A 72,089-nucleotide genomic window follows, 5' to 3' on the forward strand; every position below is an offset into this window, starting at 1 on the left:
TTTCCCTTCACTGACTGGCTTGGCCAATGCAAGGAGCCAACGGGGTGAAAAAACGCTGAACAAAATATTATTCGAAGCAGATATGCACGCAAATCAATACCATCAATAAAAAAGAGAAATTGATACCGATGAAGCTACACACAAGTAGCATAGCTCACAGCCTAAAAGTGCATGGGCGAACCGCGCACATCACAAATACCGCTCCCTCGCTTCGAGACCGCTAGTCCTTGGAAAGAGATTCATTGCGAGAATTTAGTCAAGAAGGAAGGTAAGAATGGGGATGAATAGGATTGGCGGCATGACGTCGAGCGCGGCATTCTATATATTTTCGTCAGACTCTAAACGACGAGTGTACAATGAGACCTGTGAATCCGTCGTAATGCTAGCACTCTCGCATTTTTTCTTGCCCCCAAGTCGCCTTCAACTGTCGTGTGCGAGAACTGCAGTGGGTGGTATAGGGTTCACTAAGGCTCTGACGCGGGAATGCTTTCTGAAAAAAAGTGTGTGCGTGCGTTCTACAACACTCGAGATGCAATTCTGTTAAGATTGTTGCAGAGGACAGGTTTATTAGCACTGTTCCCTAGAGTGTCTCGTGCTGATGGACTCCATGCCTCCCTAGACTTAAATATAGCTTCCTTACTTGCACAAGACGTGAAGCTGTCAACGTAGTAGTTCTTTTATTACTGCAATTCTTGCAGAACATCGCATGCCGGCTGTACTGTTTACAAATGATTTCTTCAAATAGTTTTCTAGTCTTGATGAGCTTGACAATATTTATGACGTTGCTGTTGTTTAATAGTTATCTCTTTTTGTGTATCAAAGAAATATAAATTGCTTCTAGCACACACTTTCCTGTGTGGCAAGTGCCATCTGCAGATATCTTGACGTCGCAATGGTCGCAATATTTTCGAAGAAGACCATCGAGTAAAGCAAAACAAACCTATTTTCGATTGGCAACAGTAAGGAACTGAAAAAATTGCAAGGAAACACACATCGTAGCCTACACTAAGACAAGAAAGCAGCGTATGATGCGGAATATTATTTTCAAAGACATATTGTCGAGGAACATTGAAACAAATTTCAAAACATTGTAAGTCCACACGAAACAAATTTAGGGCCATTTATATTCCCAAAACAAAAAAACCAAAATATTTGTGTTAACAGCTGCATTTCATCCTTAAGTGTACGTACGTAACTATCGCCGCTGAAGTTTTCAGAACACCAGTTGATGGGTTTTCAGCACACCAGCACACGGGCGTGTCACTGAGTTATCTTCAAATATTTCCGTAAATGGTGTTGAGTGATTCGTCCCTGGTGATCCCATAACCATACGTCAGCACTGTTTTTACGGACAATAAAATTTTGCTTCTGACCAAGGCGGTGTTGTGTTAGAAGAAAACTATAATTTTTCACAATAAAACACAAGATTTATCTTCAGGATGAGCCTAGTGAACCCACCAAAATAAAGCGCAAATACTTCACAGTGGACAAGAACGTATTTTTTTTAGCTCCGTTATTCTTTGACAGGATGGAATATAACAAGCTGTGTACACAGCAATAAAATGTTAGCCGTGTTTTCAATTTTGCTTGCGTCTGCTTTTCAGTCACGAAAACAATGTTTTTTTCTTGTGTCTAATTTCTTGCCTTTCAGCACGTGCCTTCAGATCGCTAGCCTTTCAGCTAGCAGACTCTTTTTCATGAAATAACGTGACCTGGTTACCTCGGCTGACAGCGATGACCATCAATCGTACTCCCGGCTCTAAACCTGCTCGTATGAAAGGCGGCTGCCGTTTTCCGGTGGTCTTTACGACCTCATCAAGGCATAAGCAACTTCCGGCAGGCTATTCAGAGCTGAGGGCGGATGGCGTCTCTGTGCACACAAAGTATCACCCAGCAACAACGTTTCTTCGTGAAAACATTTCAAATGAAATTTAACATCCGACTTATTTCAGTCCTATTCCCTTTCGCAGTTCTTCGTTGTTATCGAGGAATATATTGTGCAGTTTCGCAAAGGCTACTAGCATCCCAATGCAGTAGCTAGTACTGCAAAATACAGCAAGGACAAGAAAGCTGAACTTAATGTCCCGAATTCAGGGGTAGCTTTTGCAATTAAAAAGGAGGGATCCAAGCTATGCTTTATTTACTTTAGATATATTAAAATGCACTTAATTAACACGCAAACGTGCATCCTGTGATCTGTTTGGTCATAATTTAGATTGACAAGCTGGTGCTCACGATATTAGTGCCACTGCTCAAATAAACGCTAAAATTACGTTAAAATTCAATTGGAAATCAAATCTCAGTAAGTCTTCTTTAAACCTCAGGGGTTATTGCCTAAGTGCGGTTGATTTATTTCTTTTGAATTACCTTTAACTAGCAGTCCACATATATCTAATTCAACCATTCGGCCGTACATCCGCTGTCTTTTATTCTGTCCCTGTTCTCTGCCAGTCTCACCGTTTTGAAGGAGTTTGCAGTTTTCAAAAAGCACCTGATTTATGCCGTTCCTCCACATGACACAGCTGCTTTTCATAGTAAAGTTCTTTTGGAGTTTTCGCCTTTTTGTTTTTGAAATGTAGCTCACCCACCATCAAATAACCGGTGCTAGGGACACCCTTTCGTGATGTCTGGTCTCCCAAATTTATTGACTCTCGAATGCTTCCCTTCACATCTCCTTAGCGAAAGCCATTACCGTCCGTAACCAGTGAGGTCAGTTACCTCCCGACCCCTTAGACTGGATCTGCGCCTTGTTCGAAACGCACCTGCACTCCGTGTCCTTTCGGAATAACACGGTTGGACACAATCTGTCTCGCCGCGCTTTGCCAATTAGCTTCGACGGGCGGACGTGGTTCAGACAGCCTCTGACTGGGCTGTCAGTGCAATTATGCGTTCCGCTGCAGCTCTTGTCATTTGCAGACAACGAACGAGAGCAATGCAGGCCATAAATTACATTATAAATTACATTATGATTTAAATTACAAATGCTATCTTACAACCTGCCCCATGTTTTAAACACTTATCAAAATACAATAGAATACACAAAAGTCGAGCTGCGCAAATATTTTGTTGAAATGTGATTTTATTCTTCTGTTTGTAGACTGCTGAATGTTTGCCAGTTGACATTTTTCCCTTAAAAACTGCGCATTTCAACTGCTTTTATCTTTGTGCCATTTACTTGAAACTTACTGTGAATTTCCATGTGTATTTATTGTTCTGTTATTGAATGTGACTGTATATATGACAGATTTGGAGATTTCCTTCACCACTCGTCTGCTGCTGCTTGTAAGGGTTTCCTGGCACCGTCAAGCTGCGAAGGCAGCTTTTATCCGGGAAACCCTCCAGTTGAACCTGGGAATAAACTTATTATATTATTATTATTATATATGGTAAAGTCCACGAAGGTTCAGAGCCATTGCTCACTTATTTGATGCTGTGCGTGTCTCATTTCCACGAGATCATCAGACGTGACTTCTTGTCGGTCTTTGATGCGCTTGCGACAATCTACATCAACAAAGAGCAAGTGAAATGAAGCTTCCAATGGCCCAAACGTAATTATTTGACATTGACATTATAGCTGCTAGCATATTCTTTTTTAAATGAAATGTCGAAACAGGCACACAGATATGGAGAATGTTGGCTGCTATAAATTGAGTACGGTTTCTTGTTCAAGGCAGCAAGCCTTACCTACCGCGTTTCAAAGACAAAAATAGCCCTCGATGATCCTTGTCTCGGATTTCTTACAAAATAAAAACAAAGTGAGAACAATATTGCCCGTTTTCCAGGATGGCAGCGAACTCAGACGACCTTCACTGTGTTTTCACGGAAAGAGCATTTGGGAAAAGTTTGTTCTTGTTGATCTGTTTCCGCGTAGCTGGGTCAGCGCCAGATTGAGTACGAAGCGAAAAATAATGCATTTGCTGTGCCGTGAAGCGAAGAGCTGATGCGTGCGAACAAAGTAACTCTCGATTGAACAAGCAAGCAGTTGAATGAACAAATTAACGAGAAAAACATCGAATGAATGATTTCGAGAGAAAAGGAAATGACGAAGGAGCGGATAATCAGATTAGTCGGCGCACTATTTTTATTTCCAAATATTCAATCGAATATTCCGGAAGCAGAAAGAAAAAGGCAGTTCCCTGAGCCGCACATTTATAGGAACATTATTGGCTGTTAAGGTTTTAACTTTAAAGGCAAACGATCACGTCAGCCATTTTTAATGAGCGGATTAATTCTCATTGCGCCTTTCTTGGCAAATCACTATGATAAAATCAGTTCACATTGGCTAGGTGTAAAGATGAAAACATATATTCAAAGACCCAATAGCATAAATAAATTGATACCAAGCAAGCGAGAGACAGGAAAATGTTTCCACGAATGCGGCAATCACCAAAATTACAATTTAAATCAATACAATGCATATTGCTATTGACACTAGACAAGCTCCAACATAACGTCTAAGATTACCCAGAGAAATGGTAACGCAATAGCGTGAACAACTCGTTAGACCGGAAATTTGGCGTAATCGATGGTGGCGTCTGTACAATATTAATCTCGTTCCACATACGCGTTAAATAAGTTTATTATAAGTGGAAGTTCGACTTATAACTGGAATGTGTTTTACTTATACTTGGAACATTAACAGTGTAGGAAATCATATTTCAAGATTTTACAAGGAGCACGGTCTAAATGAAGTTAAAGTTCCTAATGAGGCTTCTCCTATCTGCGTAGTTCCAAAATTAGCGATAATTGACAAAAGCGAAGTGATACAGTTTTTAGGGTCTCGGAGCAAGTCTTAGTCCTTGACGCAATGCGCCACTACAGGGCCCTCTAGCGCGTTAGAGGGTCGTGGAGGACTAGAGAATGAGTTCCGGTGTGTGCAGTGTAGTAGCGTGGGTCTCAGTACTATAGTGCGGTAGTATCTCGTATAGTGTGAGTACTGTATTGCCGTCATATATTGTGTAGTATAATTCGTGCATAAACAATGTAGGGGCCCAGCATCTAGTGTAGTATAATTTTGTATATGTACTAAACTGGCGTAATACTTCCTCCTGTGTAATTTGTTATAAATATTATAAAGTGGTGCAGTATGTGCTTTAGTGTAATTCATGTGTGAGTGCTGCAGTCGCGTAGTATCCAGTGTAGTGTAATTCGTGCTTTAATACGGCCCTTCTGCACCATGTCACACCGTATAACTCAGTAACTCTCAGTCCGTGATTTTAAATGGTAATCGATCAATGTTTAAAAAAAATGAGAAAAGCGAAAAATAATAAAGCGCTATCGCGTTACACTCATGAGGCAAAGCTTAAGCAAACTCCAGGCTGTGTTTTTTTTTTTGCTCTCGACGCAACACAAACTACTTCATTGTCGACTTGATTACTTCGTCACAGCTTGTCGGCCAGTGGTTATAAAAGTCGCAAACTCCACGACAAAGGAATATTATTCCCTCCACAGCAACCCATATGCCGGCGCAGAATAATGTTTGGAGGTCCTGAGTTCTGACCCCGTCCCCACTACCAAATTTTAGCTCTTAGTTTTTAATAAAATATTTGCAAACTGATAAATCATTGCCCTTGTATGTTTCCATGTCCTCAAGATCCCAATTAGAATAAAAAGCATTATCTATTCTTTCGTCTCTATCAGAAGAGAAGGCTTTTTTTCAGGCGCATATTCAAACGAGCCTCTCTTTTTTTGCCGTTCATATCTTCGAAAGCAATTCCCAAAGCATATGTGAAATGGAGACGTCATTGCGTGCAAATATATTTTTTGCCCTGATTCCTACAGGCTCGTATTATCGATCGAAATGGCTCTACCGCGCATGCCTATGCAATCAGTTAGGTTGCAGGGGGTGGTAAATCAGATTTGTTGTTTTTTCATGGAATGCATGTTTAGTGTTTTGAAAATTTATTTCTGCGTTAAAAAGCTTTCCTATATACTCCTGCGCTAATAATAAGTTCAATTAACTGATGTCGAGCTCTAAATCCTATTTACAAGCTAACTTTAAGGCACCTCATTTAGCCCGCCAGTTCGGTTAACAACGCAATTTTGCATGAAAAAAAAAAAATACTAGAGCGAAAATCGAGTGCATTTTTAAGGACATCACTATACCGGCCTGGGTTACAAAACATCTTGAAACATCTTATTTACTATGATTGCCACCGTATATATACCTGTTGATACATGTCCCATGAGCGTACCAACTAACTTTTTGTTAAATTATTATCAAACTAAAAATGAAATCACAAGGCGAGGCACGGTGCAGGCTGCACAAAGCTGCATCACATCTGTAATTTTCAGTAAGCAGATCACTTTATTAGTTCGCTGGTAGAAGATAGACACCAGATCGTCAACAGCCGAGCATTCTTCTTTGCTTCATCCAAAAAGATACCATGACTAAGTATACTATGGCTGTAGTTTAAAACTAGGGTGATGAAAAAGATATGACTGCCGATATAGAGTGGCTATGCCAAATGAAAATTAGTGGCGATCGTACATGTTTTTTTTTTTTAATTTTGCGCGGCACACACTAATTATCTTACATTCTTTTTAACTCATAAGGTGATATACCCTCTGACATAGTTATAAAACCTGCCTGGCCAAGCTGTACAAACCTCCCTGTGTGGCTTAGGGGTGGAGTATCTATCTTAATACGAGGAATACGTGTAGTTTTATTCGTACCTGAAAATTGTTGCTGACATTAGCATCTCCTGCCACATGAGCTATGACATGTCATTTCGTTACGTCACACAGAACGGCCGTCAATCAGCGCCCATCTAGGTCTCGGGCCAAAATTAAAGAGCACTGAAAAATCAGCATTGGAGTAGTACGAAAGCACGGGTATAGCTGTTGGTTGCTTCTGGTTGCTTCGAGTTGCTTAATCCACTTCTTGTTTGCCCATTTTTTAGTCTTTTGTATTTTTGAATTGCGCGCCAATCCCTTCCATGCCATTTTTTGGCTCTACTTCTGGTTGCGTGACGTCACATTCTTGACGTGATATCCACTACGGCACCCCTTTCTCTCTTTCCGCTTTCACTCCCACCTTCTTGCCTTCCCTTACACGCGGTTCAGGTTCCCCAAAACGTGTGTGGCAGATACTGCGTCTTTCCTTTCCAGCGACCCAGTTATTCTAATTATTTACGTAATTAACCTACTGGCCTAATTATTTTTCTGGCAACAACATTACGTGACCCTATATCGATTGATACCCCTCATTTACACCTACCTCTTCTCAATTACTCACAACTGCTGCGGCGCAGGCCACTGGGCTGGCGGATTAGGCGGACCACCCACAACTCCGAGACCTCCCATGCACTCAATAAAGTTTTTAATCAATCAATCAATCAATTGCGCACACGATTTTGCGGACACGGCCTGCGGACACTGTCTGCGGACAGAAATCTGTGAACATAGCGAAGTAATGCTTTCGCATTAATAAACATCTGCTACACTCCCACGGTCTGAAACAGGGCCAGACAGCCAAGCATTGGCGACAGGCGGCAGCTGGGGATGTTGGTGGTGAACACTTTTATTGCGCCCAAAAATAGCGGACCAGTGAAAGGACCGGTAGCGCTGGCTTAGAGGAGGTCGGCGGGTATCCCTTGGGATGCCGCGGCCTACACCACGTGCTGGATAAGCCAGCGTTGGTCTGCTGGCTCGCAAGCACGCAGGAGAGACTCCCACGTATCTGGGGTGTTTGAGGTGTCTGTGTTGTAGTGTGTACAAGTCCACGCCATGTGTATGCTAACATATTAATGTGCCGCATGAGTATGTATGATGATTTTTGTTTTAGGAGAATTTTATTTTCTATAACAATCTACAAAATTCAAGAACTTCTCTGGGACACTTATTGGCCTGTCAAGACCATTTCTCTGGGACACGTATTGGTCTGACAAGTATTGGTCGTGCACATACATATAATATACACTTCACACAGGTTTTTTGCAGTAACATCACTTGTGAAGCATTAGTGTCTGGATTCGGGCACCATACTATTTAAAAATACTTGCTTACCTTTCTAGTACCGGAGGATGGGTGCGGTCACTCTGCTGTTCTGAAGAATAAACCTTGTAGAAATTCGTCGGAGGAATTCTTACTCTCCGAATGTTATCAAATCATCGTTTAAATGTGTGTACTATAGCATGAAGTATTGGAAACATGGCTTTTTGCGGGCGTCCCCGCAAAACAGCCAGGCCCCTTCGCTTCCAAAGCGCATATATGCCCTGCACATGACAAGTTCTATGAAACCCTCTCGGTGGCGACCCAGCCACTGCATTATTGCTTGAAACATGTGTGCCTCTAGGCACCAGAACATGCGCGCCACACAGCAGTCATGCAAGACATGATTCAGAGTTTCTGTTTCACCACAGTGCGGGCATGAGGCAGAGGGCGCTACTCCCCACAATTCAAGGCGGTCGGATGTTTGCAGTGCCTGCCATTCTTTTAACCAGATGAAATCGCGGACATCAGCGGGGAGGAAGGCAGTAATCATCGGCCTCCGCTTTCTTCTATAAGCCTTCGTGCGCTGGTCATTGTGCAGACTTTCAATTGTCATGCATTCGAATATGTCTGTGAGGGTCATTTCTTTAAGCTGGCAGAGTGGTAATGTGTTTTCCAGTAGGTTTAGCGATTTCACACACTCACCGGGCCCACATGCCGCCATTCCAAGTCGACGGCGAGAGGTACCCATAAATAAGTTCTCTGCCATGGCATGCTACATCCGCGATAATGTCCCAAGTGGTTCTTAGGGCCAACACGCGGCACATTATTTCAGTTTATAGTGAAACCACCCATTTTTGTTGGCAAGCTGACAAGAGCGCTCGAAACACTCTCAGTCTTCTCGTTCATAAGGAACGACTCACGTACAGTAGCTAACCTCTGTAGAACTCTGCGAGGAGGACGAGCCAGATTGGCTACGTAAAAAGGGGCGCAACAATATTGGTCTTGATTAGGTATGCCCTCTCAAAAAAAGGTAGGTGGAACGGCTTAGCTACCTTGATACGTTTTTCTGATTTGTGTTCTATTTGTTTTCAGGTGGCGCGAGCTGCTTTTTCAGACGGCACGAATGTAATACCCAGTACTTTCACACCATCTAACCAGACGACACCGTGTGGTAAGTCTTCGTTAAAAGATTCGAAATCCAGTGCTTGGCTTTTTGCTGGATTGAGCGTGCGCCTGACAAGTAGCTATATGAGTGAAAAAGATGCGAAATTGCCGTATAACTGTCTAAGTTTCTTATAAGGAGAGAAATATTATCGGCATATGCTGAGACTCTCACCTCACTCTCACCTGGGAAAGGGAAACCCATGTGTTTAAAGAAAGAGATGCATAAATGTAAACCGTATTACAACAGTCTTAATTCACACACAAATACAAGATTCCAACCATGAATCATTTAGACATTCAGTTAGCACTGCAGAAGATAAAAATTATTTTTAAAGGAAGGAGTGAGGTCATATGAGCTCTAGAGAAACGGACAAGTAGACACACTGTGTGAGAGATATTGCAGGCGATTATTTATACACGGTATTTTTCTACGAAAAAGAACTAAGCTAAAAAATAATAATAATAACGCACTTCCGTGGGTTATCGCGTGTCTTATAGGAGGACAGGGATAGTTATTTATAAGTAGGTATTTATTACTGGTGAAGGCGGACTTTACGTTGGGGCACGAGATATGCGATGAATATATATTCGTTCCTGGTATATAATTACATTATAAAGAAAAAAAATTACGAAACGCCAAAAGCAGTCTAGGAGGCTTTCTTTCGTTTTTGTCGCGGTTAGATGTTTTCATTTTTGTCAACAAAGTAATATCTAGAACAACAGTGTTCGACGATCCGGAGGCCAGCTTCAATTTTCCTCGCCTTTCTTCTCAGGATACTTGTTGCTATTGTTGTGGCTGTAGTATAGTGCACTAGAATTCTAGTACACTGTAGCTGTAGGCACAAGGAAAAGAAAATACATGGGCCTGCTACTGGCTCTGTAGCTGAGCCACCTCCGCTGCCTCGTGCACACAGAAGAGAGTGATTGTTATAGGAAGGGAAAGGCGCGGTAACTCTCTCACTTGTTTCTATGGAAACCTGAACCGCGCCGTAAGAAAGGGAGGAAATTGGAAGTGAAAGTGGATAGAGAGAAAGAGGAGCCGCAGTGTGAAAAAAGACGCAGAAATGCCCTATACCTGTCAATGTTCCTTATGAAGAGACTAATATCATCAGTATATGCTGAAATTCTCACCTCACCCTCAGCTGGGAGAGGAAAACAGTACCTAGTACTTTCACACAATCTGCCCAGACGAGACCATTAGGTAAGTCTTCGTGTAAAGCTCCGAAACGTAATGTTTTGCTTCAAGCTGGATCGAGGCATACAACTGCAAAGCAGCTATGTGTGTGAAAAAGACGCAGAAATGCCCTATACCTGTCAAAGTTCCTTATGAAGAGACTAATGTCATCAGCATATGCTGAAATTCTCACCTCAACCTGACCTGGGAGAGGAAAACAACACCTAGTACTTTAACACAATCTACCCAGACGACACCATTAGGTAAGTCTGCGTGTAAAGCTCCGAAAATTAATACTTTCCTTCAAGCTGGATCGAGGCGTACACCTGCAAAGCAGCTATGTGTGTGAAAAAGACACAGAAATGCCCTATACCTGTCAATGTTCCTTATGGAGAGACTAATGTCATCAGCATATGCTGAAATTCTCACCTCACCCTGACCTGGGAGAAGAAAACACCTAGTACTTTCACACAATCTACCCAGACGACACCATTAGGTAAGTCTGCGTGTAAAGCTCCGAAAATTAATACTTTCCTTCAAGCTGGATCGAGGCGTACACCTGCAAAGCAGCTATGTGTGTGAAAAAGACACAGAAATGCCCTATACCTGTCAATGTTCCTTATGGAGAGACTAATGTCATCAGCATATGCTGAAATTCTCACCTCACCCTGACCTGGGAGAAGAAAACACCTAGTACTTTCACACAATCTACCCAGACGACACCATTAGGTAAGTCTGCGTGTAAAGCTCCGAAAATTAATACTTTCCTTCAAGCTGGATCGAGGCGTACACCTGCAAAGCAGCTATGTGTGTGAAAAAGACACAGAAATGCCCTATACCTGTCAATGTTCCTTATGGAGAGACTAATGTCATCAGCATATGCTGAAATTCTCACCTCACCCTGACCTGGGAGAAGAAAACACCTAGTACTTTCACACAATCTACCCAGACGACACCATTAGGTAAGTCTGCGTGTAAAGCTCCGAAAATTAATACTTTCCTTCAAGCTGGATCGAGGCGTACACCTGCAAAGTAGCTATGTGTGTGAAAAAGACACAGAAATGCCCTATACCTGTCAATGTTCCTTATGGAGAGACTAATGTCATCAGCATATGCTGAAATTCTCACCTCACCCTGACCTGGGAGAAGAAAACACCTAGTACTTTCACACAATCTACCCAGACGACACCATTAGGTAAGTCTCCGTGTAAAGCTCCGAAAATTAATACTTTCCTTCAAGCTGGATCGAGGCGTACACCTGCAAAGCAGCTATGTGTGTGAAAAAGACACAGAAATGCCCTATACCTGTCAATGTTCCTTATGGAGAGACTAATGTCATCAGCATATGCTGAAATTCTCACCTCACCCTGACCTGGGAGAAGAAAACACCTAGTACTTTCACACAATCTACCCAGACGACACCATTAGGTAAGTCTGCGTGTAAAGCTCCGAAAATTAATACTTTCCTTCAAGCTGGATCGAGGCGTACACCTGCAAAGCAGCTATGTGTGTGAAAAAGACACAGAAATGCCCTATACCTGTCACTGTTCCTTATGGAGAGACTAATGTCATCAGCATATGCTGAAATTCTCACCTCACCCTGACCTGGGAGAAGAAAACACCTAGTACTTTCACACAATCTACCCAGACGACACCATTAGGTAAGTCTGCGTGTAAAGCTCCGAAAATTAATACTTTCCTTCAAGCTGGATCGAGGCGTACACCTGCAAAGCAGCTATGTGTGTGAAAAAGACACAGAAATGCCCTATACCTGTCAATGTTCCTTATGGAGAGACTAATGTCATCAGCATATGCTGAAATTCTCACCTCACCCTGACCTGGGAGAAGAAAACACCTAGTACTTTCACACAATCTACCCAGACGACACCATTAGGTAAGTCTGCGTGTAAAGCTCCGAAAATTAATACTTTCCTTCAAGCTGGATCGAGGCGTACACCTGCAAAGCAGCTATGTGTGTGAAAAAGACACAGAAATGCCCTATACCTGTCAATGTTCCTTATGGAGAGACTAATGTCATCAGCATATGCTGAAATTCTCACCTCACCCTGACCTGGGAGAAGAAAACACCTAGTACTTTCACACAATCTACCCAGACGACACCATTAGGTAAGTCTGCGTGTAAAGCTCCGAAAATTAATACTTTCCTTCAAGCTGGATCGAGGCGTACACCTGCAAAGCAGCTATGTGTGTGAAAAAGACACAGAAATGCCCTATACCTGTCAAAGTTCCTTATGGAGAGACTAATGTCATCAGCATATGCTGAAATTCTCACCTCACCCTGACCTGGGAGAAGAAAACACCTAGTACTTTCACACAATCTACCCAGACGACACCATTAGGTAAGTCTGCGTGTAAAGCTCCGAAAATTAATACTTTCCTTCAAGCTGGATCGAGGCGTACACCTGCAAAGCAGCTATGTGTGTGAAAAAGACACAGAAATGCCCTATACCTGTCAATGTTCCTTATGGAGAGACTAATGTCATCAGCATATGCTGAAATTCTCACCTCACCCTGACCTGGGAGAAGAAAACACCTAGTACTTTCACACAATCTACCCAGACGACACCATTAGGTAAGTCTGCGTGTAAAGCTCCGAAAATTAATACTTTCCTTCAAGCTGGATCGAGGCGTACACCTGCAAAGCAGCTATGTGTGTGAAAAAGACACAGAAATGCCCTATACCTGTCAATGTTCCTTATGGAGAGACTAATGTCATCAGCATATGCTGAAATTCTCACCTCACCCTGACCTGGGAGAAGAAAACACCTAGTACTTTCACACAATCTACCCAGACGACACCATTAGGTAAGTCTTCGTGTAAAGCTCCGAAACGTAATGCTTTGCTTCGTGCTGGATCGAGGCATACACCTGCAAAGAAGCTGTGTGTGAAAAAGAGAGAAATGCCCTATACCTGTCAATGTTCCTTATGGAGAGACTAATGTCATCAGCATATGCTGAAATTCTCACCTCACCCTGACGTGGGAGAGGAAAACAACACCTAGTACTTTCACACAATCTACCCAGACGACACCATCAGGTAAGTCTTCGTGTAAAGCTCCGAAACGTAATGATTTTCTTCCAGATGGATCGAGGTATACACCTGCAAAGCAGCTATGTGTGTGAAAAAGCCGCAGAAATGCCCTATACCTGTCAATGTTCCTTATGGAGAGACTAATGTCATCAACATATGCTGAAATTTTCAACTCACTCTGACCTGGGAGAGGAAAACAACACCTAGTACTTTCACACAATCTACCCAGACGACACCATTAGGTAAGTCTTCGTGTAAAGCTCCGAAACATAATGATTTGCTTCAAGCTGGATCGAGGCATACACCTGCAAAGCAGCTATGTGTGTGAAAAAGACACAGAAATGTCCTATACCTGTCAATGTGCCTTATGAAGAGACTAATGTCCTCAGCATATACTGAAATTCTCACCTCACCCTGACCTGGGAGAGGAAAACGACACCTAGTACTTTCACACTATCTACCCAGTCGACACCATTAGGTAAGTCTTCGTGTAAAGCTCCGAAACGTAATGATTTGCTTAAAGCTGGATCGAGGCATACCCCTGCAAAGCAGCTATGTGTGTGAAAAAGACACAGAAATGCCCTATACCTGTCAATGTTCCTTATGAAGAGACTAATGTCATCAGCATATGCTGAAATTCTCAACTCACCCTGACCTGGGAGAGGAAAACAACACCTAGTACTTTCACACTATCTACCCAGACGACACCAATAGGTAAGTCTTCGTGTAAAGCTCCGAAACGTAATGATTTGCTTCAAGCTGGATCGAGGCATACACCTGCAAAGCAGCTATGTGTGTGAAAAAGACACAGAAATGGCATATACCTGTCAATGTTCCTTATGGAGAGACTAATGTCATCAGCATATGCTGAAATTCTCACCTTACTCTGACCTGGGAGAGGAAAACAACACCTAATGCTTTCACACAATCTACCCAGACGACACCATTAGGTAAGTCTTCGTGTAAAGCTCCGAAACGTAATGCCTTGCTTCAACCTGGATCGAGGCATTCACCTGCAAAGCAGCTATGTGTGTGAAAAAGACACAGAAATGCCCTATATCTGTCAATGTTCCTTATGGAGAGACTAATGTCATCAGCATATGCTGAAGTTCTCACCTTACTCTGACCTGGGAGAGGAAAACAACACCTAGTGCTTTCACACAATCTACATAGACGACACCATTAGGTAAGTCTTCGTGTAAAGCTCCGAAACGTAAAGCTTTGCTTCAAGCTAGATCGAGGCATTCTTTATTCAATGATTACCCCGCTTAGCCCGAGGGCGCTACAGCAAGGAGGTTACAGAGTGGAAAAAAAACCATCTTTATTTATGGAGCACACTTCATGACTTGAAAGCCGATTCCATTCACTGATGGATCGAACAAAAAAGGAACTGGCATACATGTTAGTTCTGGCACTGTATTCCAAAATTTTAAAACAATGATCTGTGCGAGCAGAAACATAACGTGGCCTATGTGTGTATATTTCCTTTCGAAATATACTGTAAATGCACACCTGCAAAGCAGCTATGTGTGTGAAAAAGACACAGAAATGGCATATACCTGTCAATGTTCCTTATGGAGAGACTAATGTCATCAGCATATGCTGAAATTCTCACCTTACTCTGACTTGGGAGAGGAAAACAACACCTAGTGCTTTCACACAATCTACCCAGACGACACCATTAGGTAAGTCTTCGTGTAAAGCGCCGAAACATAATGCTTTGCTTCAACTTGGATCGAGGCATACACCTGCAAAGCAGCTATGTGTGTGAAAAAGACACAGAAATGGCATATACCTGTCAATGTTCCTTATGGAGAGACTAATGTCATAAGCATATGCTGAAATTCTCACCTTACTCTGACCTGGGAGAGGAAAACAACACCTAGTGCTTTCACACAATCTACCCAGACGACACCATTAGGTAAGTCTTCGTGTAAAGCTCCGAAACGTAATGCTTTGCTTCAAGCTGGATCGAGGCATTCACCTGCAAAGCAGCTATGTGTGTGAAAAAGACACAGAAATGGCATATACCTGTCAATGTTCCTTATGGAGAGACTAATGTCATCAGCATATGCTGAAATTCTCACCTTACTCTGACCTGGGAGAGGAAAACAACACCTAGTGCTTTCACACAATCTACCCAGACGACACCATTAGGTAAGTCTTCGTGTAAAGCTCCGAAACGTTAAGCTTTGCTTCAAGCTGGATCGAGGCATTCACCTGCAAAGCAGCTATGTGTGTGAAAAAGACACAGAAATGCCCTATACCTGTCAATGTTCCTTACGGAGAGACTAATGTCATCAGCATATGCTGAAATTCTCACCGTACTCTGACTTGGGAGAGGAAAACAACACCTAGTGCTTTCACACAATCTACCTAGACGACACCATTTGGTAAGTCTTCGTGTAAAGCTCCGAAACGTAATGCTTTGCTTCAAGCTGGATCGAGGCATACACCTGAGAAGCAGCTATGTGTGTGAAAAAGACACAGAAATGCCCTATACCTGTCAATGTTCCTTATGCAGAGACTAATGTCATCAGCTTATGCTTAAATTCTCACTTCACCCTGACCTGGGAGAGGAAAACCATCTATAGATCTAGAGTTTTGGATCTGCTGCAATATAATGCTTATCAGATTGCAATAGTCTTAATTCACACGCAACAACACGATTCGAAAGCTGAATCATTTAGTCGTGCTATTAGCACTGCAAAACATAACAACTATTCTTAACGGAAGAAGCGAGATTATATCAACGCTCAATAAACGGACGGGTAGACACATTTTGGGGGATATAATGCAGATGGATGTTTTTACAGGACATTCTTTTACGTAAATGAGCGCATCCCACAAAAGGAAATGTACTTCTATGGGTTATGGCGTGTCTTATAAAAAGGAAAGGTATATTTATGTACTAGAAGATATGTCTTACTGGTGAAGGCGGACTGTGTATTTGTGGTGGTTGTAAAAAACCTTTTATTAAAAATAGTTACATGGAGGTTGCTCGGGAGGGCTTAGTTTTCCTTCCCCTCACAAAACTAGATGGAGTCCCTTGTACGGGACTCCAGTGGCTTCCGCTGCCGCCATTCCTCGTTTGACCATCGCCTTCTGGACTTTCAGGTCGGAGCAGGCAAGTAAGGTCCCCCCACCCCCCACTCAAACCCAAACCCCACCCGTCCTCCCGGGTGGGGTTTGGGTTAGGTGCAAAGGCAGGGTTGGAGGGGCGCGCCCACACCATGTGGAACAGGCTCGAAGGCATTTCGCCACAGTGCGGGCATTCCCCGGCGAAGGCACTGTCAGAGTGTTAAGTGACGCCCGGCACATCATGGTGTTCGTAAGGAGGCGAAGAAATATGCGTTCCTCCGCTCTTCTTAACCCTTTACACGAGGAGGGGAGGGGGGGGGGGGGGTAAAGATTGTGTTTGTTTTGCTACAGCTGCGTAATTTGTCAGAATGTGTAGGCTGGTGTGAATTCTTCTGAGGAGGAGGGGGATGAGGTAGCCTGGTTAGAAAGTGCGCGGGCGGCGGCATCTGCTGCCTCGTTTCTTCCTAGCCCCGTGTAGGCCGGAGTCCAGACTATGAAGCGGCAGGATAGACTTCCTACGTACGCGCTGTTTTGCAGTAGTCGGTTGGGGCGCGAAATAAGCGATGTCTAAACTTTTGTGTCTGGTATATAATTACATTATTAAGAATAGAAATTACAAAACAGCAAAACCAGTCCAGGAAGCTTTCTTTCGTTTATGTACGGTTAGATGTTTTCATTTTTGTCAACAATGTAATATTTAAAATAACAGGAGTCTTGCTAAGATCCGGAGACCACCTTGATTCTCCCTCGCCTTCCTCCTCAGAATACCTGGCCAGTCCTTCTTCTTATTGTTAGCAAATTACTCCACTTTTTATCGTAATATCACGCGGTTCTGGCTTCTAGCTAAAAATATACAGCTCTTTCGTAAACAAAAATTGTCGTAATTGATCTGCTTTAAGTCCATTTCTTGCCAATTTGACATTCTCTGTTGCTAGGTAGCCCATGCGCCCTTTACAGGCTTATCCATACCACTTATTGAAGTTCCTTTGTGATTAGGCCATGCAAAATGCATGCATGAATACTGTTAAGCATGTGTATGAGCGTAAGTGACTGCAACATATCACGCCTGCTCTAACTGCATTTCTAGTTTTGCGAATGTAAATGCATTTTCAAAGTGAAGTTTTCTCGTGCCATTTTCTTTCTACTCTCGCACCGGGGCGCGGCCGTTCCCTTGGAGACTTCGCGGCTGCGTTACCTCCGCGGCCGCTTCTGCATGGTAGCCACGATTAGCTAGATTCGGGCGCTAGAGAATGTCACCAAGTGTATTTCCACTCCTGGATAATATTAGATCAGGTTAATTTGCGTTTCGCATAACTATAATTGACACGTTATTCTCAAGATTTAGTTTGACATTCACAATAATTGTTCTTGTTCTGAGCAGGCCACCACCCTGATGCTGCCACATCGGTGCTGTACTACGAGGAACTCGTTTTTGAACAATTGCAAGCATTGATCTTGCGTACAGCTCACAAATAATTGCGCTTCCAATGCGTTCTTCATCCTTCCCTTGTCAGATGGAAGGAAGGATGCACTAGGTGTGATCCTCCTGTGAGGGTACGGACCTCAACCTGCGGCCATCATCATCCTACGGCTACCCCAGGCAAGGCCTCCCGCACCATAAGGTTTGGGGGGTTTTTGTTTCGGGGAGCGGGCTTTTCTCAGCCAAGGGGCTCATGCAATCCGGCTTCTCCCACCGGGGCGGGGTCGCAGTGCATATGCGCCACGTCCGCACCACCCCTGTGGGTCGAAGCCTGACACGAGCAAGTCTTCTAATATATCACTTCGAGATTTCTTTCGTGCCAGCCATTGCGAACCTAACCGTACAGGCTGTGTGGTCGCTTGCGTGTTGGTCCTTAGTCGTATATGAACAACTCACTGCGAGTTCATTCCAGTTGCCTACCTAACAGCACGCAAGTTTTCTTGTGCCTTAATAATAAACACCGCCACCTTAGTAGTGCTTCTTTTTATGCCTGGAAATTATATAGCGCCTATCATATGGTTGCATCTTTATGCCACGTATGATACACCTATTTAAACTCTCTCATAAGTATCTTAAAGTGGCATCGTCGTGACGTATGCCGTAATGCAGTGCTCCGCAAATTTCGACCAGCTGAGACCATGCGCTGACTTCGCACACTACACGAGCGCCTTCCATTTGGTCATTATCGAAGCTTCGCATCGCTGTCATGATTCGAATCATTTATTTGGGCTCAGCACTCAAGCCCTGGTGACTGAGCTGCCGCTGTGGGGCATAACACCATTTCACTATTTCTGTTACGTCTTGAGTAAACGTTAACATCCTAATATAACCTGCTCTCGCGGCGTCTGCAGCCATAACACGAGTATGCTTTATTATGAAGTGCGTGTAAAGGCGCTACGTAGCAGTTATATATAATTGGTTCACAAGAAAGGAAAGGCGCAGTATCTGTCACACTTGTTATATGGACACCTGAACCGTGCCTTAAGGAAAGGGAGGAAGGTGGGAGTGAAAGTGGAAAGAGAGAAAGAGGAGTCGTAGTGGAGGTCTTGGAAGTAAATTCGACCACCTGGGGATTTTGTAGCGTAAAGCTAGACTGCTCGGGTCAGCACCCACTTTTGCCTGAGTGTGCGCCGAACGTTATGCGCATGCGCGAGAGCCACCGAATTCGAAGCGACCAACCAGAAGTCTAATGCCCCATCACCATTGAATCGATACTTAAAAAAGAGATTATACACCTTGTCTTTCACCGGGGAATCGAACCATATCCATCCTTGGATCCCTTGGTTTGGTAACGTGCTCTGCATTAGGTTACGCAATTTCAGAATGTATATGTAAAACAGTGGTGTCTTACTCACCGGATCAGTACACGCCGCCAGTCCAAACAAACGGTGAGAGGTTTTCATCAGATACTCAATAATTTCTTTGCCACGGTATACTACATCCACGATGATGTCCCAAGTGGCTCTTAGCACCAACATGCAGCACATTATTTCAGTGTCTGGGATACTGAAACTGCTTTTTTTTGTGTTGGCAAGCGGACAAGAGCCCTCGAAACAATCTCAGTCTTCTCATTCCAAAGGAATGACGCTCAAGCAGTACCTAACCTCTGTATTACTCAGCTAGGAGGACGGGCCACTTTGGCTACTTAAAAAAGGGACTCAACAATACTGCTCTTGATTAGGTAGGCCCTCTCAGAAAGAGGTAGGTCTTGGCTACCTCGATACATTTCTCAGCTTTTTGTTTTACTTCTTTCCAGTTGATGTGAGCTGCTTCACCAGTTGGCAGAAATATAACACCCAGTACTTTCACAAAATCTACCCAGACGGCACCATCAGGTAAGTCTTCGTTGAAAGATCCGAAGCGCGATGCTTTTCTTTAAGCTGCATCGAGGTGCTCACCTGACAAGCAGCTGTATGTGCGAAAAAGACGCAAAAATGCCCTATAACTGTCAGTGTTGCTAATTAAGAAAGAAATGTCATCCGCATATGCTGAAACTTTCATCTCACCCTGACCTGGGAGAGGGAAACCATGTATAGATCTGTAGTACATTAAATTGCAATAGTTTTAATTCACACGCAACAACACGATTCGAAACCGAAATCTTTTATAGATTCAATTAAAACTGCAGAAGATAACAATTATTCTTAAAAGAAGGAGTAAGATCGAGTACACATTGTGTGAGAGATATTGCAGGTGGGTATTTATACAGGACATTTTCATGTAAATGAACTCACCCAACAAACCGAAATGTACTTCTGTGGGTTATAGCGTGTCTCATAATAAGAAAAGGCTAGTTATTTACAAGTATGAAGGTATGTCTTACTGGACAGTTAGAAATTGACGGTGAGGCGCGCGGTTTCTGCGGCGCGGGCACACGCGCTTCTATGTCGTACGAGGCAGCAGACTTGAGATGCCTGTCGTCCTTTATTAGAAGCCTCCTCGTTTATACTGTTTTCCCCTCTCACGGGAATCATGTCATATTTAGTTTATCATGCATATGTAACCTATAGTGTTTTGTAGAGTGCTTTCATTTGTGAGTAATGTGTGTTTTTGTATGTATGTATGTATGTATGTATGTATATATGTATGTATGTATGTATGTATGTATGTATGTATGTATGTATGTATGTATGTATGTATGTATGTATGTATGTATGTATGTATGTATGTATGTATGTATGTATGTATGTATGTATGTATGTATGTATGTATGTATGTATGTATGTATGTATGTATGTATGTATGTATGTATGTATGCATCTATGTATGTATGCATCTATGTATGTATGTATGTATGTATGTATGTATGTATGTATGTATGTATGTATGTATGTATGTATGTATGTATGTATGTATGTATGTATGTATGTATGTATGTATGTATGTATGTATGTATGTATGTATGTATGTATGTATGTATGTATGTATGTATGTATGTATGTATGTATGTATGTATGTATGTATGTATGCATTCAATAAATTCTCTTTTGTGGTAAATGCGGACTATATGTTCGGGCACGAAATAAGCGATGTCTAAATTTTTTTGTGGTATATATTTACATTATATCGAAGTAAAATTTACGATACAGCGTAAGCAGTTTAGAAGGCTTTCTTTCGTTTATGTCACAGTTAGATGTTTTCATTTTTGTCAACAAAGTAATATTTAGAATCTCGGGACTATTCGTACGATCCCTGGACCACCCTGAATCTCCGTGGCCTTCCTCCTTAGGATACCCGCCGGGGTGGCGCAGTGGTAAGGGCGCTCGACTATACTGTGCCCAAGGACGCGGGATCAAATCCCGGCCTCGGCGGCCGCTTTTCGATGGAGGCGAAAAGCTAGTCGCCCGTGTGCTGTGCGATGTCAGTGCACGTTAAAGAACCCCAGGTGGTCGAAATTTCTGGAGTCCTCCACTACGGCGTCTCTCATAGCCTGAGTCGCTTTGGGACGTTAAACCCCAAACAACCAACCAAACCAAACTAACCTTAGGATACATGGGCTGTCTTTCTCCTTATTGTTATCAAATGACTCCACTTTCTAAGGTAACGTCGCGCGGTTCTAGTTTCTAGCTAAATATATACAGCTCTTGTGTAAGTAAAAATCGTCGTTATTGTTCTGCTTTCAATCTTATTCTTGTCAACTTGACATTCTCTTTGGCTAGGCAGCCTACGTACCCTTTACAGGCTTATCATTACCACTGATTTGAGTGCTCCTGTGATTAGGCCACGGAGAGCACATGTATAAATATTGTTAAACGTGTTTAGGGGCGTAAGGTGATCGCCGCTTCTCAAGTCTGCTCTAATAGCATTTGCACCTTCCATTTTCGGCTGACTGTCGCATCGGTGCGCGGCCGGTTCTTTGAATATATGAATATTACATATCCACGCACCAAAACTCTTCCCTACCCGTGCAAAGGGCTGGGGAAGGCTAACGAGCGGGTGCTCCTGCGCCTGCTCACCAATACAATATTGTGCTCGGCTACTCAAACATTTTGATCTTGAATTTGACGAGCTGGGTTCGAACTGTGGGGAGGTGTCGGACACCTACCACAAGGTGTGGGCCTGCCAGAAAAAAATCCTTGTCCCCTATCCCCAACCCCACCCGGGAGAACTGGGAGGCGACCCTGTCCGGCTGCTGCACCCTAGAGGCCCAAAAGGCCTTTGCGCAGCGCGCCCGGGCTGCGGGAAATGCCAATGGAGTGCCGGTCTAGGCATTCCATCTAAGGACTATACCTCTCTGTAAATATAACAATAAATATTTTCACCACCACATCCTTTCCTTTGATACTGCAGGGCTGCGTTACCTCCGCGGCCGGTTCTGCATTGTAGCCACGATTACCTAGCATTCGGGCCCTAGAGAATATTATGCGGCCGCGGCATGGCACGGGCTGAGGTGGTAGCTAAATAGTAGTATTGCTTCGCAATAATAACACGATTCCCCAGAGAGGGGAAAACAGCATAAACGAGGACGGTACTAATGAACGACGACAGGCATCTCAAGTATCCTCCCTCGTATAAAACTAGACACTTACGTTTTTCATTCTAATAAAGGACGACAGGCATCTCAAGTCTGCTTCCCCGTACATAAAGAGAATTTTATTGCGAAAGCAATACTGCTAGCACTTTTCTGCCGTCGGTGGAGGTCGTTCCTTCGCTTCGTGACGTCACGCTGTCACGTGGCGCTCGACCGCGTGACAGTGGGACATCACGACCACCGGAGAGAAAAAAGAGAGGCGCGGGAAAAGAGCCAGAGCCTACGAGAAAAGAATGGGAAAACAACCAGCAGAACAAGTGGCCTACGTAGATGCTGCATGTGGACGGCAAGGAGCACCCGTATCCGCAGTAGTCGACAAAACAGGAGCACCTGTAGTACCGGCTTGAAACCGCACGAGAGACGCCAACGCGGCGGAGGAATTGGCAGTAGCGCTCGCTTGTGTCGGTACCAAGGCTAAATTCATACTATGCGATAGCAAAAATACGGTCAGAAATTTTGGGAAGGGAAGAATATCAGAAGAAGCTAAACGAGTCCTCGAATCGAGGCCGCTTGAGCGCAACGTGGAAATTATATGGATACCAGCACATGAATCCATCGCAAGGAATGAGGCTGCTCCCGAGTTTGCCCGAGCTCTCTATCACCGGGCGGCTGCCGAGCAGCCTTCTTGCATGCATACAAAAGATAGCCTAATCTCGTATAAAGAGGTTACAGAGCACTATAAACTAAGCAGAAGGGTCTATCCGCCGCCAGACCGTTCCCTCGGAAACGGGGAGGCAATTGCATGGAGGAGACTACAAGGGGGCAATCATATTAGTCCCTTTTGGGTATATGCAACAATTTCAAAAGATGAAAGGGATCTACATTGCATAACATGTGGGAGATGGGGCACTCTAGACCATATTATTTGGGAATGTAACAACAGCCCAGGTGCTAAAGAAAAGATAGATAGAGACGCCTGGGAGGCCCTGCTGCGAAGCGAGGACCCCGCTCAGCAGCAGCAATCCATCCGCCTGGCGGCTGAGGCAGTGAAGCAACAATGCATATTCACCAGACCTTAGTTCGCGAGGCTCCTGAGCAAGGCTCCATCAGGCCTGCGTGCCGGGGAGTCCGAAACGGAGCTTCTTCTAGGTGGAAATAAAGGTCTTCAACAACAACAGGGGCCCCAACTCGATCGTCTCTTCAGCCGTAGTCGTTCCTTCGCTCGGCGCGGCGGCTACCACGTGACGGCCCCCTCGGCCCGCCACGTGAGGGCGCTCGCTAGGATAGGATAAACGAGGCGCTGCAGGAGCGCTCCGCTTAGTCATGTCTGAGGTTGGTTGGTTGGTTCACAGGAAGGGAAAGGCGCAGTATCTGTCACACTTTTTTCTGTGGACACCTGAACCGCGCTGTTGGGAAAGGAAGGAAGGTGGGAGTGAAAGTTGAAAGAGAGAAAGGGGAGCCGTAGTGGAGGGCTACAGAGTAATTTCGACCACATGGGGATCTGTAAGGTGCGCTGACATCGCACGTTAAAGATCCCCAGGTGGAGTTGTACAAAACGGCGCTGGAGCGACGGGCTGCGCGCAAACGCCGGCGCCGGGCTGAGGAGACAGATGAAGAAAGGTAAGAGCGATTGGCTAAGCAACGCGCCTATCCCCAGGTGGTCGAAATTACTCCGTAGCCCTCCACTACGGCTCCTCTTTCCCTCTTTCCACTTTCACTCCCACCTACCTCCCTTCCCTTACGGTGCGGTTGAGGTAGGTGGTGTTGGTTGAGGTGTCCACAGAAAACAAGTGAGAAAGTCACCGCGCCTTTCCCTTTCTATAAATAAATCAGTTATGCCGCAGAATGGCGAGTTTGGCGGCGTTCTACAAGTTCAGTGAGCGAGAGTAGTTTCATTGGGGTGGTGCAGTGGTAAGACGCCCGACTACTGTGCCGGAGTTCCCGGGTTCGAACCCGACCGCGGCGGCTGCGTTTCGATGGAGGCGAAACGAAGTGGCGTCGTGTGCTGTGCGATGTCAGCGCACGTTAAAGATCCCCAGGTGGTCGAAATTGCTCCGTAGCCCTCCACTACGGCTCCTCTTTCTCTCTTTACACTTTCATTCCCACCTTCCTCCCTTCCCTTACGGCGCGGTTCGGGTGTCCACAGAGCAAGTGTGACAGTTACTGCGCCTTTCCCTTCCTGTGAACCAATTTAACTCTCTGAGGAGGAGGAGGAGGAAAAAAACTTTATTTCACGAGCGAGTTCGGACCCTTCAAGGGCCCAGGGCCACCGCACGACCCTCACATTACGCGCATGTGTCCAGGTAACGTAGGGCCATGGCACTGGCACCCCGGTCCACACAGCGATGTTGGATGTGCAGGTCTTGCGACGTAAGGAGGGCCTCCCATTCCTCCCATGATCCGATGGCGGGGGAGGATCGGCAGGACAGCCGAAAAGAATGTGGTCCAAGGTGGCGTGCAACTCTCCACAGAGAGTGCGCTCAGGGGAATCTGGTCGGTAGTAGGATAGGCGTTGAGGGGTGAGAATTCTCTGAATGCCGAAGAATCGTCTATGAGTAGTGCAGAGCGATATAATTACCACAGAAGAAAGCGCCCTGTAGAAGAGCGTGTTCATTGGAATAAACAAACAGTAGAAGCTATGTTGTGTCCAGAGTAAATCCTTTATTTGCACAAAAGGCGAAGCCATGCCAAACCACCAGCAGAGCCAAGCGCAGCCAGGGAGGTATTGCTTTCGCAATCACTCAGGCTTAACCAGAGCTAATTTTTTATTGGGCCCCATCAAAAGTCAAACACAACATCTACTGGGTGCCAGGACACACCGACATAGCGGGGAACGAACGCGCCATGAGGTAGCTCCAGGGTACACGAGCCGAGCTTCCTCCCAATCGGACGATCTACTCGAGCGAGTCGGACCTACGTACTCAGACATTCTGAACTACTATAAGGGGGTGCGGATCCGCTATCCGCCGCCTCATCGGGATCTAAAACAACAAGAGGCAGTGTACTGGCGAAGACTGCAGACAGGAACATTCCCTAACCTGCATATCCCAAGCACAATTTACCCGTCACAATATCGGGACTCATCCCATGGTGTGGTAGCAAACCTTTGTTATACCACATCACGTGGCAATGTAGAAATAACGATAGCTTTCGTAAAGACCCGAGTGCGGAACAGTGGGAGAGCCGGCTCTCGAGCGGCGATTTGGATTGCCAACTAGGTCTGATCCAGCACGCCCAGCGAGCATCGAAGCTCAGCGGAGCACTGGAATAGGGTCACCGACCCTGTGAGAAGACGGAAGATGGACCTTTTCTGCTAGTAGCACAAGACCTTCCTAAAGAAACTAACGTATTTACTATCCTATCCTATCCCAGAGAGGGGAAAACAGCATAAACGAGGAGGGTTCTAATGAAGGACGACAAGCATCTCAAGTATCCTGCCTCGTATAACACTGGACACAAAGGTTCATCACTCCCAATGGATCTCTTCACGCAGGATAAAAGGTCGCACAAATAGACAGCAGACTCACTAATCTGAAAAGGCACATCACTATTGAAAGGGAAATATTTCCGCAATTACAAAAAAATGAAGCACTTCTTTTATTTAGTTTTATGTTACTGGAAGAGTTGCATATATTTATTAACAGAAGGCATCGTGGTGATGCTCTGGTTATGTTTATGCTAGTATGGCTAAGGTGATACTCTCGGCTGTGCTATGTTTCTGTTATGTTTGGCATGGATAAACACGCACAGACAAGAATAACGACACACATGTTACTCGTTTTCATCTTTTATTCAAACCTATAAATACGCTTCGGTGATCTGTGAAGAAATGAGTCTTGGTCTGCACATAACTTACCACATACTCGTCAGAAGGTCGGTACATGATGTCTAAACTGCTTCCCCACTGTGTTGTTGACACTGTTCCCGAGTTTCTTGGGCACGTCGCTCCCGTTTGGCTGCGTTCCGGCGTCCCGAACTAGTAGTGCTGGAACAAGATGCACATTCCACCACTGTCGGCCAAACTTACTTTCTCACTTGCTTCTGCCGTTGATTCCGCTGCCGAAGACGCTGAGCGTTTTTTTCGCCTGGCTGCATCTTGAGCTCGTCGCTTGGAAAACCGTTCTTCTCGTTCTTCTTCTGTCTCCGTAGCTCCCTGATGCTTTCTCTTTGCAACCTTCCGAAGCGTATAGGCTGGAGGCGGCATCTCATAGGCTTGACGTGAAGAGCGGGAATCATGCCGCGGCCGTGGCTATGTGCCGCGCAAGAGGACGGCGTGTTGTTGTTGTTGTTCTGACTATAGGAAGAAGGAAAACAAAATGCACACTGGTAGTGGTGGTGGTGAAAACGTGTATTGCATATTGGGAGGTTTGACGCGGAGCCTTAAAGTCTTCGGCCTTACAATACTGGGTGGAGAGCCTAGTCAGGGACCACATTGGCGGTTCCCGCCGTCCGCTAACGCCGCGTTAAGACCCTTTGCACGGGCCTCCTACTGGTTCTGTAGCTGAGCCACCTCCGCAGCCTCGTGCGGACAGAAGAGAAAATAGTGGCCCCGTTTTTATGCAGATGGTATGACGTCACATAACGCGCAGCGCCCCTGGTGAGAGGAGCGGGAGTCAGGCCGCGGCCGCGGCCATGGCTATGTGCCGCTCAAGGGGACGGCGCATGGAGGAAGGAAACAACTTAGGAGAGGCTCTTGCCATTCCCAATGCATTGGAGAAAGTGTGGCGGAAGTGACGTCAAAATTTAGGGTTAGCCAAGTCGGGCCATTAGCAACGGCGACGCGTTGCTATGAAAACTCGGGCCACTAGCAACAGCGTTGCTAAGGGCCCTAGGTACGTGAGCATCGCGAAGAAAGGGTAAAGGAGGAGGAGAGACGTTGCAGCGTCCGGTCGCGGCGCGGCCGCGCCGGCTTCCAAAAAAAGACGTCAGGGCCTCTCCTAAGCTTTCCTTCCTCCATGGGACGGCGTGTGATGGGGCCTCGTTTTTACACAGATGGTATGACGTCACATAGCGCGCAGCGCCCCTGGTGAGAGGAGCGGGATTCAGGCCGCGGCCGTGGCCGCGACGGCGTGAGATGGGGCCCCGTTTTTACACAGATGGTATGACTCACGCAGCGAGGTCACGCGAAAGGTCAAGCGTGGTTATGCGGCTGCGGCATGGCATGGGCTGAGGTGGTAGCTAAAGTAGTATTGCTTCCCAATAAAAATTACTTATTGCGCTTTAGAATATATGAGGTGGTCAGTGGTGTTGACCACCATGCTAAGAAAGGTCTCTTTATGGCACGCCTTCATCACTCTATTTCTGAATATCCTACGGAATATCCTGGAAATTGCACATCCTCATATTCAACATCTTAAAGGCTGGTTTGAACACGAAATTTACATTTATGTTGAATTTAGATGATAAAATATAGAACCCTACCTATATAACATCATTCATACATGGTGGTCAGCTACACTGACTACCATGCGGGAGTTGATATGGCGGGTACAAAGGCGCGTTTTGCACAACACTACCACTACCATCCTTACTAGGGTGCCTTGATGCTCTCTCTCGCCCCCGCTCCGTTCAGGGTGAGGACAACCGCGTCGTCTGCTACGGCGTCCGCCATTGCGTAGCCCGTCACTCGGGTAGCGCGCTCCAAGCACACGAATGTACCACTAAATTTTCATCCGCACGCGCGTTTCGCGCTGACAAAGACCCTTGAAGAGGTGGCAGGCCATAATAATAGATCAGGGAGGCTCATTTTTTGATGGTATAGTTTTGCTCAACCTATGTTGCAAAGCGTTGTCCTATAAACGAGGCGTGTTTTTTTTTTTTTTGCTTCCATGTAGGAAATGCTCGCGTAGAAAGTACGAGACGTGAATCGCTGTGTTCTCGCGCCGCGCATGGCAGATGATCCTTATTGACATGGTGTGGACTTGTTCCCTTTAGCATAGGCGAACTCTAGATGTTACACGTTCCCAAAGCAATCTGGCTGAATTCTTTAAATTTTTACTGAAGTGCCATTACGAAGCATCAAAATGCTAATTTAAATTGTATGAATAAAAAAAAAATCCTAATAGATGTAAATACTGGTATTGACATCAGTGTTGGGGAATATACTTCAGCAGCTATTATCATGCTAGTTCCGGATACACCCGTAGTTTAAAAGAACAGGCGTACAGAGCAATGTTTTGAAAGCTTTTATTCGTTTAACAGATAGCCAGAAGGGGAAATGAGCTGAGTACAAAATGCAAATAATTACAGAAAACAATAGAAAATGTGTAGCATGACGAGAATCCCAAATTGACAAAAGCAGACAACATTGAAACACTATTCCTAAACCAAAATGGAGGAACATATAATGTGGCTATGTACAGAGAAAAACATGACACTTTCTGAGCTTATGGCAGGTTGACTCCTGCACATGTCTTACTTGCATTTCCATTAATTGTTCTTGCCCCAATTTGACGAAGGTGTATGCGTAACCGCAGTCTCGCGTAGCTTGAAACGAGCATCTTCTGAACTGCTTCCTTGTGCTGTTCGCATGTTTCCAGATTGAATCGCAACATCTTGCTCAGATATGCTGTTATTGCCTGCACTGGCGATTTAATGGTGAGTGCGCTATCAGTCCAAGTGGTGATGCCGCGGAAATGCTCTTCGCAAGACTTTAGGGTGCTCATGACTGGACCGCTTGGATAGTGAAGGTTGTTCCCATCGCTAACATATTCTTTCAGCGCTGTTAAATATGCATGCTCACTGCTGTTGGATCCCAAGACTGCAGTCTTGCACTGTTCGCAGGAGTCAAACGCTTTGACAATGCTTTTGACAAGAAACCCACCAATGTGGAAAAGAATAGCGCAATCAGCTGATTGTAACTCCTCAATGAAAAATATCTCCGCGTCGTCAATGCCTTCTACTTCTGCTTCAGCCTGCTCTTTCAGGCCTTTCGACAGCATGTCAACAAGGTATTGGCCATCGTCGATTTCATAGTTTGTTGTCGTTGGTGTGTGCAAAAACTGGCTCACGCAAACAAGCTTCAATGCACACTTCATGTCGTAGGCATTCGGAACCGGTTTCCTGAGACGTACGACGGAAAATAGGTTTTCCAGGCAGTCCTGGAGTATTCTACTAGTCAAAAAAAACTTGTAGCCTTCTCCCTTCAAGAGCGTGTCCTGGAGTCGAAGAACGACGGTTGTAGAAATCATAAGACCTGCTTGAGATGGCTTCCACTGAGGCGTGTTGCCTGATTTCATACCTTGAATGGTATCAAGTGCCAGCATAAGTGTGCTGATAGCTGAATGGTATTTCTCCATGTTTTGAAGGCTTAGGGCCGTTGATGGGTGTCGTGAAGACATAATCGTGTACCATTTAGAAATGAGTTCCAGAAACCACGCGGTTGTCTCAGCTTCCGGGCCCAGAATTTGATGCCTCACCAGATACCGGATTGCGGATGGAGCCTCTCTGAAAAACTGTACAGCTACTCCTACTTTCATTTTAGTGAAGTGGCCGGCAGTAACATGCGCCTCTGAGAGCTTTGGAGCTACTTTAAGTTCTTTGTCACTGTCATACTGTACTACAGCGCGTACATGATCTATTCTTACTTCGTTAGATAGCAAGCCATGTTCACATACAGTTGCATCACTTAAAGTAAACACAGATGAATTCAGAAGTTGTCCCCTGATATTTTTTAGAACATGTGCTGCATCTGCAGTAAAAAAAAGCTCCTTACCTTCCAGGCAAGGATGTGATATTGTGCAAACAGTATGAGAATTTCTGTGACTCGCAAATCCAAGCTCCCGCCACATCGCCCGGTTTGAAGCTCCCATGTCCGAAGTCACGACGCGGATTCTCAGCGAAATGTCGGCACAAAGTTCAACAATCTGCAGAACGCACTCCTTGAGGGTCAAGCCATCGACGTGGCTTCCAGTGAAATGATATGCAATTACTTGCTTCCATCTCTGAGTGAGGCCACCCACCATGAATACGAGGGCATGGTGTACAGGCTCATCTGGCTTCAGTGGCAAAGTTTTTCCCCCATACACAACATCTCCAGCACGATCAAGTTCGTATCCCTCGGCGATCTCCATTTCATCAAGAAAAAGGGCACAGTCTTTCTCAACGTCTTCCATGCCTTCATCTTTAGCAAGTCGACCACCTCAGCTAGGATCCCCGGCGTAAACTTCAGACCCTGTAGGCGACGCGCAAGAGTTCTACTGGACGGAAGTGGGTACCCAAGTCTCCTGTTTCATAACCCGAGGCTCCACATGCAAATTTAATCTGAAGTGCTTGCCGGATTGTTTGTGGTGACCATGTGCTCCCCTGGTTACTGTTTCGTGAAAGTGCTTCCACTTGATCTTTGTTCAAGAACTTCATGCGCTTTCCAACATTTTCTAAGTTATTTTCCAGCTTATTCACTTTTTTTTAAGGCCTTGAATGGTTGTATTTGCCTTGCTGTGCGCTTCATGGAGCTGGTTATATTTTCTCGTCATATCTGCCAGTTGCTTATTTAACTCTGCGCAGGAGCTATTAGCAGATTGTTGGTCATGAACTCCAGTAGACAGCGCAGCAGAAGCCGAGCTTTGAGCGTTGTTTCTGTCACTTGGCGAAAGGCTCAGGCTGGCTGCTTTTGGGTTGCAGTCATGTCCTGGAGGTAGTTCATTGCTGCTTTTGAGGGACGCTGAAGCTGTTTCCTTGCTTTCAGGTGATGAGGCGGCAGCTGTTAGTGAAGATTCATCTTCACATGCCACGGATGACACAGGAGGTCGCATCCTTTCTTTCGGTGGCTTCCACTGCCGCGGCAAGGCTACAACAGCAAAAAAAAAAAAAAAAAAGTAATAATAATAATATTAGTAAAGTAAAAATAAATAAATAATAATAATAATGAACAAGTTGAAGGTGCAAATAAGAATGCCCGTTGCCGGAATTAGATTTACGCCTGCAATTGCAAGCGCTAGCACATTAGTGCCGTTGACATTCGTCAAAATACGACAACGGCAAGCGGCCTTATGAATGCAACGCTGATGTCAAAGTATTGTATGTACTTACCGTTAAAGGGAAATACGGTTGGCACAGCATTTGGTTTCAACTTCTTCCAGCCATCGGCCCGATTTTGTTCGAAGTTGTTCTCTTCAAAGTGGGCCTGCAGGCGATGTCAGAACCGGGACATAATGAGGGAAGCTTTTAATATAATATCGATATGGATCATCAACGCTTATTTCTTTCAGTACTTGGTTCGCATGCAACATATTTAGCACCCTCGGAAGATTCTGGCGTTGTACAGTTTCATGATGCAGGCATAGAAAACTCATTCGTTACATGACAGCCTTTTTATTGCGTTTTAGTGCACAGGCTGCCAGGTGTCACACATTGCACAGCACAAACGGACAGACTCCAATAGCGGTTACTACACGTGCACGGCAATAAGTTGTAGACACGAAAAACGAAGGCACAATACTCACTTGGCATACGCACGATCCCTTTGTCGGCTGCCACTTGTCGCACTTGACTTTCACAATCCACAGGAGCCTTCTTTTCGGTTCTGTTGGAAAATGAAACATTCTCCAACCATTTCTGGAGTGGTTCGTGCACAACGGCACGCAGCAACCAGGCATTCTGCGCCGAAAACCACAGCCAGGCGGCCGCGCAAAGTTCACACGTGCTGCTTCCGTGGGGACTGGGCTATGCAATGGCGGACAGCGGCTACGAAAACCGGTCGAGGCGGCGACAGCTCCTTCTAAGAATGTCCCCACCCTGAACGGAGCGGGGGCGAGAGAGAGCATCCAGGCACCCTAATCCTTACAGACACCTCTCGCCATCTGGTGGGCGCTCAGAGAACGCTAAAGAAAAAACGTCAGGATTTAATTTCTCCTTTAACACGAGTTGACTGTGCAAAAAAAAAAAAAAAAAAATAAATTGTGGTAACAACCCACGAAGACTACATGCAATAGATCCAGAGTCATTGACTCACAATGCAAATGCAAATTCTGCGGGAAGAAGGCAGACCTGTACCATATGGTGTAGCACGCCAGCGAAATCAAACTGTCACTATAAATAACCAGCCAACGCAAGAGGGATGGGAGGCAGCTCTGATCAGCTCGGACGCAAGGGGTCAGCAGTGCTGACCACCATGCCTAAAAGAGGAGAACGGCGAAAGCCTACCCTTCCTATCTTATGACTTGCTTCTCATCGTTTGCCAGTTATTGGTATTCGCTGTAGTGCTACATATATTTCTAATTGGTTTACAGAACGTGAAAGCCCAGTATCGGCCACGCTTTCTACGGCAAATGTGTTTGAACGGTAAACTATCTCGCCTGTTGCGTGGCGTTCCTTGGTGCGCGTTAAGTGTGGGATTGCAAATGACAGGAATTCTAGACAAGAACATGTCTTGCAGAATCTCACGGAATATGACATATCTCGCGCACTGATCTTTCCACTTTCATTGCCACTTTCCTCTCTCCCTCAGCGACATGATTCAGGTGTCCACCGATCAAGATGCTGCGTCTTTCCTTTTCTGTGAACCAATTATTTTGTACCGAGAGCTAGATTGGCCGAAAATCGTCTTTTCGTTGTGGCAGTGGCCGCGCCGTGGTCGCACCACTCATTGCGCCATTCCTTAGTAACGACTGTTTTCTGTGAACACCGTAACCGCATAGCAACAGTCTCACGCTGACATCGTTGTTGGTTTATAGGAAAGGAAAGGCACAGTATCTGTCAAATTTGTTCATATGGCTCTTCTTTTTCGCTAAGTCTGGGCACGAATCGCGGTTGATGCGTTGGTTGGGTGTGATCTGTGATTAGGCTGAGGCTTCTGCGATCAGCTTCTCTGGCTAGATCCTTGCCTTTCGGAGTTTCTCTGACATAGCCCCAGCTTTTATGCCAGGCATTAAAGTCCCCAAGGATGAGAAGGCCCCTCTTGCTTGCTGCTTGTTCTGCCTTGCCCAGCAGGTAGCTGAAGCTAGCGTTCTTTTGGCTGGGCGGGGTGTATACGTTAAGCAGGAAGATGCTTTCTTGGCTTCTCTTTTGGGTAATGACTTCGATAAGAACGTGGTCAATGTCCGTTCCGTCGATGTCGTATCTGATTGCGGTGATAGTTTTGGCAACCAGCGTGGCGACCTTGCTTTCCCCCTGCCCCTCATATGCTAAGTAACCCGGGAGAGTAGGTGAGCAGCCGGGTTCCTGTAGGGCGATTATGTCTGGCGGTACTGTACAATTTGTGATATGTTGTTTAAGAAGACCACGCTTTTTGCTGATCCCGCGGCAGTTCCATTGCCATATTTCAAGGGTTTCCAACTTGACCGAGTCTTACGGTGCCTCGCCATGCTCGGTCAATGGCCTATCATAGGGTTTGCCTCTGGATTTCATGCTCGTGAATTGTACTAGGCATTCTCTATCTCTTTGCGCCTCTGCCTGGATGTTAGAAATGAGATTACTAAGATTAGCTAGTGAGTTGTTCATGGCTGCCATGGCAGTTGCGAATTCTTGCCGCCCTATGGTGGCTGGCTGAGTTTCATCTGTTCGCGCGCTCGTGTCAGTCTGCCCTGTTCTCTGGGCTTTGAGCTCTTCTATAAGGTCGTTAAGTTTCTGTCTCAGTTCAGCATTTTCCGACCTGAGTGTCTGAATGGTTTGTTTTAGTTCTTGCACTTCGATAAGTTGTCCACTAGTGTTTTTACTGAATTGTGCCTGCGCGTTCGTGTTCTTAACAGTGGGAGAAGTAGAGAAAAGCTGCGCTGCCCAGCTCAACTTACTCTCTTCCTCCTTTTTTATCTTCTTCTGCTGCTGCCCCTTTTTTGTTTGTGGTGGCTCCCTGGTCCTTGATCTCGAGCGCGACGCCGACCTGGACCTGGAGCGCGACGCCGACCTGGACCTGGATGGCGAAGTAGCATCTGAGCTGAACCAGCGTTTCCGAGCCCGGCCGCGTCCGCCCTTGCCGCCATCGCCCTTTGCTGCGCTGTCGGTTTTCTCTCTCGTTCTGGTCCGTGGACTCCTCGGTTTTCTTAGGCGTTGCTTGCACTCCTTTGCCCCTGTGGGATGCGCTTCCTTGCACAGCGCACACCTGGGCTCACACGAATGACCGTCCTCGATGACTGGTTCACCGCAGTTCGAGCACACAACGGCGTCAGGTGTCGGGCATACGTCCGCCCTATGCCCACGCTTGAAGCATATATAGCAAACTTGGCGCGATGAACGGTAGAGGTAGCAACGCGTCTCACCGCCGTAGTAATAAACGTAGCGGGGAACGATCTTGCCTTCGAATATTAGGACGGCGCTTTGAGATTTTCCAAGCATTCGTGCATAAAGGATTTTCACTCCTTGGGTGCGTACCCTAAGATGGGACAGCCATTCGGTAGGTGTTGTACCGACATCAAGTCCGTGGATCACTCCTTTGCATGAATTGTCCGGCGCATCCAGATAGAAACTCTTCCGATCAGGAAAAATTATGGCCAAGCTAGACTCACACAGTGGGAAGCCTATAGAAAGACCAGGGCGGAGTCCGAGGATACAGAGATCAAGGACATTAAGGATTGGGTAGAGGGTATCAAATCCGACTGGGAAAAAGTCACTAAGAAGGTCACTCTCACCAACAAAACGCCCAACGTCGATAAACATCTCTTACACCTCTGGGATGCTAGACGGGGGTTGCGAAAGAGATGGAAAAGGCAGAGGCACAACAGAAAGCTCAAGCTAAATATCGCCGAGGTCACAAAACAAGCCGAAGAATATGCGATGGAGCTCTCGAAACGCGACTGGGACCAGAAATGCAACGATCTACAGGGGACCCTAGGTTTGGCCAAGACTTGGGCATTGCTAAGGGCTCTCATAGACCCAACTAAGACCAAATGTGAAAACCATAAGACAATCCAAAGGATCGCGCACCAGTTCCAAGGTACAGACCGGGAACTGCTAGAGAACATCAAGCAGCGATACATCGGTGACGAAACGGGCGCCGACTACAGCTCGCCATACACGGGAGAAGCAAATCCCACTCTTGACGAAGCCATTACTATAGAAGAAGTCAGACACGCAGTTATGTCTGCCACAAAAAACACCACCCCAGGCAAGGATGGCATTACCAACGCCATGATTAGGAACTTGGACGAGAATTCAATCCACAGATTTACTGAATTCATCAACACACACTGGGAGCAGGGGACCATCCCGAAAGACTGGTCTCATGCGGAAATAGTAATGATTCCTAAATCCGGAAAAACTCCCAGCCTGGAAAATCTACGACCTATTTCATTGACGTCATGTTTGGGAAAGGTATAGGAAAGAATTGTGCTTCAGAGGTTGCAGACCCACCTGGAGGACAATGACCTCATGCCCCACACTATGTTCGGATTCCGAAAACATCTATCAACACAGGACATCCTCCTGCAGATCAAGGAGGAGGTGTTTAACACGGTCCCGAAATAAGGAGAAAACATCTTGCTCGCGCTCGACCTCAAAACAGCATTCGACAATGTCAGTCACAGGGCAATGCTAAACGGGCTCTGCAACTTAGATTGCGGGCAGAGAAAACACAGCTACGTGAAAGCCTTCTTGAGTGACAGAACCGCCACCATTGGAATAGGCGGCATCAGGACAGACACCTTCCCGACCCCCAAAAAGGGAACACCGCAAGGCTCAGTGATATCCCCTATGCTCTTTAACATTGTTATGATCGGCTTAGCAAAAAAACTCGAGGAAATTGAAGGAGCCAGACATGCTATCTATGCTGATGACATCACGATCTGGGTGACCAGGGGATCCTTAGGAGAAAAGCAAGACTGTCTGCAGAGAGCAGCAGACGCTGTCAACGCATACGCTCGACATTGCGGCCTTGAATGTTCTCCGGAGAAGTCTGAGGTGCTCAGAGTCCACAGAAGAGGGTACGATCTGCACAACTCCATCGACATCTACATAGGGGAAAAAAAGATCCCGGAAGTATCGCAAATAAAAATCCTAGGCATGCGGATAAAAAGCAATTGCCGTTTAGATCAAACAATCAGGCAGCTAGCAAGTACCACCGCGCAGATCACGCGAATGATAGCAAGAATCTCCAACAGAAGACGAGGCATGTCCGAGGAGGACACATGTAGGCTAGTACAGGCCCTCGTTGTAAGCCGAATTATATATGGCGTCCCCTACCAAATTCCGCTCGAACAGGAAAAAGAACAACTGGAGGCAATCCTGAGGAAAGCCTACAAATGCGCTCTTGGACTACCGGTCAACACCTCGACCGAAAAATTCAATAAACTGGGCATAAACAACACAGTGCAAGAGCACATCGAGGCCCACCTTCTCGCGCAGAAAATAAGACTCATGCAGACGCAAACGGGAAGGAACACGCTAAATATACTGGGCATGAGAGATGCTTGCAGAGAAATAAACAGCACAGGGAGCATACCGAAAGAAATAAGAGAGATCATTAAGGTCAACCCGATTCCGAAAAACATGCATCCGAAAATACACAAGGCCAGAAGAGAGGCAAGATCCGAGGCACACGAAAGAAGCCTCGCAGGAAAAAAAAACATATTGTACGTCGACGCGACCACATACAAAGAACAACGCGGAGCGGTAGCCAGTGTGGTTGATCACCAGCTTAAAGAAGTCAACTGCGCCTCGATCAAGAGCAACAACATTCTCGAGGCTGAGGAAGCGGCAATCGCTCTCGCTATCACCCACCAGGGTGAGGAGGCTACCACAAAAATAATTACGGACTCGCAAGAAGCATGCAGAAGGTATAGCAGCGGACGCATATCTACTGTGGCCATCCGCATACTCAAGGCAAGAAAAATAACCTTTTCGAGATGCTTCATAACGTGGACACCAGGCCATGAGACTGTCAAAGGTAACCAACGTGCCGACGCCAATGCCCGAGCATACGCCAACCGGGGGGCGCACAACGACGGGGAACCGGACGCAGTCACTAGACGCTATGGAGCCATCCTTGAACATCAAAGAGCCTTAAGGAGGATCTATCCACCTCCACACGAAGACCTCAATAGAGAGCAGTCGGTTGCCTGGAGACAGCTACAGACTAACACATACCCCAATCTGAGTCTACTCAGTAAAATCCACCCCACTACTTATGAAAATAAATGCCCACTATGCGGAGAACCCCCTACACTCTACCATGTTACATGGGCCTGTCAAAAAACACAGGTAGCACCAATAAACACCACACCAACACCGGAGCAGTGGGAGGCTGCGCTGTCCTGCTCGACGCCTGACGACCAGCTCAAGCTGATTGACAGAGCGCGCAAGACGGCAAAGGCCACTGGGGCCCTGGACTGAGGGCCCCACCAACGCCGGGAGAATTCCCTTTGTGTAAATAAAGATTTTCATTCATTCATTCTCTTTCCCCTTTCACTCGCGCCTTCCTCCTCCCTCTACAACGCGGTCAAGTGTCCATGAAAGAACTGTGCAAGATACTACCTCTTTCATTTCCTGTTAGGTACTATTAAGGCTACGTATTGGGGGGGGGGGGGGGGCATATTTCAAATGCATGCGAAATTGTGACGCCTTCTGCGAATCGACGACAGTACGAGCCATAAAGGCTTTCGCCTTATTAGGCATTTTTGTCTAAGCTTCCTGAAGCGCGAAGCTCGTCGATCCGGTTAAGGTAGATTCACACAACGGGCCACGTCTCGAAGTGCTCTCACGATTCGGTGTGACATGACCCTACGGCAGTGATTACCGCTGCTCTGCTTCAGTCCGCGAGCATCAATTAGCGATATGGTCACGAGTCGTTTTCATAGTTCCGATCCTTCACGAACGAGATCTGTTTTTGGCTTCTCTCACGGAACGCTTTCCAGCTATTTTCCCGTTCCCCAAGCACGTGTAACGTACAATATATTGCACTAAAATTCTGCGGAAACCGAAAAACGGCTTCAAACGACTGACTTGTGCAGCCGCGAAGCAAGCATGAGCGGGCATCATACTGTTCTGTATCTAGATCATCTTAACCCGATGCTTGTATTGCGCGCAGCGATTTCTGTTACCCACAATCACGTGAGAAGATAGCAGGAGCTTGTAGGGAATTTACGGGGTCTCAGCGGAGCACCAGAACAAAAGAACCAGTTGGGCAGGCGTCTTGAACCGAATAGCCCATGCCGTGCAAGCGCACGGTTCAAATTTATTTTCTTCTTTCGCCGGTTGGTAACGCCGATATTAGCGCATTCGCTTTACAGCGTCGCTGTGCACTACAGGGACCCCGGTGCAGGGATGGGAGTGCCTTAGCGCAGAGGTCGGCAGATAAGCCAGCAACATCAGAGGGGACGTCATGAAGAGGTGTCTCCATGTATGCGTGTTTTTGACGATCTAACTAGACACACTCTTCCGGATGAAATAGCGTGATAGTCGCCGACATTGTCGTTTTGTTGAAGACGCGATACGGGTGATCGTATGGTGGGCAAGATGCGCTTTTACTGTCTCCCCTTGAAAATATGCATCGAGGACGCAAGGTCGGGGTGCATGAAGACCTGACAGTCAGATGGAGTAATGTTAAGTTAGTGTTCGGCAGGTAGAGAAGCAGACGACGATGATCTGATGATGGTCAGGAGGAGATATATATTTACAGAAGCAAAATAGTATACATTGGCAAACTTTAAGTTACAGTAACAAGAGTCACACAGACAACTGCAATTTAAAACAAAATAGACTCTCAAACAGAGAAGTCACTCTACAAGCCCTTACTTTTCTACCGAGCATTTCGGTTAAAGCCTAGGGACTGTAAATACGTGCTAAGCACGGAGCCTCAATCTTGACTGACGAACCTGGTCCGAGGACCGCTTTTTGATACCAGACATCAACAAAGCCCCAAGGGCGGTCACCTTAGGTGATCCGCCCCGAAAATGAAGCAGCAGAAAAACATGCCACAACCCCCGTGGGTTGAGAATAATCTCGGACCCAGGTCCTTAATTACGTCAAATAAAAATACAACATTCAAAGCAAACACTCTCTCCACTCGCTGGTCCCCAAACCCTCTCACACGGTGCCTGTCTTTGCCTCCCCTCCTCAGCGTGTTTGCGACGCGACCTTGCAGCTGCCGCCTTTGTGAAAGAAACGCCGCGGGGGATTCTGGAGACTAGGCCACACCGCCGTCCCGTTCGAGGAAGAAAGGGGGGGGGGCACTGTCTCAGAGCAGTGTACAGTCACCTTCTACAGGGCGTTTAGCGAGCGCTTGGGGCAGGGCAAAGCGGCTTCATTATCGGGGTCTCTCTGCCCCGATGTTTCGCGACACAGCGGGAGATTGCTGGGCTGATTGCCTACTTTGGAGGGCTGAGGGTCGTGCCTATTGTCGCCTTCTGCAGGACATTTAGCGAGCGCTTGTGGCAGTGCAAAAAGCTTCATTAACGGCGTCTCCCTGTGCCCATGCTTGGCGCCACGGCGGGAGATCGCTGAGATTGCTGGACGAGCTGGCCGTAAAGTGGTTCGCAGAAGCGTGCCACTGTTGTTCCCGGCTGAATATTGCATGAGTCTGTCGTTCGCTTCTTGGCGACGCCTCGGGGCGAAGGGAACGAAACAAACCAAGCCTCCCGCGCGCCCCGCGAGGCGCATTCAGCATCCAAGAAGGGCATCCAAGAAGAGGAGAGAAAAGGAGAACAAAAAAAAAAAAAAAACAACAGCGCTCGCTCCTTGGCCTCGGCGCGTGGGGGGTTCGACCGCCAGCTCGACTCCACGTGCGAGTCGCTTTTCACTGCGGCCTTACAGATGGTGTTGAATGCAGTCCTGAAGATGTTGAAGACACTGAAAGAGCTGTAGGGTGAGGGAGCCGAAGGAACAAACAAGTCTCCAATAAGCCGGAGGGGGGCAGCGAAGACGAGTTAGGCGAAGACGAGTTCGGTGGCTGAGATACGCTTTTATAGCGTCTCCCCTTAAAAAACTGCATCGGGGACGCAAGGTGTAGGTACATGAAGACATGACGGTCAGATGGTGTTGAATGCAGTCCTGAAGGCGCTGAAGATACTGCAAGGACTGGGGATGAAGGAGCCGAAGGAACGAACAAGTCTCCAATATGCCGCAGGGGTGCAGCGAAGACGAGGTCGGCTGCCGAAAAGCCAAGGTCACGACGAAGAAAAGCGCGTAAGCCAAGAAGCACCATAGGAAGGTTGTCACCACAATATTCACGATTAAGGAGAGCAGTGGGGGCAGTCTTGAGCTGAGGATGGAGCCGCTGGACCGTGTCATTGGCACAGGAACAGTATGCTGGGGTTCAGCAGCATTTGGTTCCTAGCAGACGGGTGAGGGAAGTGAATTGGGTGCATTCAAATGGGCGGCAACCATCAGTGGTAAAAATACCGGGGCCACTGATGCGGGAAACAAGCTGAAACTAAGGCTTTGGGAACTCTTTCCGTAGTAATGTCCGGAATGGGAACTGCTTCGGGCCAACGAGTGAACCGACCAATCATTAGCGGAATGTACAGGCAGTCATTAAAGGGAAGTAGTGGCCTAACCAAGTCAATGGGGGTGTGATCAAAGCGACAACCAGGTGGAAAGACTGGGATGGAGTCTGTACGGCGGATCAGTTTGGCGGACTGGCAAGCAAGGCACGAGCGGACCCACTGGCGAACATCGGTGTTAATGTTCGGCCAGGCGTACCGCTGTGCAACGATGCGGTGAATCGTTGTTATGCTGGGATCGCAGATGTGAAGTGAAGGGAGAATCTCACAATGAAAAGCCTCCAGGATGAATGGATGCAGTAGAGCCGATGACGTCACACCAGAGCAATCTGGTCACAAGCGAATGAGGGACGAGCTGCAGATCGAGGGCACGTTATTGCTCACGCACGGCTTGAAGCTTAGGGTCGTCTCGCTCCGGCCTAGCCACACATTCCCAGTCCACAGGTGTAGACACAACGATGGAGATAATGCGTGAAAGTGCAGTAGTTGCCTAATTTTTTATGCTTTTATGTGCCGAATATCTATTGTGAATTTCGACATGAAGGCCAGCTACGACTTTCGCTAACGACGTACTTGAAAGAGCTCGTACGGAAGACATGCACCAGAGGCTTATTATCCGAAAGAAAGTAAAATGGCTGGCCCTTCTAGAAGTGGCGGTAATGCTGTATAGAGTAGATGGCGAGCAGCCCATAGCCAAATATGGTGTAGCGAGTCTCTGCAAGTTGAAGCTTCCGAAGAGAGGAAACCCAGTTGGTGCCACTCGGAGTCGATCTTCTCCACCAATGGCCACGCTGGAAGCATCCACCACGATACGAGTGGGCGCGGATGTTTTAGAGTGGATGAGAAGGATCGAATAGTAGAGGGCTCATTTTGCAGCCTTGAAAGCTGCCTAAGCTTCGGGAGACCAATAAATCAAGAAATATAATACCACACGCGCGCACGGGCTCTGTTCACATGCTGACGATGTGCATACATTAATGAGCGTGCACGTAGGAATACGCAGGTGCTCTCGAAGAGGTCCTCGAACAGCATCGTAAAATATGCACATACTATATATAGACTTGATGTATGAAAACGTTTTCAAATTCGAAATAAATGAGCGTAGTATGAAGCATACTGTTGCGCTTTTAAATTGCGAAAAAACATACGTTTCCACCTGCAAAAAACATAAGTAAACTGCGGCAATCGAAAAATACATTACAGATTGTGTGCACTGTGATCCAGCCAAAATTAGCATTCGCGCTTCTCTTGAGATCGAACAAAACGTAGTATAATGCACTGCGATTTTTCTACCCATGGAAAATTGGCGGCGCACGCTCTCCACTTTCATATCACTTCTCCATCGGCTGCTGGGTGCTCGAGCGCAGCTCAGCAGCAACATGAAGTCACCTTGTTAGCAACCGGAAGTCGCTGAAGCGACGCGAGAAAAAGTAAATGGCTGGCTCCGCTCTCGAATGACCCGCGGGCTGCTAGACGGGGTAAATCCAGAAGCCCAGTGCTATCCAAATTCGCTGCTTTCTGGAATAAGGAAAAATGTGATTAGCGATGCGCATCTCACACCTACATGCATATGTGGTAGAGCGCGTTGATTACAAGAGCGAATAATACTTGTATACAGACACACATCAGCAGCCTACGATACGAGGATAAAAAAATCTGGTCTAAACACCTATTTAAAGCGTTCTGCAAGAGCTGAATTAAACTGCGACGAGCAACGAATATATATTAGCCTCTTGGCTTAAAAAGCATCCTCCTTAGAGTTAAGCTCAAATTTGAACTAAGGTGTTTGAAGTCCGTTTTGAAGCCCCAGAAGCTCGGAAACCATTCATCAAATTAAGCAGAGCGGCTTCCTCTTCGAAGAGAACAATCACAAATAAATTAAGCCAACGTTGTTGCGGAAAGAAGGGAAAAGCGAAACAAGAAAAAGCTTGACCAATATTCGTCGTTTATTAGGCGGATGAAGCCGAAGCCAAAGCATTTCTGCACTCCGTCCTCGCCCGTGCATTTTAAGCGCCTCTTTTCCGACCGTAAAAAGTATGACTAGGCATTTTGTGGTAACAATGTTCTGCACTGCACAGCATTGCATTTTTTTGTTCCTTCTATGCACTCGCAAACATACACAATAGAAATTTGTTGGTTATATTGAACGTTTAAAACTAAACGAGAGTACAAAACAGGGCAAGTTGGTAAGTATTCATCTTGTGGCACCACAGGGACGATGACAGATACGGAGAAAGACAGACCAAGGGCTCACTATCATCTGTCAAAATTTATTAGAACATGTAATATATATGAAAAAACCAAAAGAATACACAAAGAAACAAAAGGCAACGCGGGTGAAGGTGAATGGGTGTGGTGTTAAGCACTCTGATCCTTGGGTGGAGTGTGCCTGCGGTGTGGTTTACACCATTCCATTTTCCTGCGGCCTGCACTATACGGGTCAGACGGGGCGATGTAATAATGTGCGCCTACGTGAGCATGCCAGGTCACTCGAAGATGGGTCGGGGACACACTTCTCCAAGCATGTCAAGGGTCACGATTGCACACCGCTGTTCCATAAATCACGCGTCATCTGGAAACATCAAGACAAGACAATCCGAGAAGTTGTGGAGGCATTTAAAATAAAAAAAGTTATCCGACAAACGCGTAAGCGCGCCGTCGTTATTGCTGCTTGACGCTGAATTTCACTACCTCAAACATTTGATACGGGGATACGGTTTGACACTAGGTAGGTTTTGATATGAGCCTTGTAAACATGGACCGGAGTGCGGATGTGTTGCCTTCTGTTTCTTTGTGTATTTTTTTGTTTTTTTTTATATATTACATGTCCCAATAAATTTTGACAGTTGATAAGAGCACTTGGTCTGTCTTTCTCCGTATCTGTCCTCGTCCCTGTGGTGCCACAACAAGATGTTTATAACTAAACCTCGAGTGATTCATTATTTATTGTATATAATTATACTGCAAGCATGCGCCTGCTCTTACAGCAATAGATCAATAGCACTATTAATTGTTGCTCGAAGACATTTAAAAATGCTTACATGTTAAAAATGACGTAATATTAATACTGTTTACCGCAATTCGGTCTCCAATCTTTCAGCACTCATTAACGGTGAACATTTGCGTCTGCATTTATATTCCGCACCAGGCCGATGATTTTCAGGCCTTCTCGCTGCAAAGCGATAGTGTTTGATTTGATGCGTTTGCGAACCTACCCATGTGGGATTTTTGCTATGTGACGTAGATTGTTCAGTGTCCATCGCACAGATGTTGGCAGTGAACGTCTTACGGCTCGAACGTGCTCAAACATGGCGCTCATACGCGGTGTCGTGACGTCATGCAACTCGTTGTCAACCAGTGTCTGGCATGTTACCTGCCATTTACCACTTTCTAGAGGCATCCTTATGAAGAAGACAGTGATACACGCTGCCCACGTTAACCACGCCGTACCAACTTGCATGACGTAGGAGACCGTGTCTTGAAACGTTCTCGATAAAATTGGTTCCTATCTGAAATTTGGTGACCATATGTGCCGCTCCTGAGAAATTGGCTATATGTGGTTTCGTTATACATCACACAAATTCCAACCAATCATCGCCAAGCCATTTCACCTGTCAGTTTTCACCTTCCTGGCCCATGGTGTATTTAGTGGCAGGAAGGCACGCACGTGGGCAGATAAGCTGGCAGGAGCAGGCAGACAGGCAGTGAAGAGTGCGCACTGTGGTACGGACCGACGGACCGACGGAACACGACCACATGAGATGAACAAACGCATTTAAGAAGCGGGTTTTTCTTATTGCCCTTTTGAAACTTATCGCTCCCCACCGTTCTGGAGCAGGATCCAGATCGTGCATCTTACAAATATGCACCAAATAAGATTTTAGGGGAGGCTGGGCCAAAAGGGACATCAGGGGAACATGAAGAAAGGCAGGTTATTTCTTCCTTGGAAGCACAACCAATTGTTCTGTCTGTCCCGCGCTGAAACATCGCTGTGGTAGTACGAAAACCACAAGTGGAGGAAATTAAAGCTTTCGCTTCCAACATCGAGAAAGCAGTGACCCAGTGTTCACATTTCTATAACTATTTGCCACCACGCTGTGCGACCAATGGCAGGCGCCGCGCTCAAAATGCCTCCGCATACCTCACTCCGAACTCCAAAGTAGATGGTGTCCGCTGCATTACGCACGTCAGATTGCCAAGATAACTGCAATAATCAGGCTCCCGGTGCGTGTGTATTTCACATAGACTGTCATACTGCCTGTGGCAGTTGGCATCCATATTCACCAAAACCTTATTTCAAGGTAAAAGCCTTACTTCGCTGTTTGCGAAAGCATGTCCGCAAAAATTCCTAGAGCACTATGGAATCTAGACCGCAGAAATTCGAAAGCCTAAGCGTTGCTGGTGCACACGATGCACGACGTTTGCGCTCAATATAATTATCAACTAAATGCACCATCGTTATCATTTCTAATGTTATTATTGTAATTATCACTAATTGCAGCATTTTTGTCATCGCTACTATCTTCTCACGGTAGACAAGGAGAATTATGATGGGCATTTCACGATCGCGAGTGTGGGGCAGTTGGTTAGAGTGCTGTGCTGGGGATATGAGGGATGGATGTTCGATTTCCGCTGCAGATGGGATGTTTAATTAAATATATTATTTTAATACTAATTAATGAAAAATGTATGTTACGATATAATAATTACGAAATTACTGAGTTACGTCGATGATGTTTTCATTATTAAATTAGTTAAGGTAAGGCCTAACAGGATGTGACGTCACATTAGGCTATAATGCAACGGAAGTGTGTGACAGGTGTTTTTGTTGAGGCTTTTTTTGTAGGTATATTGAAATTTTTCCTGAGTTGAATATTCTCGAAGCTTTATTGTGAAAGCAGTGCTGTATTGTAAAATGTCATTATTCTGTGCGTGTGTGTTGTGCTAGCCGAGTTGCAGGATAGCTCAAAACAGGCATTTGGACCAAATCAACGAAGCATATAACTCTTTCGATTGCATTACTCACGCCACTCAGAATGCTGCACAGCAAGCAATTGCGTTACAGTTATGCTACGAAGTCATGAAAATTGGCTCCCCTCTGCTGCGCTTAGGGTCACATACTTCGCTGACAGGCATGCTATAGCTTGTTGGGCCTACTTTAGTCTTACGCCTGCGTGTTATACTTAGTTTCATAGTTTTCCATTGGAAATTATGATTGTGAAGAATTTTAACATATTTACGATGGGCGCTTAAGACAAAGTATAAATATAGTTAATGGCAAAAGTTTTTTATTACAGCTAGTGGCCGTAGTAGCGTTTTAGTTTTGCTTCCTTAAAAGCACTTGCAGTGAGGCCATAGAGAACGACGCTACATCCATTATTGAAGAGTATTCCCGGGACAAACAGCATATTTTGGAAGACTTCAAGAACTGCTCGTGTAACTCACTTTGCTGAATACATTTGTAGAAAGAAGATTTCCGGTATAAAATTACTTATTCATGAATTCCCTTAGTATGTGCGAGCCAATCTAATTACTTTGCCTCCAAAAATGTCACGTTCGTTTTGTTTATTTTCGCTCTTTATTGTTAAGCAGCTGATTCTTCGTCGGCACTGAGTGATAAAAGGTTGGCATGGACCACCTAACTTCCACATTATTTTACATGTATCATCTCCCGCCGAAAGTTTCTCGGGCCCTGCAGCTCGGAAGCGATCGTGTAGTAACTTTGTTGTCTAAAATCTAATATTATTTCTATTATCATATTGCGGCTCTGTCCGCCGATAGTTCAGAAAAAGAATAATTTAGGAGGGCTTGGAAGCAAATGCGCACTACCACGCTTTTATTCTTTTTGTCCTCTCTTTACGAAATCAACTTTTTTTTTTCTGCACAAAACACATGCAAAGGGCTGGAGACACTTGAAGAGCTGGCACAATTTATTCTCCTTAGGATATAACCCATTCGGCTGCAGCGAGTTAAGTAAATTTATTCTCCGAATTCCAAGTTTTCCAAACCGCTGCAAAGTTTCAACATTTTTTTCAGCTTAGTCTATTTCAGAAAGCAAATACTACCTCAATATTGCACTATAAAGGCAATCACAACTATCTGTAGCTAGGCATACTGTACTATTTCCAGAAACAAAATGAACTTTGGGCATAAGAAAAGAAAAACGAATTTTTTGAAGAAACAATTTAGTTTCTTGACATAATAGGACTGCAGGCATCAAGGGGATGGCATGCGGGAATTTTGCTTCAAACTTTGAGGACATTGTGTTGCTGTCTGAGTACTTGTCCTGTGCCAGACTACGTAAGTGCTCATTAAACTTCTAGCTGGAAGAGATGTGGCCAGCGAAAAGTTCAAAATACATACTGGGGACCTTTGGACTTATTAAGTTCGTATTGAACGCCTGGACGAACTGGTATATGGCGATGATACAGTCTTTCGTTTATCGCATATATTCAAACTAAATATGGGAAACTTACTGCTGTCTCAAGCACCCAAATACTGCGCCAACACTGGGTTACAATTCAGGGAGGGTGTTACTGAAAGAGACGAGTCATGATCGCAGCCGGTCAAGTAATAACACTGTTTCAAGAGAAATATTATTGTGCTTAAATCGAGCCTGGAACACTGGCTTCCTTGTTTGGGACGCCTTAACATTGCGCTGTTTATCTTCGGCAGCGCGATGCCCTTGAAGAGCCATTAGCGCCTTATGGGGGCCATTTAGTTGAGTGCTGGGCGACACACGTTTTTGGGCAGCAGTTACTAACTACCGAAGAGGGAGGATAGCGTGATATATCTGCACGTTACAAACACTTTATCCTTGCGTGCGCCCTAGCTGTATTGCATCCGCTTGTTGTAGCGAGCCATATTACATGGTACAGAACAGGTCCAATAATTTTAAAAAATAATTTAAATTTGCAACCATCGTTAAAGTAAAAACAAGAATGCAACCTATCACTTATTACTCCGGAGGAAACGTGGAGAGGTTTTTATTTAACCCAAATAGGGCCTTGGGGCCCAGAACGCGGAGCAAAGAAAAATCCAGCGCGGCCTGAGTTTCACATGCGCTGAAGTTTTCAAGGCTTGTGTGAGCAATAACGGCAGATTATCAGCTCACAAAAGCAGCACCCCTGACCGGAGTACCCTAACTCCCTCGTCATAACTCAAATGGGAATATTGTGGTAAATGCCGTTCAGTCTCAAAACCTTACAGCGCTGGCTCTCCGTGACCTTGGATTGGGAAGCCGGAAAATGTCGCTTAGACACTGAGGTTTTTTCTTAACGCCGAATAAAAAGGCATTTTGCCCACACAATTCGGCGGCTTTCAAAAAACTTTCCTCTGGCGTAGGCAGTAATACCTCGCTACCTTAGCACTGTCGCGCTGTCAATAAGAAAGCTTGCCATACTTGCAGACATGCACCAATAAAACTGACTCAAATATAGATCCGTCTTTTTCCACTCTACTCCAACCTAATAGACCCTCCTAAACCTTTATTTCACTTCAACCCATCATAATGCAACATAATGCAGACTGTTCCACTGTTATTTCTCCTGACCAAACTCAATAACCACAATCCGCCACTAATCTGCCAAGATGCCCCAAAATTAATCTTAATCTACATATACTCGCCTTAATCCACCCTATATGAAATGCATTTAGCGTTACAGTCGCTCAAACAGAATGAGACACAGTGTTGTAGCTTCCAAAGGGCCGCGCGGAGGATAACACGAATTACGAAAATGTCAACAATTCTCAGGGGCACTTTTGCTCTCTGCCTTGTATTCTGTATGCAGCCTCGGTCTTGTACTTTTTTGTTATGTGTACTCATTTTTCTACTGCCTCGCAGCTATGCAGATATATGTAGCGATAAGAAAGGGATACTCGCAACAAATGGGAGGAAAAATGTGACGATATGTTGAAAGGAAGTGTCGTTCTGCATACATGAAACTATTTTGAGGGCAGGGTAATTCTCGGTAAGAATGATGTTCCATTTTATGCCTTGGCCAAACAATTTGCCCAAAACATAATGCGACCATGCAATTTGATGGTGGCCACTAGCAGTCCTCCTTATCTTTTACCTCATGTATTACACAAAATAGGCACACAGTGTTACTGCTAGAAACACCCACCATTTTTTTATAAATATGCTCCATCTAAAATTCTACAGACCATTTTGCAAAGCATTTTGCCTCAAAGAAGGATTTTTTCCGCTTCTTGGAAAGCGAGAAAGTGTCCCTCGTCGGTTTTCTGTGCTACAACGTGTATTCAAGGATGAAAAGGATAGAAATGGTAACTGGCGACAGAGTCGCAGGGATGTCCGACCTAATAATTCTTGCCATCAAAACACAACCTGTAATTAGGTGCGGTTCCTTATCAACCGCCAACGCCTAACTATTTCCCTCTACCACCTCTACTGAAGCAGAACTGGCCTCATTTCGTGCTGCTGTAAAGTATACCTCTGAGCGAAATCATCAACAATGGGCTCTGTTCTGTGATTATAAACGTGCCTAAAATGTCTTCAAGCTTTCCTAAACCATGGTGACCACGAGCAACTCGAAGCGGAGGTAAAATATCTGCATCAACGGGCATTATAAGAGGTTCGCGGAATAATCTCCCACTGGCTTTCAGGCCATGCATAGCGGAATTGTTGGCAACGACTTAGCTCACGATTGTGCTCGATCGCCTCACGATACAATCAACATTGTCCAGATACCGCTGACAGGAGCCAAAACACCAAGGCACCTTCGATTGCGCTCCCGAAACGTGACGAGACACTCACGGTCTAGGCCTAAAGGCTGGACATTCCCCTCGCACCACTTTGACCAATTACATCAACTTCAGATACCATTCGCCCCCCCCCCCCCCCCCCCCCCCCTGTGATGCTATAACGTTGTGTCGCCTGTGGATAGGAGTACCGGTTGTAAACGCCTCTTCCCCTCTCATTGGTATGGCAGACTCTCCAATGTGTGAGCAGGGTGAGTGTGATGAAACGATCACGTATATACTCTGCGACTGCCCTCAATTTGATCGGGAGCGTGCCTTCCTAGCTGCAACATTTCGCCGCTTGGACTTTTGCCCTCTTACTGAAGGTGAGGTTCTGGGCCCATGGACGACACCTTCATCAGAAAGGAAAGCAGTTAAGCGCTTCCTAGGTTCTTAAAAGACTCGGAGTTGAGTTCTAGACTGTAAGTTTAGGCTACCTACTTCCTTTTACTATAGATCTCTGGACATGTGGCAGACTCCTTACTCTTAGCGCTCTTTCTTTCCTTTTTGTCCGTTTGTTCCCGTCCCAACGAGCAGGGTAGCCTACTTTACATCGCCTGGGTAACCTCCCTGTCTTTCTATTCTGTTATTGCTCTTTCTCTCTGTCAAATATATGAAACATTTTAGATTTTCCAGGCCAGCCTCTATTCTCAAAAAGGTGGGCATAGGAGCTCCGGCGCATTAAACGTGCGCTATGAAATGTTTCACGCTCACATTTTCCTTCAAGGCACAAGAAAAAGTAATAGTTCCAATGATCTATTTTGGCGTGTGCTTGCAGGGCGGGGTAATTGGGCGGCAACCAGCATAGGACGTGTAATTAGAATTATATTGGAAGAGTTTCAATTTTCTCTTCTAGCAAGGACATCTTCAATTATAGCAGATAAAAAAAATGCCGATGATTACGTTACTTCCTAATGGGAAATTTGAGCGAAGGTGATCAGCGGTTTCACTTTTTTTTGATAAATTAAGGCAAAGATTTCGAGCAAGACAAGTATGTACAGTTACAGATACTTTTATTTTTCACACATATTCTTTCAAGAAACACTCCAATAATAGTTCTTGAATCTCATGAAGGAAGCTTTGGGGTCGGAGAAATGAAGAGAGCAATTAAGTTATCGGGAGGCTGCGGGAGGCAGCGCGTGGGCCCATGCCTTTCTCTGTGAGTGTGTTAATTCTCGGTTACTGCTTATGTTACCATGCAGTTCGTTGTGGGCGCTCGCAATAATCATGAATTATCTTTGCAGTGCGTACCATGTGTGGTCTCGTCATCCACTGGAGCTCTGAAGCGTGCCTGTCGTAACTGGTTCACATGGATGGAAGTGCGCAGTATCTGTCACGCTTGTTTCTGTAGACACCTTGATCGAGCCGTAAGGAAAGGGAGGAAGGTGGGAGTGAAAGTGTAGCTTGTTACGAGGAAGCACGCCAACGGCAACGCGAAACCCAGGAATCGGCGCCAAAGAGCTGCGCTCGAAAATGAAAGCCCCAAGAGCGTTTTCATTTGGGAGAATCCTGCCTCATGCTAAAACGGGTATGCCGAACAGCCAGTTGTGCACTGCCTTCTGCGACGATTAGTAGGTCGCAGAGTGTGAGGAAGATTCTGCTCTCTTTTTTAGCAGAGAGAACATTGGGTTTGATTGGTTTATAGGGTTTAACGTTTCAAGCGACCAGGATATGAGAGAGGCCGTAACGCCGCCACCATGGCCGGGATTCAACCTCGCATCTTTGGGCACAGAAGGAGAACACCTTAATCACTACGCCACCGTGGCGAGGCTTTAAAAGAGAAGAGGAAGAAACTGAAAAGTGGCTCACTATTGAGTGTGAAATCTTCTAGTCAATTTAAAGGAACTGTATGTAGTGATCAATGTTATCTGCCGAATGTATAGGTACGTGATGTGAGGTATCGTTGGGGCAGTATGTATTCAATTCGCTGCAGGCCACGCCTTCTAGAGTTGCTTTCATCGGAAACGGTATCGCTCGGCCAGTGGAACACCACGAGAATTGGCATTGAAACAAGTATTAAGGAAATAATTATTGCAAATTCGTCTACATTGATTCCAGACAAAGTTATCCCTATTCAAAAGAAACATCAATGCGGCAAATTCGCGCCGGTTACCACAAGAGGGAGCCTGTCTTGAATTTGCCCGCCGATACACTTCGCTTCCCAATCAGAATGCACGTAATCCCCCTAAGCGCGTTCCGGGAAGGTCATGACGGGCTACAACGGGCGCTCGTGACATCGGAGCCCGCCGTCAGCCGAACCGAGTCACAACAACGCTCCAGAAGGGCTCCCTTCATTAGGGGCTTGCTTCATAATTATCAACCTTCGCTTTCGCGACGCACCATGTACCACCTGGTGAAACATCGGCCTAGCATGCTACGCCGTGTTGTACCCGAGCGCACTCACTTTCACTCGGTCAAACAAAAAAAAAAAAAGAGCGTGACAGCCTGGCTCGCACAGGCTGTGTGGTGGCACGTTAGCGGGCGGGAAGCTCCCCAGTGAAGTGATGCACGGAAAGTCAGAAACAAGTTCTTGTTCTATCCTATTGTGGCAGCGAATGATAATTCGTTGTCTTCTATGTTCTTTTTAAGGGTTTAGCAGAAAATAAATGAAGTGCTAGCAGCCCGGTGGGATAGTAACGATACTGAATTAGTAGATCCGCTGTTATACGAGTACTCTGATATTTCATATTAAGGCGAAACCCTTGAACGGCTCATACTCTTCTTTTTTTATTGCTGGCTGTCAATACAGACACCCGGCCCCGACCCTGTCCGTCAGGCCACCAGAAGTGTTGGACCTCTTCGCAAGATTCTGCGCGATACAGCGAAATTGTGACGCCATCACCTGGTGACGCCATAGGGTATTCTACCACGAGGAAGATAAAATTAAATAATTAAGTCCTATCTCCACCGGGAATGAAAACTCCATCCCTTGGATCCCCAGCCGAGCGCTTTAACCAGCTGCGCCATGACCGAGATCGTTAAACGGACATGATAATTCTGCTTGTCTATCGTGATTACGATAGTAGCGATAAAAATGACGCTTCAAATAGTGATAATCAGAATGATGGCATTAGAAGCGATAATGACGGTGTGTTTAGTTGATAATGATAACGAGAGCAAACGTAATGTACCGTGTGCACAAGGAACCGTTAGGCTTTTCCATTTCTGCAGTGTAGATTCCACAGTACTCTCAGAATTTTGCTCCACGTTGAATTTTTCTGAATTTTTGCCTCCAGTCTTCTTGTGGACAATGATATCATCGTTTCTTGCTTTGTAAGTAGACCTGCTGATCCATGTATTGGAAGATCGATTCAGTTGAAAAAAAAAACGTTTAAACGAGTCAACCGCCCTTTTGTTTGTAGAGATGGCTATGATGAATAACAAAATAGAGAAAATCAAATTAAATATGCCGCGTAAAGAGAAGGCAGTATTGACTTTTCGATAATAAATCTTTGAAAATCATTTCCGAAACTTGTGATCTTTCCACAAAAGTCGCTGCACATGTCTGCAAGTCCATCTACGATTTGACGGGAAGAAAGGGAAAGGCTTCTGCTTTGGCTAAAATCACCGGAAAGACTCCAAATCTAGTGGCTAGCGAGGCTGGGAACGTATTGGCTTTCCTAGGCAGCCAAGGACCGCTCTTCAAATAAGTGCTATTTATGTGGTGCCTCTCCCAGCTGGCCGTGTAAGCGACATCCCTCCTCTGTCTTCTCATATATAAGCTCTCGGATCAGAATCGAGCTGTCAATCAGGATTATATCGCCACCTCCTCCCCCTTCTGCACTTCCCTATCAGGCAACACAGCTCTCAATTCGATGTCCCCGCTCCCCCTTGACACTTTCTCTGCGGGGGTCGTGCTTGACTTGTTTTGACTCTTTAGAAGCCCTTCAGAATCATAGCCGGTTTCACGCCAGAGAAAGGCAGAAATCACTTCATGTCGCAAAATGACGTGCTAATCTCTACTGGCATAACATTACCAGCCTTGCAGTTTATATACAAAGACTGCCGCCTATCGCGGCCCATACGTCCCAGAGCACTGCTATTTAGCTTGCGGTCAGTCACGTTTTCCACTATTAACAGAGCCATCCTTGGTAATGGCTATCCTAGAAACATATGTAAATTGAGAAAGGATGCAGCTAACCGCTGCGTTAACGCGCATTTAACTTGGATACGAGCATTCAGACACTTGGGTAGTTTTTTTTAGCAGAATTGAAGATGAACCTGTCAAAACGAATAGACCGAAACTCATCTAGGGCTCCAAGTTCTAAACGCATAGCAGGCTCCAACCTGGTTATTACATAAAACCTTTTTTTGCACAAAACTCCACTGAACTTAAACAAAATGGGCTCAAATTATGTACAGGACTGTGATTACCAAGGATGGCTCTGTTCATAGTGGAAACCATGATATCACGTTGGGTTGAACATTTTTTCGTACAACGCCAGGCAATATTAAACTTAATTATATATTTAAACGCCACATCCAGCACCAATTTAACAGTCCCACATAAATGGCGTTAGTTGTGTGGTAGTGGGTGCTGTACATCTGGTTATAGCTTTTGCCGACAGTACCATCCCACGACGCCACCTGTCGAACATTCCGGCCCCACAACTACTGAACCTCTTAACCTCAGGAACGTAAGCAGCATTCTTTTGCTGGTCATTTCTTTTATTTCTATCCTCAAGACTTTTCGTGAGCGCCTTTGTACGTGACTCGATAGCTCTGCATAATATAAATATAGATACAGTTTTTCAGATCACGTTCATAGCTTGTTTTAATGTATGCGGTTTGAGAACAGCGCACGTACCTGAGTGGAAACTTTGACATAAGGATCTACGTGCCCAAGGACCTAATTCTGCTTTATGGCTTCAATGCATGTCGACCTGGACTGTAACCCTAAGGCGAGGCAGTATTCGCACGGTGCTGCTGTGTGTAAACAATACGCTTTTCATTAGCATGGATTTTTGTGGATCTTTTCGGTTAGGTAGAGAATTCTTCGTTTAAATGTCAATATCGGTTACGGTACAGAACTACATATCGACACATAGAAAGGCACAAAGAACACATCCAGACTTTGTCAGCTCCGTTGCAGAACATTATGCTGATGTTTCCTGGTTTAATCATTTGTATATGCGAATAATAACAGCACTTTTACGCATGGCGACCTTACCAGCGCGCCAAGAAAGTCAGGTAAGCTTCCGGGATGATTATAAAATACGATCACATTGAGAAATTGGCGCGATTTCTTGAGTGACATGTGTAATTGCTTCTCATGCTACTTCCATTTTGGTCACTTATTATGCGCTAGACTGGGGTACTAGTGCAGTTCTGGTTTATTATTATTTCGATCTTGGCAATGCTACAGATTTTGTTAGCGGCCATCACGTGACTCAGAAGTACGATGATTTGATAATCATCTACAGCCATAACGCATGAAACTCAAAGCGAATTTCACAAGCTCGGCAAGTTTAATAGAGAATGCAAGAAGTGCCTGTGCTGATAATTCAAAATCCTCCAATGGCGGGACTATATGTGAGGCTGTTAGGGAGGGGTCATTATCTGCGTAAAGTGGTTACGATATAAAAAGCTTGCTTAATCATACATTTTTACGATATGATTTACGTAGCTTATAGTAGTTTAGAAATAACAAGAACACCAAAACCAAAGTAATAGCAGTCGTTGCAACTTTACTGATTTAATCAAATTTTCTGTAACGAGGACTTTTACTTATTCGCTTTGGTTCGAATATTGGTCGTTATACGGCAAAAATTATCTCTGAGCCACGTGTAGGTGGATATATGTTGCTCACTCCGCCCTTAAATAAGTGGAAACAATTTCTGCTGTCGAGTTTTTCAATTTACATAGAAGATCTGACTGCGCTATTCTTGGGTAAGCCTGTTACCGAGACCACATCCCATTCCTATTATTTTCTCTTTTTAATAGACCCATCGTGGTTACGGGTCAGTGAGTGCCAAAACCAAAAAATATTTTTTTGACTTTTTCCAAAGGCACCCGTATTAGCCCACTGCTCTCGCATAATTCCGCGAACAATATATTTCGATAAATGACTACTTTATTAACCGGAAATATTTGAAAATGCGCTGAGAACATTGGGAGTTTGGTCAGCGGCAAAGAGAACCAATATTCTACTAAATACGCTATATCATTATAAATGAAATGAAGTAACCACATTTTTAATCAGAAAAGTTTTTATTGCGTGCTGCAGACATCCGCATTTTCTTCGCTGGAGTAAAGAACACATTCTTGCTTAGCCACAAGCTCTCTTGGCATTATTAACTTCGCAGACGTCACAGTCATGAAGACAGTTAAGCATGTCTTCAAAAGACGGAATATTTTTGGGGGCGAGTAGAATTTTAATAAACTGTGAAGAAAATTGTTACAGAAAACAGTCGCATGGGAGCTTTAAAACCATTTAATCGAAAAAAAACGAGCCAACCACGCAAGAACTAAACGAAGGTTTTGTAGTTTCTCTTATCGCTGCAAATTTTGTGGCAGTCCGGAGTACTTTGTTTCACTGTAGTTTTCTAAAAGTGTTTTCTCTAGGGTCTACGTCTGTGCTATTTCCTTTCGTAACCAGACATTGTTCGGAACCGCTACTGCAGCATTCTGTTTAATAGTACAATATAAATATTTTTTTATGTAAGAAACGTTTCTGTTTTGATTTTCGTTAGGGCATAACGTTTTCCTGTAAAACTTATGGAAACCGTTAGCTAAGGCTTGTAAAAGACGAGTAAAGGGTAAAAGAAGAAATATTAACAAGCGAGGGCTTACAGCCCCAATCGGAAGAAAAGCAGTGGTAGTTTTTCCGTCCCCTATTCTTCGTTTAAATGATATAGCACCTACATGGGAGAAAGAGCGGCCTTACTTAGAGAAACCTTCACGTGCACTTATCACTCCGTGTGCGGTATCCCTTCCCCGCGGTCTCTCCCGTGCAGAGGAGGTTGCGTTTAGGATGATCCGAGTCGGTGTTGCCCTTACACCAGCTGTCACTGGGACGTGGTCATACTTCCAGCACTTATATCCCCGCCCAGGGTGCCCGATCTGTAAAAACGAAGATGTTTAGGCCGACATCCACCACTTGCTGTGGGACTGCCCAGCACTCAAACAAACATGAATCCGGCACCTGAGCATAGCTGGCCTTTCAGCAACCAATCCTGCCACGTATGTTACTTGGACGCAGGGACCTCATCATCGCTCACTTCTGGACTTCATAAAATCAGCCAACCTTTTTCCATCCATTTAATAAATTATTCATCATTCATCTCCTACCCTACTAATACCCTGAAGCAAAAAATATTGATTAAAAAAAACAAAAAAACCTTCATCGTATGCCTATGCCGGCTGAAGGTTCGAACCATTTGGCAACACCTAGTGTTTAGCCAGAAAAGTAAGTAGACATCTTTCTTTTTCCTCGTGGTTTAGTGATGGTAATTTCAAGTCAGAAAAAGCGGTCATGATAGACAGCCTGCTATCTTTACGAATTGTCATTGTTCCAAGCAACTTCGACACTTAAATATAGCTTGTGGAGGGGCTTTAGTGGACGTGTAGGCTTTAACAATGCTAGCAGCGTGAGCAACATTCCTCACAAAAGTCCGTCCGTGATATCAAAGCTACTTGAAGCTATATTTACAACCTCCAGCTTTTTTTCTCGGAGGAAAATAAATATGAAGGTATACTTCAGCAATAGGATTATGTGAAACGTGCTTTAAGAGCTAGTGCACATTAGAGCGTTCACCTTTATCGTTTCCATATAGAGGAGTTTATCAGCGCGGCCGCGTGCTGTCAACTGCTCCTTTTCCCATGGTTATATAGCACTTGTCTTATCAAATCTCATGATCCCTGGACGGTGACTGCAAGCTTTTGAAATGTGAATTACTAACGGTGTGTAGCTATCCTCTAGGCCGGATGACTCCGCTTGTGTACATGCTGGGAGGACTGGAGAAGGAGCTACATCTCAAACGTACCCGCTCCTCTCATAATCCCGCTCCAGAAGACAAATATGCAATAAACCCGCAGTACTCTAAGGTCCCAAACATCTTATTTCTTTGAGGCGCAGCCCCACACTGAGACAAAGTAAAAACTTAAGAGGCTCTTCCATCCCAGCATATATCCCTGCACGAACCTGTACACATATTTCAATTATCGGGACTGTTGACCACGCCGATCCATCTTAGGGCTATTCAACACACTCAGTAGTACGTTAACTCAACACAAATAATTCATAGGGCACACATGTATTAAACTCCAATATCCCTGTCTTTGACTCTACGTCCTTCGTCTTCATCATCTTCCACCTGTGCGCCAGTTCGTTCGAAATACGAGCACGCGGGCCCTTGTCTCTGTAAATGCAAAAAGTCTATGGGGCACATTGGATAACTAAACTGCGATGAGGCGAAAACCTCTATCACGCAGTGGTCCGAAGCCCTCCACAACGGCACCTCTTTCTCTCTGTTCTCCCTTCCATCTTCGCGATTACGCGGCTGCGTAAGCTACAAGCTAACATAAAAAGCCCGCTTTAACCGAGCCGTATCAACGTGCCTGCGTGGCCTATAGGGGTAACGTGAATGCAAGAATTTTGGCAGGCTGATTCTGATATCACCCACCCATATGAAAGGAGATACCCGAGTAGGCAGCTCCTGCCTTGCGTAATGTCGGGAAATCCTACGTTCAGTTAGTGTTCGGCCTTATCAGCAGCCAGCTACTGCTTCCCACGTAACGATTGCGTTGCGGATGGAAGGACGGACGGACGGACACGATCCGCGAGCATGAGCCATTAAAGGCTATCGCCTTAACATTGAGACAGTTGTCGGTTTTGCAGCAACAAAAGGCGTAGAAAAAGTGTCGCCTGATGAGCCTGTAGGAAGACACACGGAAGGCCAGAAGATTTGCATCAAGAAGTTCAGTTATCATTTGTGGGGACAAAGGGAGTTGATCTTATGATATCACATTGGCGACGGCTGATATTAATTCAGCCGCCTTAAAATGTTTTCCTTGGTCTTTATTCCAGTTTTCAGTTTTGCGAATCTTAACGGCTGGGCTCAACATTTTCACACAGCGCATTGTAAATTGAAAATTGCTCCGGTTGCAATCGGCCCTGTTTGTATTGTGTGCGGATTTTCTGGGCAGCTCGGAATACAGCTGCTTCCTTTCCCGCGGCCGTTCAGTTCATGAAGTTAAATGTTTAGGATCGTCACACGACGTGACTTCTCGCATCTCTGCGCTTCAGCTACGTCTGGAGCTTTTCATAAGCATATCTCTAAATTGTTGGGTTGGAAATGACTACTTAACAGATTGGGACAAGCTTTAAGATGAACTGGAAAAATTTAACTTGTCTGTTCATCGATCAGCGGTTGCTGGGACGTATAAACAAAGAGCTCGGCACCTCAAACGAAAACAACTATCCGACAGTAGGGCTGACGTCCCTGAGGCGTAGTTGTGGCGCTGAAACGCCAGGAAGTTCTTTCATGGCTAAGGGTATATCCAGTCACCAAAGTCGTAGCAAAACAGATCCTTCGAAGGCATCTGTGCCTGCTAAGAAAGGAAACACGATTGAAGTGTTTCTAAGTATTTTTTTTTAAATGTAGTTACTACGTTCCTTGTCTTCCTTCTTTGACGAAATCGTAATTCAGACGCCGGAGCCTTACTGCCGCCCATAAAGCGCTTGGAGGGTTTTTACTTTTGCACTGTCTAGGTCTTCAGTGTAGGTGGCCGAAATAAAGTTGAAACTCACCCCGCTCATTTTGTTTTTCAAAATGCACTTTAACTACATTCTTTATATCTTTACGAGCCCTTGGCAGTTTTGCAAATCTTTTTATTATTTTACAATTGTTTGTGGCAGATGGTATCTCGCAACTGAACACGAAACTTAATATTATCAGTTGCGTAGCAACGCATTATTGCAAAGCAAATAAAAGGAAGAATATTAAGTACTTTACTATGAAGAATAGAGGCGACTTAAAATTGATACATTACAAAGTATGGCTAAGACATCGAGGTGACGAGTGAACATAACAGAGACATTCTCTTTGCAGCCTGCATTTATTAGGCTTTTTTTTTAATTCCTCTTCTTTACATGCCAGCGCTACGCACCAAAATTGCTTCAACACGACTGCATGACGAATTATGCTGAGATTCTTGTGTTCGCACGCCATGCTCTCGAAGATTTTTGTTATGGTCTCATCTTTAAATCCGCTGGCAAGCAGCTTTGCAATGAGACCCCAGATGGCTCAACATTTACCTCGAAAAACTGTTTCCACAGGTACTGATTCGACCTTGTTGTGTAGATTTCAATATTTGGGTACCGCGCCTTATCTCTAAAGTTTTTCACAATATTTTACCACCGTCTTCTGGTGGTTTCGTTGATTTAGTAATTCGATGAACATAGAGAAAGCTTGCTACTCTCGCTGCAGATGAGTTCTTCGGCTAAATTCTGACCCATGTCTGCATAGCTAAACGTCTTTTGAATGATATATCAAGTCTGCTCGCATCTTCTTTGTCGCTGTAACCTCCAAATTGCAATATTCTACACTCATGCAGGGCCACCGTCGCTTCATAAAGGTTATTTCTTTTTATGCTCCTTTAGGCTGTTTATAATCCCGGCTTGAGGTGAGCTTCTTTCTCAGTAGTGACTGAAGTGACGAAATGTTTTTAAAGAATTCCCCCCAAAATTTATTTAGTCAGCCAGCCTTCCCATAAAGCGTAGCTAACGGATTATAATCATTCGAAGAATCTTATTGCTCTTTGCCGATGAAATAAACAACTGGTGTTTTAGCCCAAATAGTGTTGTAATGATATGAATTTGTCACCGTTGTCACGATATCAATTTCTCAATAGAAGTTTTAAAAGAAGTAATTGATTAGTTTTTATCATGTCTGCAAGCTTTTCACAGGCATCCAAAAATTTTGAAATCTGGGTAAACTTCGATGAAACAAAGCATGTGCAATGCAAAAATAACGAAGTGCGAAAGGTAAATTCGGAGCAAATATGAGAATGCATCAAAGGAACGTAAAATAAGGTCCTGAAGACGCGTGTTATGCCGAAGATATCTTGTTGGTAATTGGCAAGTCAGCGGATACGGTTGCAACTATATTTATTACAAGTGTATCATTTAAAAGCCTGCTAGTACCCAAAGTAATGTTTTCATGGAACAGAAATGCGAATTTTCATGTCGTTAGCGGTGCTCTGTTGTATCCTATATGAGTGTGTAGTGCTAAGGTATGTCTTGGAGAAACCATGTTTTCGGCGAAATTCGTAGTACTGCCACATTCGACTCATTAAGTAATTCTTTGTGTTGACTTTCTGTGCATGTGTGGCGCAACCGTAGACTGTCGTACTGGCGAGATCAGTGTTGAAGGCTGCCTTTCGCCTGACTTCTTTGAGGACCCTCGTGTTTGTGATGACGTGCTTTGCGTGTGCGACGATTTCTGTGCAGTGCGTTCCAGTTTCGTGTTCTCGCCGGGCGACCCAAGCTTTTGATGCGACCGTGACGCCTAATTATTCAAACTGCGTGAAGACATCTCTCCTGGTCCCTCATTGTTTAGTGTCGGTAAACCAGGGCTGTACTTGATTGTGAACCATTAATTGCTCCACGCAGCCAGTTCCTTTAGCAGCTGGAATGAAGCTTGTCTCGTCTAGAGAAGACATGCCTACGTCAGTGGCCTTCGTTATGGATGTACCCGAGCGGCATGTCGCAGCATCCATAGTGCATGCTCAACTGCGTGGTATGTTTAGCAATTCTTTCAATGCCACAGAGAGTGATGCTTTAGAAGATCTTTTATGGAAGTATTCATCCGTTTTTGTCTTCTCGAATATCCCATGCCCACGCTTCTTTCTAGAGTCACGCATCAATCATCGCATTGACACCGGACATGCACACCCAATTCGCCAAAAGCCATGCCATGTGGCGCCTTCCGAGCGCAAGGTTATCAATGAGCAAGTTCGAGAAATGTTGAAGCAGGGTATCACTCAAGAGTCGTGCAGTCCTTGAGCAGCTCCAGTAATTCGTGTGCGAAAGAAAGATGGTACATGGCGAGTTTGTGTAGATTACCACCGCCTGAATTCAGTCACCAAAAAGGACGTCTGCCCGCTTCCCCGCAATGATGACGCCATTGACTGCTTGTACTCTGCCTCATACGTTTCATCCGTAGACCTTCTGTCTGGATACTGGTAGATTCCGATGCACCCAGCAGATAAGGAGAGAATCGCCTTCATCACGCCCGATGTGCTGTTCGAAATTAACGTCATGTTCTTCGGTTGTGCAATGCACCTGCGACATTTGAAAGATTAATGGATCCTATACTAAACGGACTGAAATGGGAGGTCTATATGTGTTATCTGGACGGCGTAGTCATCTTTGGCCGCACATTGAAAGATCATAACGACCGCCCAGGGCTCGTGCTGTATTGAATTTTATCCTTCCTCTAGGCACAGGCGGAAAACACTGCATCCATTAGCCGCAACTTGTCACCTACAACCCATCAAGGTCATTAAGCGAAGTGCAGGACACTACAAGCTGGAGTTCCTTATTTTATGGGATTCAATTTCACTTGTATAATGACTGCGCAAAATGTTCTAGCACTATATATTCAAAAGTATGAGTGAATGATTCGTAGTAAAATTTCTGAAATGAGTAGGGCCTTTTATTGTATCGGCTAGCTATAGGCTGCTGGTAAGATTGGTTTGGTTTGGCTTATGGGGTTTAACGTCCCAAAGCGACTCAGGCTATGCGAGACGCCGTAGTGGAGGACTCCGGAAATTTCGACCACCTGGGGTTCTTTAACGTGCACTGACATCGCACAGCACACGGACGCCACTTCGTTTCGCCTCCATCGAAACGCAGCCGCCGAGGTTGGGTTCGAACCCGGGTACTCCGGCACAGTAGTCGGGCGTCTTACCACTGCACCACCCCGGCGGGGCGCTGCTGGTAAGAAGCAGCGAAGGAGATCCTTTGACACTAAATTTCAGAAACCTAAACGTGGCCGAGGATGGTATAGCTGATATATTGTAGTTAATACAAGATATACAAGAAAAATATATTCGTAAGCAATTTGCGGTTAAGACCTTTGCTTTCCAATAATTTTAGGAATGGTAACCCACATAGATCTACAGCTCATAGTTTGATAAAATCTTACTTTACTATGCTCCATTTCAAATATTATTCTCGTCAGTTACCTCAAGTAATTTGCCTATCCCCTTCTACGCTTTGTTTCTCATCATGTTACATGTTATCAACAGTGAAATTGCTCCTGAGGGGTTGATAATTGCTCCTGGGCATCACTGGACTGCTGCAAAATAATAAGCGGTACATGTTTGGTGCAGTACAATCAAACTAAGCATATTACGCTGCGGCCGGCATCAGAAGTGTTTAGCGAAAACCTTTTATACAACATTAGAAATCGTTACAGGGCTATAGCTATCTAAAAATCGAAGGTTCTATTTGCCACTTGTTTTTCGCAACTCGACGCAGTGAATACACAACAATTACTGCGGTACAAGTCTACCAATTCTGGGGTCACGAACATTTGGTGCAGAACCAAGGAAAATTTTATTTAAATGTCTTCTACAATGTCCCTGAGAGACAATCAGATACCGGAGATTGTAAAAGTGGCGTTTGATCAATTGTTTTTCTAATACACTAAAAGTTGAGAGGCTACAATACCCCGCAAGCCTCCTCGTAATATGGCTTATTCAACGCCGCAAAGCGAGCTATATTAATAACATGAAAAGTGCTTCAAATTAAAAAAAAAACCTGCGAGCACCTAAGATATCTAACGCGCTGTGAACGTAAAAGTATGAATGTCTCCTCGTTACGTATATGTGGTCGGCTTGAATGCCTATCGCGCTAGCGATAGGAAAGTAGGTACAATGTTTGATTGCGTCACAGCCGGGAATAATAATGTCGTTAATGATATATTCAAAAACTTGAAATTGCCCCTTACATTAAAAATAAATTGTTGCACGCCGGAAGGCATTTCCCATGGGTTCAAAAAATTGATGCATTGATTTCACCGAAGCAATGCGTAATACAGCATGAATGCTTTTCCAGATTTTGGAACACAGGTACACGAATTTACTTCGTCATATTTACATAGACAATCGCAGCCTCGTTCTTGCAGTGAGCTTACGTTCCAGCTTAGGAGGGGCATACCTTCCATCCGGAACAAAAACGTCCGATTTTTATGGCATCACTTAGCATGCTATGAAATGAAGACATGTTAGCTATCGTGAGCTTTTACCGGCATCTTAAATGTGCTATTGACATGGTAAACATTCCTGAATAAATGCTAAACTTGTTTGCATATCTGTTCAATAATCTGGAAGCATTAAAGGCACATATGTCGCCAATTGAAACCCCTCTCGGAAGCCAGCCTGTAACTTCATTAGAAGGCGTATGCTATGTGCAACGTATAATTGTATGACACTACCCGGAACTCTGCACAGCGGAATGATTGCGATGGAGTTTGATACAGTGTCAAAGAGGGCAAATTAAGAGGGAAGGCAAACTATTAGATGGACGCTATTGAATGAATGTGGAGCAACCGTGCAAAGTAACAAAATTACAAGCTTTTTCTGGCAATGCGTTGCATCCTCTCCAGTCTGCACAGAATGTGCCTCTGCTTCCCCCCTCCCCTCCCCCCTCCCTGTTGATATGCCTGCCTGCTAGCTGGAGTGCTTTCATTAGGCCCGCCTTCGCATAGAGAAAACCACTAATTGTAGCTGTTCACATGTCCTCCACATAATTGCGCACGACATTACCGTCAGTTTGAATGTCACCGGGTGGAATCCATGTAGGAAGCTAGCCTTAAACTCGATAAGAAGATATATGCAATGCACAACCAGAATTGGTATGGAATCTGCAAGAACAGTGTACGACAAACGGTTCATCACAATTTCAATACGATTATGTAATAATCTGGCGTGACATGCGGGTCTGTCAGGTATGCCTTACTAACTAATCCATCGCCTGAGGTGATTGGGGAAGAAGGAGAAGGGCATATCATTGCCTTGACTCTGGTTGTTGCGAGGACATTTTTTTTAATCTCTCAGGTTCAACTAAAATTCGCCGACATAATTTCACAGTGGGGGCAGTAGGGCCACTAACCTAAGTGTATTGGTTTTCCAGACTCCATAACTACTGTATCTGCACATGTAACCAGAAAGCCGTTGCACTGAGCTAAAAACCTCGCTTGCCAGCTACGTTGAGATGCTCATCCAGCAAGACACGGTCTAGTTGGCTCCTCAGAGAGCAATCATGATATCTGCTAGATCGGACACGGGCCGCTCGGTATCGTTCTTGAACAAACTTTTGAAGACGGCATTTCACAGTAGTGATTTTTTCGTAATGCAATCTTGTAATCTCTCAATAAAGATTGTGTAATTGTGAACACATTAATAAAACTCCTTTACCTCACCTCTAATTTTATACATATCAACCCTATTTCAGTAGCTGAGCTACCAATCTATTGATTTAAAAATTTAGTTGTAAGGCTCCAGATAACTGGGCCCTTATGGTGAAGCCATATGCAAGACCTGTCTTCACTTGCTGCTTAAAGTCCTCCCCGCTTGTCGGCGAAGCATTGCGCTTCTGCAGTGGCCTCTATAGCTGAAACTTGGGAGTGTACGTAGTCGAATCCGCCTTGTGACCGTAGAATGCTGAGAAGAAGAAAGGATTGAAGTGCATGAAAAGTGTTCCTTAAGGAGACTTGAAGACGTAAATTTCATAAAGACATAACTGTATGTTTCATTTATTATCCCTGGACGTTAATGACCATCCGACTTTAATTATTTATGTGCTTAGTGGTTCTGTAATAGGGGATACATATCAGGACTATCATTTGACTTTTGCCTAGGCCTTACACGGTCATCTGGGTGACACACACAGGTAAAGCCACTGAAAAGTAGAGCATAACAATCGCCATTTGTAACAGCTGGAACGCCATGAAAGGACATCACTCAAGCAACCTGACTGTTAGATACATACGCTTTGATAAGCACTAGTGATTAGTCATGAACCCTATGGTCGTAACAATAAATTCGCCTTCTGCGTCAACCTGGCAAATAAAATCAGAAAAGTAGAGACATCTTAACAAGTGTAATTTAACCGGCCGAAAGTATGAGCGGCTTTTATATCCAGGCATTTTACCCTGTTTAGAAGGGCGACATGTCTACTCGCGTGCTTAATTCCCTTTCTCGTAATCTTCTGAACATGAGCAGCAACAATATCTAGGCGATCGTTAGATGAAAACGCGATACATCTGCATCTGCTTTTGCCCAGATCAGAGACCGCGTACATTAAGTGTTGCAACGGCCAACTACTGCACGTTGGCAATAGTGACCAAGGTGCACGTAATCTTCCGCATGTTCGGCCCCCCAATTTGAGCAAGGCCTCCTTAGAGATGGCACTATTGTTCCTTGATCGAAAGCACGGATGTTTTTTCCTCGCTGAGTTTTTGTTCTCGGGACTTCGGCTAATTAGTGATAGTATCCTCCTGAGATGAGGCAGAGCTCGGAGGTACGCCACATGACTCTTTTATGGTAGGAATGTTATTCTCCTGGGAGGTAAAAAAGCTCGCGGCACACCCCGCTTCAAGCGTGCACTTGGAGCGCCACATCTACACGACCACTCTCATCAGAAACTGACTCTGACGTTGGCCAATATATGTATATATGCCACACGCACTCCGAGCAGCAGCCACATAGCCAACACATCACTGTCCTCATTGCCGCTTTCACGAAGCATTGGATTTCACATCTACAAATAGCTGATATCCATCTGTAAAAGCTGCTTAGTCTCACGTTCCACAGTGGGAACGGTACCAGACACTGGTATTCCCTCGCATGACGATGAGCCAGTAGTCACTTCTTGCATACATGCAATGGCCGACATACCGCCAGCAGCATCCGAGACCTTGGTTGCCACCATTAAACTATCTTTCAATTTTTCGCTCATAACATGGCTGCCACCACGTACCTTACCGTCTTGTGAGACTGCACACTCTTCCAAAGTATGGCCAGATCGCCGACACTTATTCCAAGGCGTATATGCGCAACTTTGCGACAACGGAGACACTAACGTGGCCTTCCTTTATATTGGAACTGTAGAACCGTAACCGGTTACCGTACGCCATAGACTGGCTAAAGATGCCGCATATGAGTGGCAGTGACACCAGTAGAAAGCGTCAAGGGAACGTTTTGATTCATAGGGCGCATCCTCTTTATTTTTGAATCCCTCCACTGCATTACTTTGATGAAGATAACCTTTCCGTGAACTAGGAGGTAGTCACGGATTTTCGAAATCTGATATGTTCTGAAAGCCACAAAATCAACAGCTTGACAGTCTTCGGTTTCGATACATTGGCAAGACCGCAATTGTATTAACGCGAAATAATCGATAGCCTCATTCGTGGCATGAGCCGGAAGTGCGGACAGCAAATGTGGAGACGAAATGAAGCGATTCTTTCCAAAACTGTGAAGCCACTTTTCATTTTACTAAGTTCAGGGAGGTGTTATGCCATTTCTCCCATTTTACTTCCATCTACTAAATACATGTGAACTTAGTTTGCGACAGGGTTTCAAACCACAGAAATATGATCCACCAATTCTACGCCGTCAGTTGTAAGTGTAAGAGTCCACCGATAAGTGAGAAAGGTGCTGCGCACTTCCTTTCTCATCAACCAAACCAACTAAAGACCTTCAACAATTTGCAAACGCCGGAGCCAGTCTCTCAATAAACATGCAAACAAACAATGCCCGACAATGGCAAAAAGTGCTTTGGCAGGTAATAATTTGTTCAGACAAATTTTGGCTAATTTTTTCTCATATATCTCTCGTACGCTCACTACCCTAAAGCTAGATAACGCTGCCTTGCATGCCACAATCCACACTTCAGACATCTCCAACTGTCCGATGGAACAGATTACGCCACGTAAGGAACATCTGCAGTTCTAGGCACGATAGAAACGCCATCAAGGTAGACGTTTAGAAAAACTTTGGCTGTGGTTTAGCTGTGGTTAAATAAGGTTGAATTGCATTGGCAATAACTATGTCTACGCTTATGGTTAAGCATGTAGTCTACCTCATGGCGTACCCCTATAGGCAGCAAAGGCGCGTTCATACGGCTTGATTAAAGCGGGGCTTCACATGTGGGCTGGCAGGAGCTGCCAACTTAGGTCTGTCGTTTCACATGGGACGGTTATGTCAGAATCAGCCTGCCAGGGCCTTGGCATTCACATTACGCCTATAGGCCACTACTAAGGCACTTTCATACGGCTTGGTTAAAGCCGTATTTGGTTCGGCTGCGGCTCAAGGTCAAACGTCACCCTTCCGGGACTACGCGACGAGCTGAAACCTAGCGCAGTATTGCTAATGCAATAAAACCAGAGTATAAAACGACCTTGCGAGCTGGCCTCCTGGAAAAAAGGGCACAGTAAATATTAGCGCGAATGCCCTTCTGATCATGGACGGATGTGAGCAGGAAATGTATGCAGCAACCTAACGTCACAGTTTCCATAGCAACTGTGACGATCGACAGCCTTTGTCTAGCTGCCGAGGCAACGAGGGGGATGACGGCATGTAATACGGCTATCCCCCCCCCCCCCCCCTCCAGCCACAGTGTTCCGGGTGGAGCCATACCATTTTGCTGTCGATTTGTCACATATGTGCTACGTAAAGTTTGTTACGGTTAGTAACATGGATTCAAACGTATGCACCTCAGACAATATGCCCTAGTCACCGGTGTCTACCACGTGAGCTCGCGCTGCGAGTATTATCAGGGGAATAGAAGTGTATAAGTAAGGGCATAGCGCTACCAGTCATGTAGTTGCGCGCACCAAAGGAGAAAACGCGGCGAATCGGGTGTCGCACCACTGGCAGCTTTCTGTATTATACAAGTAAGTGGTCCAAGTGTCACTGCTGAATATTTACAGCTGGAAGACGCCTCAAGATTATCATGGCATAGGGCCCATTCGTTCAATCTAGTCGATTAAATAAAGCCAACATTAATAGTGCTTTCTTTCTTCCCTGGTCGCGAAAGCTTGGTGATCTGAGCTGAATAAAGGGCGGTATGGTGAATGCGCGAAGTAGCCAGTAGTAATGATAGTCAGTGACAGTGATGAAAGAAAACGTGCAACAAACAACAAGAAAAAATATATTTCAAAATAAAAAAGAAATACGCACAAAGCAGGACATACTATAAAATCAATAGAAAAATGTAGGGAATTAAATGCGAAAAATGGCACATTTATGCTTGTCCCTTCTCAGCGCGTCAGCGGTCTTAAATTACGTCAGAATGCTAAGAACTCAGATTACATATAAGTTTTCCGAATACCTTCTCACCGGCCCCTCTGTGACACCCTCTCATTTCATTCCTTCTTCCTTATTTTCCATCTTGATTGATTTACGTGCTGAACCAGGTATAATAGAACATAACTTTTATTAGCAACAACTTTTTCCCATTTATTAAAGAGAACATTTTGCAACCATTTTAACTTATCAGCCTTTCTTTGACTGGAGGACAGAAGGGCTTCTGGTGTCTGTTTCATTATATCTTATAGCTCATCTGCTTGGACAGGTTTTCCTCCTCGACCACCTTAAACGCTGCCCTGTGAAACCAACGGCGCTCACTTGAGTAGCCCGGTGTTGTATGCCACTTTACTTTGCCCACTTCGAACGTATGTATCGAACAAGTTCGCTGAAGGCACTTAAGTATGCTTGCGTGTGATAAATGCGAAGGCACCAATCTTTTTGTGGCCAAACATTCGCTGCAGTTATTTCTGGATACTGCAAATTCATTTATTATAATTTGTTTGGGCGTTTGCTACAGACTGGACTTAAGATGTTGTAACTTTGTCACAACTTGGCCAGCCTGCCAGTAAGACGTAGTCGATATGCATTCGAGGTTTCATGTCTGCTTATTGTGCAGAATGCTCCAGTGCTCGAGACCTGTCCTTATCCATCACTTCGTAGGCGCCACCTCCACATTCCCAGGTTGCATTCAATTTTGTTATTATTAGTAGTAGTTGTAGTAGGCATACGTCTGTAGGCATACCACACACATGCTAGTAAGTTATACCTAATGGAGCGTCCTAACTGTGTGCCCCTGTAACTAGCTTGTAACGAGCGCTTCCGTGATCGATGCGTTGCTTTTTTGGTCGGTGCACAGAGGGCCTGGGTTGGAATCCGAATGCACACCAATTTACTTTATCAAATAACTTCCGATTTGCGGTCCTGCCACACATCACCCTCTATGTGTCAAAATTAAATGTTAGCAACACAAACTATAACTAAAAGAACAACAACGGCAAACGAATATTCGAGAAATATCTGGAGGGAAATTCCGTAGAAAACCATCATACAGCCAACTGAGGTTCTCTATTGAGTGAACCTTCGACACTGTACAAGCTGAACAAGTCCAGAGTAGGAAGCCTACGATTATGCGGCCAAAATATGTCCCACCTTCTGCAATGAAAACAGGAGTGGCTAAATATATAGAGTATGATCATCCGTTATTACAATTGCAGGAAGTGGCTCCATTGTCCATAGCAACAGTGAGAGCGCTCTGGCGTCTTGACTGCAGACTCGCCTGTGGTCTGTCATTCGCTGCCTGCCTCTACCACAATGGGCTTCCTAGATCGCAGCTATTTCTAGAAGGCTATATATGGACTCTGCTTTTCGTCACGCTCGGCCCTCAATGCCGTGTTTCATGTTTTTCTACATGATTGCTTTGTGTTTGTAACCACGCATGGCCATCGATACGACGATCATGCTCTATAGCTGCAGTACCTTCTTGTGTTTTGTACGCACGCAAGATGATTCTCGCGATTATAAGCTTTGACATATGATTATTGCCATCTAATTACAGCCCACATTTCGAAAAAGAAAAACTAGGAAAGCCAATGGGGATCAAGAAACAATAAGAGAGGCCTTCAGCAGGTTTCCTTGTATTTTAGAGGCTACCGGTATGCTCTCCAACTATCCTACCCCTTAATTTTATTTCAGAACTTTTGATGATATCCCAGGTTTCCATACTGAACTACAATGGTATCCGCGTCAGTAGTCATCATACTTGGCTTAAGTTTTGTATCTGTACCTTAGGAATAACCTGAATTCAACTAATTTCCTCGTGTCTATTATTCGCTGATAACGTCTTACTTCCTAACCTTATCCGGTGTATGGATAAGTCTAACCGAGGTTCTGAGGCATATAATTATTCACGAGACAAGGTTTTGTCTGCCTGCTCAAACACTATACAGTAATACTTGCACGACATTTAGTACTGTAAGAGTGGAAAGCTGCTCTGGCCAGCAGCAACTGACAAAAAAAAAAAAAACGTTGGATAATCACGCCGGTTGGTAGCTAATTCCGCGCCGGACTGAATTCTCCATTCAAGGAGGAAGACAGGAACATGTTAAACTGTATAAAAATTTTCCTCCTCTCCATTACCACTCCAATTCTTGCTATGCCCCATTTTAAACGCGCTTGCTCTTCCAACAGTTCTGCTAACTAGATTCACTGCATTATCTTCTCGCATTCAATGTTGTCAGGTTCTCTTTCCACTGCAAGTCTTTCCAAAGCCCGAGGTTGAAGCGGACAGCTGGGTCACTAGTGTTAGCCCTACCTTGACCAACTCCCTCTCTAGCCTGGGTATGAACTCGGGCTGAGCACTCAAAGTAGCTGTCAAAAAAAAAAAATAAGTTCCACTATCAAAGGGTGCACGCTCGGTAATTGAACGCTCTGCAGTGGTATTTACAGTTGGTTTACCGCAGAAAATAAGAAACTTCTAAAGGGAGCAGTTGCGATAAGAGTAAATAAATAGAGAGTACTCAAGTAATATGTGTTTCATCGATAGCAATGCCTCATCACTTAACTCACTGCGAACAGCAAAGCCTGCTCAATGACCTATACAAAATGCAAAGAATATTGCTACGCAGCCTTGAAAGGAAGCATCAGTTCACCATTGGTCTAAATGCGCGGTAAGTGGTAAAGAAATGTGCATACTTAGGAACGGTAGTAACCACAAGTCCCAACACAAAAAGAGAAATCAAACAAAAAAAAATTTGAATAATGATGGGAAAGAGTTTGTAAACGTAATTTTAACCATATAGTATAACTTGTCTTATCAACCAATACGTGCGCAGATCCTCTATTTGCAGGTTTTCACTGTCTTCGCGTTTTTAAAAAAGCGTCCTTTTTGATTTTCTAAGGGGGTCTTGATTACCCGCTGGGACCCTAGGACGAACTTCAATATCTAAGTTTCACAATGAATGTCAGATTTAGACCAATTCTATCATTATGTTCATTACCGTAGTTTGAAAGCATAAGAAACATTTCCTCGTCTGTATTGGATTTCGTCCATTCATTGGATTTCAATAGAAGGTTCAATTACTTTCTCTTGGCGCAGGAAAAGATTATAAATAAAATATTGCATTTTATCGAAATGTTAGCCAATTTCTCATCAAAATGTAATACCAATATCTTGCAATATTTCATATTTGGGTCACAATAAAAAATGTTAGAAGCTTTTCTTTGTCTACAAGAATAAGAATAGCGACGAGCGAATTTCAGGTGTACTTTAATATTTTGCACGT

General features: G+C 45.0%; 1 pseudogene; it reads right to left on the reverse strand.

Annotated features, from left to right (window-relative positions):
• Positions 1–28,627: 28,627 nt before the first annotated feature.
• On the reverse strand, positions 28,628–32,124 carry LOC146181683 (uncharacterized; annotated as a pseudogene).
• Between the last annotated feature and the right edge of the window lie 39,965 nt (positions 32,125–72,089).

This window comes from Amblyomma maculatum, chromosome 8 (assembly GCF_055883805.1).
Source record: "Amblyomma maculatum isolate TAMU_Amacu chromosome 8, ASM5588380v1, whole genome shotgun sequence".
In the NCBI taxonomy this organism is placed as follows: domain Eukaryota; kingdom Metazoa; phylum Arthropoda; class Arachnida; order Ixodida; family Ixodidae; genus Amblyomma; species Amblyomma maculatum.